The sequence below is a fragment of the Chenopodium album genome, chromosome 13, assembly GCF_948465745.1.
Source record: "Chenopodium album chromosome 13, dcCheAlbu1.1, whole genome shotgun sequence".
In the NCBI taxonomy this organism is placed as follows: domain Eukaryota; kingdom Viridiplantae; phylum Streptophyta; class Magnoliopsida; order Caryophyllales; family Amaranthaceae; genus Chenopodium; species Chenopodium album.
Genome location: NC_137846.1, coordinates 54,491,350 through 54,557,717, shown reverse-complemented (window position 1 = coordinate 54,557,717; position 66,368 = coordinate 54,491,350). Strand labels below are relative to the sequence as shown.

The following is a 66,368-nucleotide window of genomic DNA, read 5'->3' as shown; positions in this document are numbered from 1 at the left end:
TCTGTCATGTGCTGAGGAACAGGGGAGCAGGGGTGCAGAGCCTCTAGAGCGGGCGCTCCTCCCTGATGTTTTGAATTCTGACTTTCTTTTGAAGCAGGCTGGAGAGGGTGTGCAAGACCCAGGAGCGGCACTCCTAGCTGGGAATCCGTTCTTTCTTGACAGATTAACCTATGTGTTCGGGGAGTATAAATACTTCCCCTTTAGCTCATTTGTAACTTGGACAACAGTAGCCTAGTTTTTAGTAGTTCCTCTTAGTTTGAAACATTCCTCTTGGATAATTTAGCTTAGTTTTCATCAATTCAATCATTGTATTAGTGAAATTCAAGAATCATTCTCAAGGTTTGGCACTTTGTAATCAACATTTGAAGCTTTAATTAGTAATTTCTTCAACCTTCTTCTACTTAATTTCTGATTTCATTTGGTATTTTCATGTTCCTTGAATCCTTTTAGTACTTGATAATTTGTTGTTTGATGATAGTTTATTCAATTGTTAACCACTTTTCCCCAATTATTGAAATATCTGGAACCCTAATACTTGTTTGCATGTTGATTAATATGAGTTGTGAGTAGTCTTCTTGCTAGGGGTTGGGTGAAGCTCAACCTTTTGGGTTAGTTATGCAAATGTGGGAGAAGTATTGATGTTTGTATTGCAATTAAATTGATTGTATGAGATTGCTTGTTAGTTCTTCATGATATGATTAGCTACCCTTGACTTAGGAGCTTGATAACATGATATGCTTAGTTTGACATGGAAATGTGAATTGAGTATGTCATTTCTTATTGCAATTTGATCATGCATCTTCTATTGCTAAACTAATGAGGAATCTAAGTTTGGTAATGTGAGTTGTTTTCTAATTGCATGAGGTTGATTTTACATATAGTCCTTGCTATAACTTGTCTATTTTACTCCCTGTTTGCCTAATTGCCTTGGTTGAGTGGATCTCATTCCCTAGTGTCTTTAATCCATTGAATTAGAATCATAGTTTGTTTGTCTATCTGACGAACCCCAATTCACCATAGACTTCAAATTAGCTTAAGCGTTAATTAAGATCATTAGCAACCATATCCCGTTCTTTGTGGACCGAACTCTTACTCATCATTATGCTTGGTTTGTAGGATGTTTGTTTATAAGTGTGTTTGATTGAGTGTGGAATGTGCGACCGTTCTAACTCCCATCAAATTGGCGCCGTTGCCGGGGAATAATGTTGTTGATTGCTAATTGATTACTTGAGTCTAGCTCACCATAAAACAACAAAAATTCAAAAAGAGTATGTTTCTTTTTGGCTACACTTGTAGCCTTGTTACTAATTGCAATTGTTGAGAGTGTATGCGCAGAACTCATAACAGGATTTTGGTGCCTTACGATCCCGAGATTGAGAAAATTTATAGGAGGAGAAGGAGAGCCGGTTCTAGGCCATTAACTACTTCCCTAACTAGGGAGGTTACGAGGAGGAACAAGATCAAACGGGTGACGCGGATCCACCACCTCAAAAACCTTTAAAGGAGTTGGGAACTCCGGGAGCTTATAGAGCTTCAAGTGGCATTGCTCCGCCCGTTACTCAAGCCAATGATTTCGAAATTCGGCCCGCAATGATAAATTTGATTGAAAGGAGGCAATTTAGTGGAGCAAAACATGAGAGCCCTCTTACACACTTGAACGAGTTAGAAAAATATTGCAACACGATCAAGGTAAATGGGGTAACTCAAGAATTTGTGAGACTAAAGCTATTTCCTTTCTCCTTGATAAGAAGGGCTCTTGAATGGCTTAAGAAGGAGATAAGGCCTTGTAGGAGTTTATAGGTACTAATTGCGGAAAACATGAATTATATTCATAAAGACCTAATCCCAAGATCATGCATAACACATAAAAGAATAAGAATTAATACCTTTGTAGCGTGATTCCACGAATGATCAAGCAAGAACAAATAATTACCTTTGAGATGTGTCCCATCTACACCAATCAAAGGTATAACTCCTCTTAATAGACCTTTCCACTGTCCAGTGAATGAAATGAACATGCTTGTGAATAAAAAGCTGTTTAGGGATGGACTCAGTCTCATGCCATGCACAAAAAGCTTTGGACTCAGGGTTTGTTTGTATGCACATCTTAGCATACATTGGTAGTAGTCTGTATGACTCATCATGCCCTCCAAACAACTGCTCGATTACATAGCTTTTTAACCTATACAAGGTTGACTGCCTCATGTAGATGCCATATCTTTGGAAATCATTGAGTGCTTTCCCGGGAATGTCTGGGTTAGCTCTAATGTCTTCCATGACTTTCTGAGATGCCCATTTTACATTACATATGGGGTTGTATGTCTCTAAACCCCTGCAAGTGTGTACATTGGGCCAGATCTTCTTTATTGCCCAAGTTCTGCAATCTGCAAGTTTACTTGCATGCAACCTCCAGTCACAACACTCAGATTAGCACACTGTAGTGTACCTTTTGTTGTCAGCATATTCTACATTAATTGCAAATCTTTCCTGCACAGCATAATCCTTCAAATTATCCTTAAAGTGTGCCTTTTCAGTGAAAATCATCCATGGTTGGAGTACTATCTCCCCAAAATCAGCATCCTCATACATCTCTCCATTCTTGTAAAGTCTCTTAAAGTAATCATCATCATCTTCATCATCAAAAAATTCAAACCATTTCCCTGGTTTCCAGTTGTCCTTCACTTTAGGTATCATTTTCAGATGCACTAACTCATCTGCAGGCACATCACCTTCTGAACCAATTTCTCCATCAGAGTCTACTTGATCTTCTTGATCATCTGCCTGATTATATTCATCATCTTCACCTGTCTCCCCTTCATCATCACTTTGGACCACAAACTCCATTTTTCTTCTCACTTTTGAACCAGATTTCACATTTAAAGCAGAAGAACCTTGCACCTGACTCCTATTCAAACCAGAAGAACCCTGCACCTGACTCTCATTCAAACCAGAAGAACCCTGCACCTGACTCCCATTCAAACCAGAAGAACCATGCACTTGACTCACATTCATACCAGAAGAATTGCCTTAAACCTGACTCACATTCTCACCATAACCAAGCATTCTTTTCTCTCAGTCACAGTTAAACCAACCCTTAACCCCTTTCTAATTGTTGAAGTCCTAGGAAGCTTTCTTGCAAATACAGTGGTCTGAGTAGCCTTTGTCAATGGTTCAACATTAGAATTAGGTGTCTCAGTGACTGGAGTAGGTGAAAATCTAGGGCTCTTTTGTAATACCCGTATTTTTTTTTACGATTTGATAAAAGTTGTAGTTGTATTTTATAATCTATTTTATTATTTGATAAATTTTTATAAAACTATAAATTCTTTTTTTTTATCTAGTTGAGATATCTTTGTATTTAAATCTTTTTATCTCTACTAAAAAAATAATAATAATAAATAAAGGGGAGCCGTCGGTTCCTATTTTTGTGCGTGGGATTCATTGTTGTTAAAAGTTTTGTTCCATTCACCAATCTCCATTAGCTTATTTATTAAATTGTAATTAAAGAAACCCCACAAGATGTTTGTACAATGAAGGCGAGGAATTGCGACGTCACTCAATCTATTCCTTGCTTTGAATATCGTAGTTTAATTTGATAGTATTTCGTCGAAAGGTAATCACACGAGTCTTAATCTTTAGAGTTGTTTGATATAGATTATTGTTTTTATTGATTGTATATCGTATTATTGTGTGAAATATATGATTTCTTATTTGTATGATCAAGATTTATATATGTGTAATTAGTGTGTTGTATTATTATATGATTAATTGTGTTATTATTTTTAGGGATTTCATGTTGTTGCTATAGGGAGTATTGTTCTCGAGGTTTTAGGGTTATTAATGCAGAGTATTATTTTTGGGTTGTGAGTTAATTATTTTTAGGTGCTAGTATTATTGCCCTAAGAGTTGAGATGCTTGTGAATTGAGTTGATCTTGTTATATTATTTGGGAACATGTGCCATTGTTGAGTTATTATTATTAGTTTGTGAAAGATTACTTGATCGATGTATGAGATCAAAAGGTTGAGTATTATTATTTTGTAATTGGTTTGAGGCTCGGCGTTATATAACTTAGTCCTTGGCTTGTTGGTAAGAGGGTAATAATCATGAGTTAAGAATGAGGTACAATCTTTATTATTTATTTTTCTATGGTCCCCTACAGTGGGAATTGGCCCGTATGTGGTCTGGTTCAAGGTGTTTTCTAGTTATTGAGAGTATTCAAGTTTTTATACTTGTTGATTTATTTATTCAAATACCCATGTCCAAGGCTAGGTATAGAACAAAGAGCATGACACACTTATGGGATATATGAGTTAATTGAGTAAATGTTTGTATTATTATTCGAGGTTGGGTTTGACAAAGGTTAATTCCAGAGTACAATGTGTAATGTAGTTTCGAACTACATTGTTTAATTGAGTTAATTATATTAATTATTCTATTATTCTTTGTGTTATGATAAGGGGTGATTACTCAGCTTTTTTTGCTGACGTGTGTGTTTGTTTGTTTTGCTACTTGTGTTTGCGGCCATGTCTTTTTCTTATGGTGGCCCTGCGACGATCTATTATGGAATTTGTCCTTAATGGTGAGCAGTCAAGTTGTTTAAGCAGGTTGATCAAGTGATCGTAGCTATAGGAGCTCAAGTGTTTCGATTAGTATGCTATAACAAGTTTGTAAAGTTGTATAAATAGCTCACTTAGATTTATTGGGTTGTATTATTGGGATTTTGTAAGCCTTAACACTTGACAGGTTGTTGAGTGTGGCGGTAATACCTCCAATTTAGGTGTATGCTTCCGCAATTTTATTTAAAGGTTGTCTATTTTTCCTTTATTTATTGTTTATTATTAGCTAGTAAATCGGGGGTGTTACATCCTTCTTAGGGTTATGCCCTTAAACACAGTGTTTGCTGAGATAGGGGATAGTGGTAATTTAGGTTGGTTTATTTGGGTTTGGTTGATGCCAACACTCTTCTTACCCTTTCTAGATTGGGCCTTCCTTGACTTTTCTATCCTCTCCATGGCTTTCTCAAACTCTTTCCTTCCCTTGGTATACTCAGCAGCAGATTGTTCCTGACTAGGTTCATCTTGGGGTGAGTCATAATCAGTATACTTAGGTGGAGATGACTCATAATCATTAAGAATGATCTCATTTATGAAGGCTGAGATATAGGATCAACTGGTCTCCTAGGTATCATTTTAGTAGCTTTTTGGAGCGGTGCAGTTTGAGTTGGTTCAATTTGTGATGGTTCTGTGTGGGGTGTTTCAGTCTGAGGGGGTTGATGAGTTTGGGGTGTCTGAGGGGTTTGATCAGTTTGGGGTGTTTCAATCTGAGGGGGTTGATCAATTAGTGGTGCAGCTTTGGACTTCCTTAAGTTCAAGATCATTTTATTCAAAGGAGTTGGTTTTTTGGCAAACCCAACCCAAATATCATACACATCAGATTTAGGCAAGGTCTGAAACATCCTAAACAAATCAGCATCATATAATAGGGGGTTATGCTTTTGGTTGTAAGCATAATTAAAGGTAGTTGATGATAGCATCTTCAATGTCCATATTTGCAGCAGTATCTTCAAAATCCATAACCAAGTCCATCAAATTACATGTATCTAAGTTCACATCCATATCAATATGATTACCCATAAAGTTAAACCTTAACACAACCTTATCATTGTCACTCATTCTGCCAAATAAGGAAAAAACATACTATGAAAAACTTAGAAACTTACAACATTCACCAATAATCTTGACAATTTTAGCAACAAACATACTATGAATAATCAATCAAAATAACATGTTCATGCCATAAAATTCGCAACCACCAGTAAATTAACCTAATATAGATGAAATTAACCAAATTTCGCCCAAAATCAAACACCACAGTCAACAAATTGCAAATCAGAACATCAAAAAACACAAACAAATGACCTAATTCATGAAATAGAAGGTTAAGAAGTAATAATGTACCTGAATTATGCAAGAATTCCCTTTTTAATTCACCAAAACTAACGAAATCCTTCGCAAACCCTAGCTTCTTCCTTCCCCGATTCAAATGATCAAAAAAATTTGAAGTAGAGTGATGGAAGGCATGCAATCAACGTCCAATCAACATAAATGGGAAGGGGAAGGGTTTATTTCTGGCAGTTGGAGGGAATGATTTTAATGGGGGTATATTAGTCTTTTCCATTTTTAAAAAGCCTAAGCTGCTATTAAGTATATTATTAACGTTTGATTAACAGACTTAATTACGGCAGTTAGTAAGTCCAAATGTGGGGTGTACCAGCATGAAGTAAAAAAAAAAGGTAGTACCAATGGGAAAAGTCAGAACCTGGAGTGTACCAATGGGAATATCCCTTATTTTTTTTAAAAAAAAAATAGGGTTTAATCATAAAAAATGCACAAATTAACTTACAATTTTGATTTTGTTTTGGAGATTTTTCTGTTACTAGTGCAATTTCTTCTCGTATATCACTCGTTGTTGAAATTGTAATAAATTTTCAGATTTTTTTTTTAGAATTGTGCAATTTGAAAAGGTTTGATGAGAGAAAATGACAGTGAAGAACAATGTAGAAACTAAAAAGTGATGACTTTTTTTAATTTTTTGTTTCATTTTTTTTGTATATTTATGTGGGGTAGGGGAATTAACCATGGTTAGTTGCAAGGAACTATGGTAACTGTTCTAACTGATGCGGTTAGTGTGGTTTAGGGCTAGTCTGGTAATTTTGGGAGGGGGGAGTAGGCAGCATTGCCTAGAGGGGGTTGTAGGCATTAGGAATTAGTCCTGCTGGGCGTGATGTTTGCCGGGCCCATTTAAGCGAGCATTGATTTGGGCCGCAAGAATAGGCGTGTAGCTGCTGCCTTGGTGTAATTCCTAATGCCTACAACCCCCTCTAGGCAATGCTGCCTACTCCCCCCCCCCTCCCCCCAAAATTACCAGACTAGCCCTAAACCACACTAACCGCATCAGTTAGAACAGTTACCACAGTAACTTGCAACTAAACATGGTTAATTCCCCTACCCCACATATATATACAAAAAAATGAAACAAAAAATAAAAAAGTCATCACTTTCTAGTTTCTACATTGTTCTTCACTGTTATTTTCTCTCTCATCAAACCTTTTCAAATTGCACAATTCTGGAAAAAAATCTGGAAATTTATTACAATTTCAACAACGAGTGATATACGAGAAGAAATTGCACTAGCAACAGAAAAATCTCTAAAACAAAATCACTTTCTTGGGGTGTAGGTAATACTAGATACACCTGGTTCTAGCGAAAAATTTGTACATCATGACTCTATGTGTACAATACTTGGGCCGGGGTCAATAAAGTCTAATCAAGTCTATTTTTAACTTAGGGTTCGTTTGATATCGCTGTGGTTTTCTGTTTTTTTTTTTTTTTGTTTTTTGGATTTCAAACTCATATGATATATGTCATATAATAAAACAAAAATTAGACAAACTTATTAAAATCATGATAAATTTGAAAACTGACAACAAAAAAGTGGAAACACCTTTTTCTTGTTTTCTGTTTTTGGTTTTTTGTTTTCAAAAAAATAAAAAACAAAAAACAATGCCAAACAAGCCCTTAACTTCTACTAAATTATTGTGTCCAAACAAATCGAACTCAAGTCGTCGGGTGCATCAATTTGCAATAGGGGGTCTCCCTTTTATTTGACAAATTTAAAAGGAAAAAAAAAAAAATCAGTGCACCCTTTCGATTTCTTGTTGTAGCTTATCTGCTCTAGTCGACTAAATTTTTTGTAAAAAAGCTTTGCTTAACAGCCAACAATGGCGGCAACCATCACCAACTTTCATCCATTCTCTCTCTTCTCTGAAACTGATCTTTGTTTCCCTTTCAATCCCACTAAACCCAATTTCACAAGAACCTCATTCATTACTTCCCCACTTTCATTTCCTGCAATTATCAACCATGCTCATAATCAGAATAACCCTCCTTTTTCTTCTTCTTCTAAACCCAAGCTTAAAAAGACAGGTCAAATTTGAGAAATTTAAGTTTATTTTCTTCAATTTTAACAATTTTAAACTCAATTGAAGAAATGGGCTTTTCTTCTTTTTTGAATTTTTCTTCTAAATGGTTGGTTTTCAGGTGTTCTTGATTCTCCAATGAAAACCCAGAAGCTGAATGTGCAGGTTTCACCCCATAGAGCTGGTATTTAAGTTTATTCATTTTTTTTTTTAATACATCTTGCAAATTCTGCTGTTACTTTTTTTTTTAAATGTTTTAGTTGACATGATTTTGATTGTTCTGCATTTATATAATGTGGGTGGAAAATTTTATGATTCATGTGATTCTTTCATGGTTTGATTTAATCCATAGGGTGGTTTGAATTATGTTTCAAACTTTCAATATTATCACAATCATAGTTCAATTATAGAGTGTTGAAATACCTGGTTACCTTTAATTTACCCTCTATATCATCTGGCAACATGTTGGTATTATTCATAAATAAGAATATAGCATATCTTGTACTCTCATCAAACTTGGGCTGAACCTATTGTTTAAATAAGTTTGCCGTCTTTATACACTTAAGTAAAAGTTCTTCTGGACTGTCATCTGATTTGTTTAAGTTTCCAGCTTGCTATTTTAAATTATTGAGTTTAAAAGTAATGGAATTCTAATGCTTAGTTGGAGCACTTGGAAGGCATATATGTGCCAAGGTCATGCAATTGTTGCCATCGTGTCTAATTATCCAAATGCTCATATATATTGTGCACAATAGGTCAATAGGTTATGCAAGTGGTGTTTGTCATAGGGAAGATTATTTCGATTTTAAAAAGTCTTTTGGTTTGGTTTTGTGTGTAAATTTAGTGGCTGCTGTGAGGTTGATGCGGATTGAGTTTGGTGGTGCTTTTGCTGATCTTCTAAATGAAAGAGGCAAGGGTTCAGGGAACAACGAGATGGAATACGTTGAAAGGACTCTTGGATTTCGCACCAGAGACCTTGAAGAAAGAGATCTCAGATTGGTCTTCTATTCTATTCTCTGTCTTCCTAAATTTCATAGTTCATATCCTATCTTTTCCTATTGCATTAATGGCAGAAGTTGAGTCTTAAAGCTACTTTAGAGTTTAGACCCTTCAAGGCAATTGCTAAATTTTAAGAGCAAATATATCCTGAATATTGTTAAGATGCTGCTTATTTCTTTTTGCTCTTTTGTGACTTGCGTTTGATGCAACTTAGCAAACAAGAGCAAATGTATAGGTATAATTTCACAGTTACTCCCATCGCTTGGAGGCACCTTCATGGATGCCTCCTCCATTGGTGGACACCCCTCCACTAGGAATATGGTGGGAATGTGTGATCTTTCATCTGCAGAATATTTGTATCTTCATGATGTTTATTCTTTGGTGGTGAGTAAAGAAAAGTATAGGGCCTTTTGTTGTGAGTCTTGGACTCATAATGAGTACTTCTGAATACTGTGGTATTCGTACAAGTGTTCACAAAAACTTAGGTTGATGATATGCAGATATGGCACTGAAAAAGTGGTTCTAGGACTAAAATGAGTTCCTTTAGTGAACATGTTCTAACCAACTTTCCATCCAGGGTTTGTAGATACTTATTCTAAATAAAGCTGAGGTGCACCTACATGATTTTTTTCGCACTTCAACTTATATACCAGTTATGAACCATGCATGGCTTTTGTCTTTTTTGGATTCAATCAAGTTCCTTTTGTGTAGGTGCTCCAACTTCAACCCTTCCCAACCTAGGTTTGTGTACTCTGTCTAAACATCAGATACAGCTACTAGCTCTTTTTGTACCTCAAGCCTGATTGATAAACCTAAGAACTAAAGGCGTGTGCATGAAACTTTTTGTATTGTTCTATAGAAGAGCATTATTGCTTCTAACTGTTCATCTTGATATTTAGGTTACTGACATTGTTGGCGGTGCAATTCGCTGGAGAAAATATCTGGACTATCTGATTCTTTCGTTGTGTCATGATGAAGGCTCTTTTAGGAGCATGGAACCTCTGCTGCTACAGGTATATCACTCGAAAGCGCTTCTGCTAAGGCTTAATCTAATTTTTTTTTTTCCCCTGGAAATCAGTGATGCAAGTATCACTTTTAAGCTAAAGATATAAAATTTGGTTAATTTGGTAAGTAAATATCCAAATGCCTTATTGTTTCAAAAGCTGTTATCTGGTTTATTAAGGTGTAGTTGTTATACTGTAATGTTGGATAGCTTTGACCTTAAAAAGTGATAATTATATATTCATTGTAGAATTCTATGAGACGTATACTAACTTATTTTTGTTTCTAGATCCTTAGGATTGGATTTTATGAGATTCTTAAACGGGAGATGCCTCCATATGCTGTTGTTGACGAGGTTAGTTTTTACTCATCTTTGCTACATGAGTCATGTCTCGTAGATATAGTGTATACTTGTTATGGAGTTAATATGGAATACACATGATTTCATACTGCTGTACATAGTTATTTGCTATAATTCTCGTTGTTGTTGTTTCCTTCTAGCTTGCATTTGCATGTAAATATTGCTATATTTATGGTCACTTGATGCATGTTAATACCTAGCAGGGTGAATGGTGATTCCCAGTGGCTTTATTTGCAGTGACTTTGTACTATTGTATGCAACTGAAGAGGGTTGCATTGTTCAATATTCCCAAATCAATATTTCTTAGATTTTGGAGGCTTATTTTATTTGTTCTTTAGGTTCAGACATGTGCTCTTACCACTGGGTTTTAATGCAGAATGTGAATCTTGCCAAGTTTGCACTTAGACCAGGCGCAGGAAACATGGTGAATGGGATCCTCCGAAAACTAGTTTCTCTTAAGGTTTAAAGATTTCTTGATATCAAATCAATCTTTGCAATTTAATGAGATTGGGGTGGCAAACCAGTAAAAAGCCACCATTCTTTTCTGGGAGTGGATTTTTATAATTAAGTTATTCATCCTTTATATATTTTAGAACATTAAGTTTTTTCTCTTTACAGGATAAAGATTCCCTTCCTGTACCTAAATTGGATGGTAATGACCGCGCACAAGCACGTGCCCTTGCTACTACTCATTCCCATCCAGTGGTGAGTTCACAATGAATACATTAAAACAGCAGCTGAAACTTTTTATGCTTGTATACTTGAGAATATGGGGCAATATTCATGGTAGTCTTATATTATGCTTTCCCTGCTCACCTCCCCCCTCCCCCCACCACCACATAACAAAAAATGCAGCATGAATCCAGTTGTGAGTGTGATAGTTGTATATGTTGACCAGGAAGCGGTGCTATGCTTTCAGGGTATTACAATAATTGTACGTTAATGCTGACTAGTTTCCCTTTTCCTCATAACCCCTCCTCCCCCCACCAGTGGATGGTAAGACGGTGGACCAAGTACCTTGGACAAGAAGCAGCTATCAAATTAATGATATGGAATAACACTGATCCAAGTTTCAGCTTGCGGTTGGCATTTTTATTATCCTCCTAGTCATGATTTCCTTAAGGCTTTGTTGTGATACTAATCCTGCTATTTACTTGTTTCTGCATCTGTTTTTCTTGGTGCAAGGGCCAATATTGCAAAAGGATTAACTCGAGAAGACCTTGTTATGAAGCTTAATGTGCTGAAGGTTAATGACTCTTCCCTCTTATATACTGGACATCCTATTTCAATTCTATGCACATCATAATACTTTGTCTTTAGGTACCACATGAACCTTCCTTGCACTTGGATGATTTTGTGCGTATCAGAAGAGGGATGCAGGTGCTGTCTTGTGACTCTAGTCATAATAATTTATGTTTATTGTGAAATGTTTAATATCTTAGGACCAATTTATTTCCTGATTTGTTTCTCATATCTCAGAGTGTGATACAAAATGGATTCCTAAAAGAAGGTTTATGCTCAGTTCAGGACGAGAGTGCAGGTCAGTATATTTAAAATTATTTTTATTGCTTCATAAACAATGCCTTCTAGATCTTATAGTAATTTGATATGCTGACACTGAAAACATTCACTATTCAGTTCATGCTGTGCACATCTCGTCATTTCATACTTGTATTTTATTTTACTTGGATCAAGACCATCTTATCTAATGCCATTGTTCTCATATTGATAGATAATCCATCCTATTCTCTACTTCTTTAAAAGAATATAAAGGAAGATAAGATTTCTGAAAAATATATGACCTTACCATCTCACACAATCGTTAAGTGTAATACTATTATACATCTTTGCTTTGCTGCAGGTCTAGCTGTTTCTGTTCTGGATCCACAGCCTGATGATTGCATTATTGATTGTTGTGCTGCTCCTGGGGGGAAGACACTCTTCATGGCATCTCGCTTGAATGGCCGAGGTATATCATGAGCAAATAGGCATTTTTCTTTAGCAACAGTTAAATTACTGATGATGCTGGTTTTGGATTCTAAATCTCTAGCTTTTCAGGTATGATATCAGCGGTTGACATAAATAAAGGTCGTCTACGAATTCTTGAAGAAACAGCCAAGTTGCAGTCAGTTGATAGTGTGATCAATTGCATCCATGCTGATCTTCGCTCCTTTGCAGTAAGTCATTGTAATGTGTGATATTAGCTTTGCTGTCTCCCTCTTGTTTCCTATAGAAAATACTTAAGCAATTTTTTCTATTTGCATCAGGACAGCAACAAATTGAAGTTTGATAAAGTTCTGCTAGATGCTCCATGTTCTGGCCTCGGTGTACTATCTAAAGTAAGTGGTACTGCTTTTCTTCCATTCAAAACTATTTTTGAGATCGAATCGTTGATCTATTTTATTTTATTTTCTCTCGGAAGAGGCCAGATTTGCGTTGGAATAGAAAGCTGGAGGATATGCAAGAGCTAAAGTCATTGCAGAATGAGCTGTTGGATGCTGCCTGCAAGTGAGATCAAAATTAACCCTGCCTCTGAAAGTGCATATAATTGACTTTTTTCTAATAGGCCATGCTTGGATTGGGGATTTGGGGGTAATAGATTATTAAGGGGGTAATAAAAGTCAAAATAGGGTAAAATGGTGATTAGAGGTATTATTGTAGGGAGATAAGGTGTCAATGAACAACATAAGAAAGGTGGAAATCATTACCCCCAAAATAAGGGTAATAGTTACCCACCCTCCCCTAGTGTAATTATTAACCCCCAAAATGAGGGTAATTGTTCCCCTTTCTTCACCTATCACTTCACTACCACTACATAAATCTCCTTACACTCACACCATCACTATCTCCACCTCCCCTGTATTTACTTTCATTTTGCTAAGTTTGACTTTTATTAACCCCAATCCAAGCATGGCCTAAATGGCTCTTTTTCCTAATTGTGGACTCATAATATTCCATTTTTTCCTTTTGTCGGTCTGGTTTAACATCCACAGGCTAGTCAAACCAGACGGTGTGCTTGTGTACAGTACCTGCTCCATTGATCGTGAAGAAAATGAAGACAGGGTATCTGCATTTCTTATTAGACATCCGGTTGGAGCTGTTATTCTTATTAGCTGTAAATTATAAAATTAGTATTTTCCATTTTATATAATTGTTGGCTGGATGCCCGTCTCTATGTTAATTTGTTATTTGCTGGGTGACAGGAATTCCAAATAGACCCTGTTCACAGATATGTTCCATCTGACTTTTCAACTGAACAAGGATTCTTTCGCTCGTGTCCAGTGAAGCATTCAATGGATGGTGCATTTGCTGCACGTCTAATTCAATCACAGTAAGCATGGGAGAAGCCATCTGATGTAGCAGCTCCAGAGACTGACTAATGAAAAAAATTAAGGAAAACCAGCTGATGAGGTATTCTTGAAGGCATGCCACACTTACAAAATCTTATGTGCAATTTTTTTCATTTCTAAGCAGTCTCTTGCTATTTATCTTCAATCAGTTAACTTGAATGTTATTCTTTTGCATCTAATATGCAACCTTTTCTCTTTTAATTGTTAACTTTGAGCAGTAGGATAATGATGAATTTTTTACTGATAAGTTAGCTGGCGTGCCAATTGCTTTGTCCTTTTTGATACAGGATGATGTCAAATACTTGTCCCAGAACGAGTTAAACAAGCAGCACATCCTGGTTGGCCTGAAGTTTTAGCAGGCTGTTATTGGTCCTGATTTGAAGGTCAGGCCACAGAGACAAGAATATTGAACATCTACTGTACCCTTTTCATATATGGGTGTCTCGTGTCAACAATCCAAGACCTTGCTGAACAACCACCAATGGGGAAAATAGGTGCTAATTTGGTAGCATGGAATTGCACACGATTGGGAGAGAGAGACAAATAGAGGGGAGGGGGTGAGGGGTGTACTGTTAGTTAGATTGGGCTCCCATTTAGCTGCACCCCTCTTATGGTTGATTATGGTATATATAACACCTAATTTGTCAAACTCATTGTGTATATAACACGAATGGTTGATTATGCATTAGAAAACGCTCAACATTCATTCATGTAGCATTGTAGCGTAATTCTTCATTAATTTTTGAAAATTTCTGCTGTTTTATTGGAATTTCTGAATTCTGACAAAAGATATCTGACCTTGATGGTAAAAACTCCCCTTCCCACTACAAACTTCTCATAATCTTATAGACTTATAGTGCATGGAACTATGAAGTATCTGGCAGGTGCAACGCTTTTATGGCTTCACCCATTATAATCTAGCTTCCCCTTGTTTCACACTTTCACAGAATTCCCTACATAACCAATGGTATCGGTATTCTTATTCCTCCCATGATCACCTCCTCGGGAAGAATCCATAGCTTTTATCATTAGGAGGAGCTTGGCATTGCTATGAATCTGCATTCGCTCCATGACCACGCTTGTATCAAATAAGTTTATGCATCGATTTGAAGTCTTATTAATGGAGGATGACTCCTAAATGATCTTGAATCTACTGATGAAGACATGTATACAGACACCATATATGGAATAATTATAGTGTAGCAGAACAAAAACCTGAATTGAACTAATAATGAATTGTATTACGAATTGTTTGAAAACTACTTTTCATACATAAAACTATCCAGTAATTATCTTTAATCCAATAATCGCTTAAAAAACAAAATATTGTCTAAACCTATAACAAAATCATTCCATACAATTCAATATCCTATCCCATATAGTAAATTTTATCTAAAGTGTATTCCGTAATTACACTTTACATCATATTATCATAAGAACATATAGTTACAATTAGAGCTGATAAAAAGTTGTGTCGTGTGGTGCTCATGTTTAGTCTCGTGTCAATTTCGTATTGCTCACAAAATCTATCAGAAACCATGTAAAGTATAGGATAATTGCATAAGTTGACCACTAAAGTATAGGATAATTGCATAATTTGACCACTTTGTCTAAATAGATCGTGTTCGGGTTGGTTTCAAATCATGTGGTATCAACTTCATGTTTTCTCTTAGTAACTTCGTTTTTTTGTCGTGTTGGTTTCGATTTGGAAATTGTACATGGTCAAACATAAAAGTCAAAGTTTTACAAATAACCAAAAGGTGAGATTTTGTATAAACTCCCTCCCAGTTTCGTCCAATTAGTTTATGCAATGTCTTGTATAAGTGCATTGCTAAGTGTCTGACAAATAGGCTTCGTCGGGTTTTACCTTCTCTAATTTCGGATTCTCAGACAGCTTTCGTCCCGGGTCGACTAATGGCAGATAATAGTTTATTGGCTCATGAACTTTTATCTTACATGGACACTTCTTCTTCTACTCAGTGTTCTGCTGCGTTAAAGCTTGATATGAATAAAGCCTATGACAGGGTTAACTGGGATTTCTCTAGGAGACTCTCCGCCATTTTGGGTTTCCCCCCTACTGGGTCCATATTTTACAACAGTGTGTCACTACAGTTTCGTATCAGATTCTAGTTAATGGTTCTCCTACCAAACCCTTTTGTTCGAGATGTGGTCTACGCCAGGGTGACCCTTTATCTCCTTATTTGTTTGTGTTATGCATGGAGGTTTTCTCCTTGATGCTTCAACGGGACAAACGGAATGGCCTGTTTCAAGATTTGCGTATTTCTCGCAGGGCTCTTTCTATTTCTCATCCGTTCTTTGCAGATGATGCCTTACTGTTTTTCCGGCCGTCTGTGAGCAAATTCTATCAGTGACTAATGAATTCTGCTCGGTTTCTGGCCAAATGATAAATTTGCAAAAGTCCTTTGTTATATTCAGTCGCAATACACTTGACGATTTTAGGGATTTCCTGTCATCGGCGCTCAATATGCAGGCTCGTCCTTCCATTGGCAATTATTTAGGTCTCCCGGTGGATCTGGGTCGTAGTAAATGTAAGGATTTTCAATTTATGGTTGATAAGGTTGTCCAACGCCTGTCGTCCTTTGCCACCCTTGGCTTGTCGCAGCAGCAAAATTGGTTATTATTAACTCCATTTTGGTGGCATCTTTTAACCATATTCTTTCAGTGTTTAAGGTTCCTTCTACTGTCTGCGATCAGTTGGATAACCTTATTGCTTGTTTTTGGTGGAAATTGGGCAAAGAGTCGAAAGGTATGGCTTTAGCCTCTTCTTCTGAGTTGCATCTTCCTAAAGGTTTAGGTGGTCTGGGGATCCGAACTCTCCGCTCGTTTAACTTGGCCTTGCTTGCCAAGCAATCTTGGCGTCTTATGCATCATCCTCAACTTCTAGTTTCCAAGGTCCTAAGGGCGAAATACCCTTCTTTGCTTTCTACTAATCCCACTATTTCTTCTGCTCGTCCTTCTTGGGGTAGTTATGGTCTACTACAGGGTGGTTCGGTGTTTTCTATGGGGGCGGTTTGGAAGGTTGGTTCTGGAGACAGGGTTAGTATTCTGAATGATTCGTGGATTCCTAAGATTGACATTGTTTTTAAGGATACTGTTCCAGCTGTGGACCGTCCCAGTATGGTGTCTGAGTTATTGCTTCCAGGCTCTATGTCCTGGAATGTATCTTTGGTTCAACATCTGTTTCCTCCGCCCGTTACGTCATCTATTCTTGCTTTAGAGCGTCCCAAGCAAAGGATTGATGAATTTGTCTACTGGAAGTATATTCGGGATGGTTCTTTCACCACGAAGTCGGCTTACTCATGTCTGCTTTCTCAGCAGTTTGCCGTGGGGGCTGTTGGGCTTCCCGAGGCTTGGTGGAAGCGTTTATGGGGTTTGCCTATTCTTCCTAAATGGAAGATGTTTACTTGGAAAGTATTACATAGTGCTATTCCCACGACAACTTTACTTGTGCGGAAAGGTTTGCCTATTGACTCTACTTGTGTGTTTTGTGGCCAGGCTCCTGAATCGGTTGATTACCTGTTTCGAGACTGTTCGTTTACCCATATGTTATGGAGCTCTGGGCCTTGGGCTCCACCCACTTCTTCCTCCCTTTCTGTTCCTTTTCATGAGTGGTTTACAGAGATAGTGTCTGGTTATGCAGCTTCTAAGGATTGGTCTATATTAGATCGCTTCTTTGGGATATGCTGGGTTATTTGGGTGACTAGAAATAATGTTAGATTCTGCTCGGAGGTTTATTCTCCCTCCTCTGTGCTTGAGGTAGCTTCCAGCTGGTCAAGTAAGGAGGCACGCACTACCATTGATAGTTCGGTTGGTTCTCCTCCGGGGTTCTCTTCTTTTCCCTCTTATTATGTTCTAAGAGGGAAGCTGAGTGATGTGTGTGATTTTACTTTGATGTTTGATGGAGCCTGGACAAGGAGACTCATAATGCGGGGGCAGGCTGGTGTTTTTGGAATTTGGTGCCTTATCATTGTTTAGGTGGTGGGGCTCGGGCTTGTGTGGCTAGTTTTGCTCTGCATTTGGAATTGATTGTTTGTCATTTGGGTCTTAAGCATGCTCTTCAACGGGGGTTTACTCGTGTGCTAATTTTATCAGACTGTGCGATTATTCCTAGATTGCTCTTGGAAGCTACGCCATCGGACATCTCGGTGGTTTGGCTTGTTCGTGACATTCGCCAGAATTTGTTGTCCTTTCTTTCATGTCATTTTAGAAAGGTTCCTAGTTCTGTTGTTGAAGCTCACTCTCTTGCGACTACTAGCCGTCGTAGGGAGTTGCTTCGTGTTTCTTTTAGTGCTTTTGTAATTCTCTTTGTAAAAAAAAAAAATAAATAAATGCAATGAGCTGAAACAGAGACACAAAAGAAATGAAGAAGCTCATCAGAGTTTCCCCAATTTCTCTCTCCTCCGCCCTAATTCGAACCCTAACTTCTTCTTCTTCAATTTCAACAACAAATTTCTCATTGAAAAATGTAACAAAATCCAATTTTGAAGAAACCCTAGTCGACCTTACTACCCATGTCAAAGCTGCTGATTTCGTCGCCATTGATTTGGAGATGACTGGAGTTACGAGTTCTCCTTGGCGTGAATCGTTCGAGTTCGATCGGTACGATGTTCGGTACCTTAAAATTAAGGATTCTGCTGAGAAATTTGCTGTTGTTCAGTTTGGTGTTTGCCCCTTTCGCTGGGATTCCTTGAAAAACTCTTTCGTTGCTCATCCGTTAGTAATCTCTCTATCTTGTTCATTTTCTATTGAATTTGTTATTTTATAGTGTTTTTTGAAATTTTAATTTGGGAATGTTATTAATTTGTGCATAAATTTTGAATTTAGCAGTGATTTTAGCTGAGCTGATTGAATGAAGGAGTTATAGTGTTAGGATTGATGATAATATTTGAATTTTAGTGTTGTGCTGTAATGGAGGATGTAGAAGTAGTGTATTTAAGCAGCTTTGTTTTGTCGAATGCGTCGCCCTGGTATTGGTTATGGTTATGCTAACACTGCGTAGTTTTCGGATGTTTGAGTAAAAATGTTGCTTTTTCTCGATAATAATGGTTTATGATTGAATTTTTTAGGATGCCCCTTCTTAAATTGAATGATGAATTGATGAGAGAGTGTGAGGATAACAAATTGGAAATTATGTGGTACCTTATTAAATAATGGTAAATTGGAAGCTTGTAACAACCAGATTAGTGATAAGAGTGATAGCTATTATAGATGGAGGGAAATCTAGACCCCCTCCCCAACTCGAGTTCGTCCGTCTGCTAGGTATGGTGCTCATCATTGCAAGGTAATAGCGAGTATAGCTGTTGAATATCAAGGTCTTGAGATAGTTATTGTCCTAACTGCGGTTATTGTTCCTGCTATTTGTGCTTAAATCTTGCAATTTTTAAGGATGCTTGTCATGCTTTGATTTACCTATATTTGATATCTCTGCTTGGTAGGTAGGTGTTAATTTTATTGTAAATTGCTGGACATACATAAATCAAAGTGATTTGGAACATGGGTAATCAAGTGCATCAGAATTAAGTCCAAATGTTATTATGAAAGTAATAAGTTAATCTCAATCGTTTGAAAGGCACATGAAGGGTTACTCCATCTAATAATGTCATATCGTCTCATTGGCAGGCATAATTTTTACATATTTCCACGTCAAGAGCTTCCCACTGATGGCCCGTCACATGAATTTTTGTGCCAGACAAGTTCGATTGACTTTTTGGCACAATATCAGTTTGACTTCAATACATGTATACATGAAGGTAACATATGTGGTTCATCACTCTTTTGATTCTTACGTATGTGTTAGTTCCGGTTTGGGTGGATGCAAGCATGCCAGTTTCATCATTCAGACTTATATTCATAGAAAATTATAGTCACAATGATGTCAACTTTTTGTGGTAAATTTACACGTTGCATAATCTCAGGAGTGTCTTATTTATCCAGAGGACAGGAAGATGAGGCCTTGAGTCGCTTGAATTCAATATATAACGGGAAATGGCAAAATGTTAATGAAGTTAGAGATATACCTTTGAGTAATGTAGCTGATGTTCTGTTCTCAGAACGGATGAAAAATCGGCTCAGTGGTTGGCATGATATGTTGCTACTCAACAGAAATACAAATGCTGTGCTTCCAAGTGCTGTAAAATCTAAACAACAATTTGAAACCATATTTTTTAATATGCGTCCTGCTCTTAGATTGAACGGGTTCACCTCTCATCAGCTGAAGTTGATGGAATTGGTAATCCTTTGAATCACATTTTTTACATGCATCATGTCTTTTTATTTCAATTTTCAGGTTGAATATCTTGTCTGCAGTTGTGTTAGTACACTGATATTGATCGAGTTGCACCAGATTTTGAACTTTGGGATGCTAATACAATAGTAACTTGTGTGATGACATCTATTGTCCATTTCATAGAACTTAATGCCTTAGACATAGCTAGTTATTTTGTCTTCCTGTAACAGTTGGCACCAGATTTTTTTTTTTTTTTTTTTTTTTTTTTTGGTATTTATTTTGTTATATTTTGAAATTCCACTAATTTAACACTGCAATTGCAGGTCATAAGGAAGCACTTTAAGGATCTTGTTTTCGTTCGTGCTCATGATGAAAGTTCCATCTTGCAGAAGCTTGTTGTTTATGTAGAGTCCGACGATGACAAGATTAAACTTATGGTGAGAAAAATGTCAATTACACTGATAATTACTACATTAATTACTTTTCCTTGGCCCATCTTAATTAGTAGGTCAGTGTAGCCTGTCATGATGGGATACATGCGGGGATTGTGTTGGTTGTTGCAGACATTGTATTAGGATTGTTTGTTTCTTTTTGAATCTGCTTGGCATGATTAGGTCTTAGCCGTCTTACTAAACGATATCTCTTTTGTTTATTGAAGCGAGCTAGATTTAGTATTTGGCAGACAATAACTAGCTTTGTGCAGCCTTTTCTGCTTGCCACATTTATAATTTTTCCTTCTTTTGCAGGAGGAGATAAAGAATGAGTCTCACCAGCACGCAAGGCGAAAAGTAAAAGCAGCTGCAGGATTCCGGCATGTCATTGACCTCCTCTGTGCTGAAAATAAGCTAATTGTAGGTCACAATTGCTTTTTAGGTATATTTTTCTTGCTTACATGCTCAGGCAGTCTGGGACCAACACCCCCACAGCCTACCTCTCATTAAAAAAAATTGGTAACCGTCCCCACTTTAATTGTGACTTTGTGAGAGGTGGGAGCATTAGTCCTACACCATCACCATATTATAATGTTTGCACTTAAAGTCCTTACTAGTGTCATTTCTTGTCATCTGAGATATGGCATATTGTAATTGTGGCAGACATGGCTCACATTTACCATAAATTCTTTGGTCCTCTTCCATCAACTGTTGAAAAGTTTGTGCTAAACATCCACAATTCTTTTCCACAAATTGTTGACACGAAAGTACTGTTGAATGCGGACGCAAGCCTTCAAAAATGTATGAATAATGCCAGCACATCATTGGCCTCCTCATTTTCTCTGATGTGCCCTGAGATAGCCTCCGGAAAATCCTCTGTTTTGGGCATACAGCCTTGTGTGAAGGTGGAGGTTCAAGTGGATGACATGAGGTTTGTCACCTGAACTGCCTTGTATCCAATTTTCCATAAAATGCTTCTTTTGAGTCTTTCAACATGTCTGTCTTGATTCTTGAGGGCAATCTGAAAATCAAACTGGAGATGGACCTTTTATTGTAGATAATTTTTCAATTTTTCAGTAAGACATTGTTTGCACCAGTGTGGCAGTGTCATTTGCAATTATTCACATTGTTTCTGATAGCTACTTTCCACTTTACGTTTTTTATGTGAAACCAATTTATTCCAGTGTCTTTTTCCAGGTCCTCAAATTGGAACTCTGGGGCCAGGCATGAAGCTGGTTATGACGCATTCATGACCGGGTGTATCTTTGCTCAAGCTTGCAGTCATCTGGGTGTTGATTTCTCTTCTGAGAAGGTATTAAACAGTGAGAATCTTCAAAAATATGTTAATCAGCTTTATCTCAGTTGGAGTTCGGGAGATGTAATCAATCTAAGCACTGGTGATGTGAATGAAATTCCCGTTATCAATTCTGTTAAAAGGAGGTTTCTCAACATAATGCATCCTAGCATCGTATTGATCTGGGGATTTCACCCAAAACTCAGGGCAGGCAAGATAAAAAATTGCATCTGTAAAGTGTTTGGTGTACACTCAGTTGCTTGCATCTATAACTTGGATGAAACTGCAGTGTTTGTTCAGTTTAGTACGGCAGACTTGGCTGCTAGCTTCCTCACCTTAAAGGAAAGTTTAGAAACAAGTGATTATTCCATCTCTGTCCTACATCCTTTATCAAAGTTGTTGGAAGGTGGAAAAACCCGCGCTGCTGGATATGAAGTTTACAAGGATATCTGTAGTTCCCCAATTTCAAAGGTCTTGTTTGCAGAGCAAGCGGAGGCAATTGGAATTAATTGGAAGACCAAATTAATAGAAATTGAAACAGATAGCCAGAACCTAGAACCAGAGAAAATTACCGGGAAAACTGAAAGGTCAAGTCTATCACCAGAGATTTGCAAAGCAACCAAATCGAAGGTAGATGTTCAGAAGTGCACATCTGATCAGAATGTATTTGACAAGATTTTGTACTCTCCTGATTCTGAAGCCAACAGAGAGTTGAAAGTCACAAGTTCTTGTAATTCATAGGCCATTTAGTGTAACCATTCGAATCTTAGCAAATTGATTAGATTTCTGAAATTCATACTTGATAGTAAAACGTACCCCTGTATCATTTCAGTGTAAGACATGTTGGAAATAATATAGGGAAATTTTGATCGTTCTATATTGATGTGTCTGGGACTTGACTTTCAATTTTTAGTCTGTTGAAATTTGAGATTCAGCAAATTATTGTGTAATTTGGTGTGTTTCAGATGGATTTTGTGGCTAAATTTGTCCATCATAAAAACCATTATTTTTGCAGGAAAAGTAAGCAGACGTATAGAACAGCTAAAGTTGCAGAAAAAGGATGCAGACATGCAGTAAAATAAATTCACTATTTCATTTTAATATTAAAATCATAATCGAAGTCCAACGGCACTAAATTAAAACAAATATTCCTCAAACAGCAGAGGAGAACAACATGAATAAACTAAAATAGATTAATAGCACTCTGCCCTAAAGGTCTAAACTCTAAAGCAATAAAAAAAAACATTCCTAACTTCAAAGAACTTCCTTAATCCATGAACAGATAAAGCACGATCACGACACCCATGAACAGCGTCATAAAATAAGACGTGACAGACAGAATATCACTGGCATTGGTAGGGGTAGGACCCCATGAATCAGTGATGAACCCATCTCCGCCATCACGACCCCCAGTTGGTCCATCAGCCAAGGGTGCAGGGGCAGGGGCAGGGGCAGCGGCAGTGGGCTGATGAGCAGCAGCTTGCACCATGACGCGGATTATCATCTTCTGACCTGCTAGACAGTGATCTGGTTCACCACTGATAAAGTATACAAAACCCGAACGATCAAACTCAAAGACAGTATCCCCATCATCGAATTTCAAGATTGGGTTGCTCACATCACAATTCTCATAGTCAACTCTTTCAACCAGGAGCACTGAGTCTTTTTTATACTTGAAATCTATCAGTAAAAAACAAACAATCAGATTGTCAGAAACTGACTTACAGTACAATTTTAGATAATAAGCACTACAAAATTACCAAATCCAACAATTAAACAAACCTAATAACATACAAAAATCAGATAAGCAAGATTGTTTTGTAACATTCATATGCAAGAAAACATACTGATAGTATCTCCAATGTGAAACCTGTGTTGCTCAGCCCACTCATTGTAAGTCTCGAACTCGCTTCCATCAGGCTTAACCCATCCGCTGTCACCTCCTACTTGAAGCTGAAAGCAGGAAACATGGGAGACAGCCAAGGAGACAAAGAGGACGGCGAAAATCAGAGAAAATTTGGAAGCTTTGTTTGCTGAAAACGCGGTCATTTTTTTTTCTTGTTGATGAAATCAGAGTATGTTTATGCAGAGAAAGTAAAGAAAGCGCAAAGAATGAAGCAAATGTAAGTGCAAGTACTTAAGAGTTTTGCAGTTTATATAGAAGAGTAAAAGTGGCAGTTAAGGTAGTTACTTTAAGTGTTGGTCAAAGTAAGGGGAAGTGGAGGGAAAAGTGGGGAAAGATTGAGGGAAGTTTTTAGCTCATTAATTAAATAGTGGTTTGAACGTGATTTCAGTCAAAATGCAATTTTTTTTTAATTTTTAAATTAAAAAAAATAAAAATATTTTCTCTTTTTTTTTAATAAATAAATTATTTTCTCCTAAGATATAACTTAAAAATAATTTTTTTTTTTACTAGAAATTTTAACTTCGTTAGGAAAACATAATAGAACTTTCAGGAATTATGAAGTTGATGGTGGAGAATTATACTCCGTAATGACTTTTTTTTTTTTATTATTTATTTATATGGATATATCTATTACTTATTTTAAAAATAAAAGTGAAATTTATTTGTTACTTAATGTTAATTGATAAAATTAAATGAATATATGCGTGATTTATTGAACATAAATATTAGGATAATCCGAATGTATATTATGAACAAAAGTTATTGTATTATTTTTTGGCAAAGATCACACAGAAAATACGTGTATAAAAATTAAGTAACACATTCAAGTTCCTCAAAAAAAAAGTATAGCACTTATTCAAAAAAAAAAAAAAAAAAAAAGTACAGCACATTCAAGTTTTGCATTTTGCCTTAGTATTTGTATTGCAATACCTAAGGAGAGCATATTGTATCGTAATAAACATATTGTATATATATATATATATATATGATGTTTGAATACTCGATGTGATTTAAGAAAGAACATTTCATAACAAAAGGATCATGCTAACGAGTACCCCCGGAGAATCATGCAATATGTAGTATTAAGAACGGACCATGGATAATCCAAGTAATGTAGCGGGTATGTACCAACAATATATCCTAGATTTAGACAGTTTGACTAGGCCTTTTTAAAAAAAATTAAACTCGAGATTCTTAAATTGTTGATAGATCTTTTTGTTATTACATGATAGAGTATCTTAATTTATAACAATATTCCCTTGATTTTAATGAATATAGACTTATAAAGTTAAAATATTTTGATATAGATAGATGACCTTAGACACCTTGATACAGTTGACTTACAAAAACCTTTGTAAAACAGCAAATTTTTCTCCTTCACTATGTAATTGTATATGTAATCTCAAAAATATATGATTGTTATCATAAAGATTTTTCTCTGATTATTCAAATACTTGTATATATTCTCGAATCTTTGTTGATTTTGATTGGTATCATTGTGTTGTAAGCCATCAATTTGGTAGAAAATTACAGTAGATATTGTTGATTTTAGTATATCCTGTAAGCACAGTTTATAACTATATAATTAGATGTTTGTATGTTTGTATGTATGTGCTAAACTTCGGACTCATTTATACATGTTGAATAACATTTAGCCATAAGCAACTTCAAATGTCTAACAGTAGAGAAGGTTAGTTCATCCTTTCTTTCGTGATTTTGGTTATGTTTTTTTGTTCTTGGTTGTAGTTAAGATCAATTAGACAATTAGACAATTAGACATAAGCAACTTCAAATGTCTTCGGGCATGTTATATGTTACATGGACACGAGTAACACGACTACAATTTTTCAGTGTTGATACATTTGCAAGTGTTGTTTTCCTATAAATCTATAATTTTACATATTTTGGCCTAAATTCAAATTTCCATGAATTCGACTTACCTCACGAGTTTTTCTGGTGAAATGAAAGAGTCTATGTATCCAATAGATAATCTTTATCCCATTACTTTCTTCCATATTATAATAAATTTAACTAAAGTTTCTGTCATACTGTGTGTTTATGTGTTTGCATATTTTCTTTTGCTCATAATATAGATATATTTGTGATATTGTGATGCTTAATAAAAGTGTAATTCTAATGTACATTTTGCTGCCTTGTTTGTAGTTCATTCTATTCGTCGAAATGACTCGAGGAACAAGGCTATTCATGTCCATTTGATCAATTTTGCTTGATGGAAGTGTTGACAGAAGAGAGAGAGCACAACCCATCATTTGCTAAAGAAAAACCTTTACCTGTGTTGGGAGTGTGCTTTCTCTTCTTCTGTCAACAAAATCATATTCGTCTTATACATGTGAATGTATGTCCTTCTTATCTCATACTCTTTTCGTCCCTATTTGATAGCAGTCCACAATTTGATTAGAGGTAAAAATTCAAACAATTAAATTTATTTTAAAAATCTACTGTTATAATCTTTGTTCATCATTCTGAATTCTGCATTTTTACAAGAAAGAAGCAAACCTTTATATCATGATTTGGACTAATGGAGTAAGAGTAGGAGTCATAGGAAAACAGTATGCACCACTTGGATTGATCATATACATATAGCTATAAACCTATAAATAACAATAGAATGGTAAAATTCTATGATCAATGCTTTAACTCCTGAAAGAAGTACAAGTAGTATTTATTAGGAAAGATATGATATATTATTTGATTACAAGATATATTTTCTTATAGTTTATCTTAGGAAAAGATAATTAGTTTCCTAAGTTAGATAAGTTTTGGTTTCCTTGTTGCTCAAGGAGAGATCTTGTATAAATATGGATGTTGGGTGGAATATTATGATCAAGAAATACAATTCTAATTCTTCTATATTTTCTAAACATTATCATGGTATCGGAGCTAAGGTTGCTTCAATAAACAAATCTTGAATTTTTTTTTTTAATTCACCATGGGTAATTCATCCCCACCAACCAACCGTGTGAATGGAAAGTGGATCGTGGATACCGGTTGCTCCCATCATGTAACCGGCGATCTTTCTTGCTTGGTTGACGTTCATGATGTCCCGTCTTGCAATGTTGGTCTTCCGGATGGCCAAAGTGTTGTGGCCATGAAAGAAGGAGTTGTAAAATTGACGGACAAAATCACTCTTTATAATGTTCTTTTTGTCCCAAAATTAAATTGTAACTTGATTTCGGTTTCACAATTATGCTCTACAAACAATTGTGAAGTCATAACTAACTCTATCACTTGTACTATACAGGACCAATGCACGAGGGAGGTGATTGGCACGGGTGATCTAAGGGATGGACTATACTATTTTCGAGAGGAGGCATCCATAGCGGCCGTTTCTATTGAAGACTCATCCAACTTGAAGCTTTGGCATAAAAGATTGGGGCACCCTTCCGAGAAAGTTGTAAAACTCCTACCTTTTCTCAGTAATTCTAGAGGTCATTTAAATAAAGATTGTGAAGTGTGTCATCGTTCTAAACACACTAGAGACAAATTTCCTTTAAGTGATAATAAAGCTTCTCGTATTTTTGAAATAGTTCATTGTGATTTATGGGGGCCATACGACGAACCCTCTTCTTGTGGTGCTCACTATTTTTTGACTTTGGTGGATGATTATTCTCGTGCCATTTGGATATATTTATCGATTGATAAAACTAAGGTGTTTAAGATGTTTATGTCTTTTATAGCCATGATTGATAGACAATTTTCTCAGAAAATAAAAATAGTACGAAGTGATAATGGTACCGAATTTTTTTCTTTAAAAAATTATTTTTTGGCTCAAGGCATTATTTTTCAGACCTCTTGTGTGGGTACTCCTCAACAAAACGGGAGGGTTGAGAGAAAACATCAACATATCCTTAATGTTGCTCGTGCCCTTCGATTTCAGGGGGGGTTACCAATTTATTTTTGGGGAGAGTGTGCTCTTGCTGCGGCTCATCTGATAAATAGGACACCTTCAATACTTCTTAATAATAAAACCCCTTATGAGTTATTATTTGGCACCCCACCTTCGTTTAGTGAGTTACGTGTGTTTGGGTCCTTGTGTTTTGCTCATAATCAAAAGGCAAAAGGTGATAAATTTGCAAGTCGTAGTCGTAAATGTGTCTTTGTTGGTTATCCTTTTGGGAAGAAAGGATGGTATTTATATGACTTAGATAAAAAGGTTTTTTTTACCTCACGGGATGTTCGATTTTTTGAGGATGTGTATCCCTACTTGGATGTTGAGAGTACGAACATTGATATTTGGACACCAAATTTTGAGTCAAGTATTGATATGGGAGGTGACTTGGTTTTCCCATATAACCCCGAGGAGAGTTGCACCACTCTCGAGGCTCCCACTCAGCAGCAGCCGGTTGTGGTCAGTGCGCCATCACCACAGTCGGCCGAGGCTCTTGCACAAGAGCAGCCGCATATGGCAGCCACGGACCCCGATGCTATGGGTCGTGGGCATCGTCAGAAATTTGCAAATAGCAAATACAAGGATTTTATCACTCATACTCGGATTTCTCGAAATAGTCCATCTTCTTCACCTACTCCAAGCATCCCACCTCCCTCAGGTATGCCATATCCTATAGCACATTATGTTAGTTGTGATAAGTTTTCTGCAAAACATCGAAATTTTGTTGCAGCAATAACAACAGGTAGAGAGCCTCGTTCCTTCAAAGAGGCAATGCAGGATGAAGATTGGAAATTAGCAATGAGTGAAGAAATGCGTGCTCTTGAAAATAATGGTACTTGGACCTTGGAGAAATTGCCCCCCGGGAAGAAAGCCCTTGGTAGCCAATGGTTGTACAAAATTAAGTACAAATCTGATGGAAGCATTGAGCGACTCAAAGCTCGCTTGGTTGTGTATGGTAATCATCAAACCGAAGGCATTGATTATGATGAAACTTTTGCCCCGGTAGTCAAGATGACAACTGTTCGTGCTTTTCTTGCTATAGCCGCCTCGAAAAATTGGGAACTACATCAAATGGATGTTCACAATGCATTCCTTCATGGTGATTTACACGAGGAAGTTTATATGAAACTCCCTCCGGGTTTTACTGCGGATGACCCTGATCTTTTTTGTCGTCTTCGAAAATCCTTATATGGTCTTAAACAGGCGCCTAGGTGTTGGTTTGCCAAGCTCACAACTGCTTTGAAGAAATATGGTTTTGTACAATCATACCCGGACTACTCTCTTTTTACTTACACTAATGGGTCCATTCAACTAAACGTACTTGTTTATGTTGATGATTTAATTGTGGCCGGAAATAATTCGAATGCTATACAATTATTCAAAAATTATTTGGGCTCTTGTTTTCACATGAAAGACTTGGGTGTACTCAAGTATTTTCTCGGCATTGAAGTGGCTAGGAGTTCTAAGGGGCTATTTTTGTGTCAACGTAAGTACGCTCTTGACATTATTTCGGAGACGGGACTCTTGGGGTCGAAACCTGCTAACACCCCAATGAAACAAAACCATCGTTTGGCACGTGCCACCGGGCCACTGCTCACGAACCCAGCAGCATATAGGAGGCTAGTTGGACGCTTGGTTTATTTGGGTGTTACACGCCCAGACCTCACATACTCGGTGCACGTTTTGTCACAATTCATGAAAGCACCGAAGCAAGAACACTGGGAGGCTGCCCTTAGAGTTGTTCGTTACCTCAAATGTACCTCGAATCAAGGCATTTTACTAAGGTCGGATAGTGAACTTGCTTTGCAAGGGTGGTGTGACTCCGATTGGGCAGCATGCCCCCTCACTCGGAGGTCCCTGTCGGGGTGGCTTGTCTTCTTAGGCCACTCTCCAATTGCTTGGAAAACAAAGAAGCAAGACACGGTTGCAACGTCCTCCGCCGAGGCTGAATATCGGTCTATGTATGCTATTACGTGTGAAATGAAGTGGTTGAAGGGCTTACTTCTTAGCTTGGGCATTCAACATCCCCGTGCTATACCAATTTATTGTGATAGTCAAGCGGCTATTCATATTGCTCAAAATCCCGTGTTTCACGAACGCACAAAACATATTGAAGTGGATTGCCACTTTGTTAGAGATGCTATTCAAGAGGGCCTCATTACTACTACTCATGTGCGTACAAATGAGCAATTGGCCGACATATTTACTAAGGCCTTGGGTAGATCACAATTTGAGTATCTCTTAAGCAAGTTGGGCATCTTTGATTCAAGTGCTCCAACTTGAGGGGGGGTATTAGGAAAGATATGATATATTATTTGATTACAAGATATATTTTCTTATAGTTTATCTTAGGAAAAGATAATTAGTTTCCTAAGTTAGATAAGTTTTGGTTTCCTTGTTGCTCAAGGAGAGATCTTGTATAAATATGGATGTTGGGTGGAATATTATGATCAAGAAATACAATTCTAATTCTTCTATATTTTCTAAACATTATCAGTATTTAATTCAAAAAACTAAATTATGCAGAGATGTTGATTTCAGGGGAACTAAACATTTTTTTTAATCTAATGAAAAGTTATCAAGTGTCATGCATTGTACTTAGATTTCATAGGGTCATATATTTCTATAGTAGTACTATAAATTGCAATGAAGAAAAGCAACCAGGTGGACAAGCTTATCAGACCAAGCAGTTTCGAGTATTGGATACATCACAGCATAGTCAAATCTGAGCACAAGTGCGCAATCATGTAAGTTGCTTTCATTGTTGTTATTTGAAATAATACATGTCTGGAGAGAAAAGTGAAAGAATGCCAAGGAAGGAATTCGTGTATTCATTTAATTGAGTTACAGCAACTACATTTGTTGTGTAATGTACCTAAGTGAGAGTTCATACTGCCTAAACTAGGGAGATGTGCAACATAGTTCAACTAAAACCTTGAACTCACAATATTAATAATTGATTGCAAGACTTACAGAATATGTCACATTGTCACACTGTGCAGAAAGAATGAAAGAACAAAAATCAAACAACAAATGAAATGAAACTAGAAGTGGTAAAAATTGTTCAACAAATCTCTTTAAAATCCTGACTAGACTGAACTGTATCCTGAAACAGATCTTCTGATGCTTTGCTCTCAACTTCATAATCAGAAACAATGTCTTCTATACTGAGGGGAAGGCTGCTTGAGAAGATCAAGGTGGGCTTCGATTTTGGAACGAGTACAGGACCGGCCTCATTGTTAAGAATCTGAAGCACCCTCCTCATGTTAGGCCTCTCTAAACAATCAGGATTCGCGCAGCTCAACCCAACAAGCAGAAGCTTCTTCATTTGTGCCTCATCAAACTCCCTTTTCAACCTCGGATCAGCAGCTTCAAGGATCCTTCCTTGAGAATGCAACCTCCAAACCCAATCCACCAAATTAACCACATTCTGATCACCTGTGACTCGTTCTATTGGCTGCCTTCCACAAGCCACTTCAAGCACCACAACACCATAGCTAAAAACATCAGTTTTTTCAGTAGCTTTCCCATACTGCAGATACTCAGGAGCCAAGTACCCCATTGTTCCGGCTGTCAGAGTTGAAACCGGGCTTTTATCATGATCCATAAGCCTAGCTAACCCGAAATCACCCAGCTTTGGGTTAAAATTCCCATCTAGCAGCACATTACTAGTCTTGATGTCTCTATGTATAACCTGCTGCTCACACTCTTGGTGCAAGTATGTCAGAACTGAGGCTAAACCCACCACAACATTGTATCTTTGAGGCCATGGGAGCAGGTTATTGTCGATTTTTGTCTCGGGATACAGCACTTTGTCAAGGCTTCCATTAGGCATATAATCATAAACAAGCAACAATTCACCTTTTTCTGCACACCAACCTTGTAATTGAACCAAGTTTTTGTGCCTCAAACAAGCAATAATCGATAACTCAGCAAGAAACTCAGCCTTATTTTCATGATTATGCTTTGATCTCTTCACTGCTGCAATAACTCCTGAAGACAGGAAATAAGCCTTGTACACAGTCCCAAACGCGCCGTTTCCAAGAATCCTACTCGAATGAAACCCCTTTGTAGCAAACTTCAGCTCTCTATAACTAAACTCTCTAGGACCAGTTACCATTTCAGCCTTAAAACTCTTCTGTTTCCTGATTTTCACCCATTTCTTGGAGAAAACAAAACCAAGAACAACCAAAACAATGCAGCAGAATACCGGACCAGCGATCACAAGGCCTAATCCAATCCTCTTTCGACGATTCTTTGAGCTCGATTCAAGCCTCGGAGCAGGAGTGATTGTCACAGTACTGTCAGACACATTATGAGTCCTGAAATGAGGTCTGACAGGCAAAAATCCAAAAGTCTGTAGACCAAAACTTTCAATCAGATGAACTTCAGTACTTCCTTCACTTGAACCTGAAAACCCCAAATACACAAACTCTTTCAAATACTCCGAAAGATCGATTTCGACATCTAAAACCGGGTTTGCGGGCTTGGTATTCGAATAACCCATGAATATTTTCACCAATTTTCTCTCATTCTTGTAATCAATCCAAACATTGATCAAATCCCCACTTTTCAGATCAATCCCTTTTGACAGCAAATTGGCAGTTTTGATTGATTGTAAACTATTAACATCCAAACCCACATGATTATCATTCGGATCATTGAAATGAGGATCAAGTTTCGTATCGAACTCGAACCCGATAAACCGATTCTTGGTTAACTCAGAGGAGTTTACAAGACCCAAATACCCACCAGGACTTCCAAGAGTCTGATTATCAGGAGATAGAAAAAAGGCTAACCCATCACCAGAAGATGAAGTAGGATTAACATTACTGATTGAAAATGAGAATTTTACAGAAAAAGAAGCAGTAATATTAGCTTCAGAATCAAAGAATTGAATTGGGTTATTGTAAATGATTGATCCAGAACTTGTAGTTGGAACTGTAGCATCTCTTGTTAGACCAACAACTCCATCTTTAAGATATGAATCACCCAATAAAGTGAAGTTTCTGGGATTAAACGATGTGAAATGGAAGCTAATGGAAGAAGCAGAGGTTGAGATTGTAAGGAGGAAGAAGATGGTGATTGCGAAGGCGAGGCGAAAATTTGAGGTTCTTGAAGATGAATTCATGGTTAATTGGAATGAAATTCGAAGTGGGTTTTTGGATATTGGTCAAGAAATGGAAGAATTTGGTTGAATTTTGCGAAAAAAATAGGATTTCTTGGAGAATTTTAGCATTTCAAAGAGATTGAAAAAACAGGGGAAAACAGAGTTGTATTTTTAAGAGAGAGAAAGTGAGAGTGGGAAATAAGGAGGGAGAAAATGGGGTTTAAACCGTTGGAAAATGGGCGCGTGGGTTGTCGGTTACAAAAAATTTATTTATTTATTTATTTATTTTTAATTTATGGACAAAATTATAAAAAATAAAAAGGTGATATTTGTAGGTGGATTGTATAACGGATATTTAAGAACTTTTTAGGGTTAATCTTTGTTATTATGAGTGAAAATGACGTTTTAATATGATTATTAGCACTAGTGTTATTGATAGGTGATGTCATAAGGAGGGTGGGTGGGTCCAAGTAATGTAACATAAAATTTTGGAAATTATGAAATTTATCATTAATGATTGAAAATGTCTTGGTTTTACCAAATTAATTAATGGGAGGAGCTGCCATGTTAATGATATCAGACACTCGCTCCACAACGAAGTACTACAATATCAAGTAGAAATTTGGCATTAGGTAGCAAGTTATCATAACTCTAAAGTTTTTAAAAATGAAAAGAGTAAAATTTAGGGAGTTTATTATTATGGATAAAATAAGAAAACACTTCTATATGTACTCCTTCCGTCCCCGAAAGAACGACTCATTTGGGTTGATTACGCGGGTATTAAGAAAGTTAAATAAAAAGAAGTAAAAGTATATTGAAAAGATAAATTTACATGGGGTTTGTAAAAAAATAGAGAGAGAAAGTAATAAAATTACATGGAAAATCGAATTTTTATATGGAGAAGCTAATTTTGCACAAATATTGTTGCAAATTGGTAGGTGTTTTAATGCAAATGGGTCATTCTTTTTGGGACTAAAATTAGGCCAAATGGGTCGTTTTTTCGGGGACAGAGGGAGTAACATGAGAATGAGATACATAACATGTAATTATAGTGCTTTTTTTTTTTTTTGAAAGCGTAATTATAATGTTTTTAATACTTAAATAAGTTTTAATTCTAACTAATCTCATTTTCATGTAATACAATATTACTTTTTTTTTTTTGAACGGATACAATATTACTTTATGGCCACATACAATGCAACAAATATAAACTTAAAAAAAAAAAAAAAAAAAAAAAAAAAAAAAAAAAAATAAATTATTTATGTCACCTTTTTTTTTAACATGTAGAGATTAGATAAGGCCTTATTAGTGGTCTACTAGGCTTAGCCGCACTAGTTGATCATTTAAAAAATTATAAAATCACAACTTTAATCAAATTTATGCTAATCTCTTTTATTTCATCTCCAATCTTCTAATAGAGGTATTCATATCAATCTTGGTTCATGATATATAGATTAACAACACGGTTCATACATCTTATAATACTAAGAGAAAAAAATACAAGGTTTATGGGGATCATAGTACTATGAACCTTAAGGGAAATCCTACCTAATACTCCATAGTATAAATTAAATCTAAATTGATCAAATCATTAGTACCGAGAAATTCAATTAGTTGACATTTATTATTTAAAACACTTTTATAAAAAGTCTACAAACCGAGTACTTAAGTTGAACAACAAAATTTCAATACATTACGCTTGCATTAGTTTTCAGTGTTCAAACGTCGACTTCAGGTTAACTTAAAACTTCTTTTACCCTATTATGGATTTTTGTATCTTTACCAAATTGATCACTGTAAGTAAGACCTAGAGTATCAAAAACACAGAGAATCTGAGCTGCCTTTGGAATCCGAGCTTAATGTAAGAGATTAGCAATATGGAAACATTAAGTAGTCAACAATTTAAATTTCTGACTGTCAAATACGAAGTAAATACTAAAATAAACTTTCAAATTCTGACAAGGGCAAAAATGTAAAAGAATCATGTGAGTATCAGAGAATGTGACCCACACTCCACACAGGTTAAAGTCCAAACTTAAGGCCCACTATTTTTCATACACACTACACAGTACACAGATACAACTAGCCGTTGCAATATGAAAACTTCAAATCCACAAATATGCCTTCTTTTTCTCCTCAGAAAATCTAGAAACTTGCTCTTTTAAACCCTTGTACTTAAGGAAAGAGCCAGGCAACTCCCAAGTGCAAAGGACATAGATAGATTATAAATGTCCGATGCTAAATCAACAATTACAGGTCGCTAATCTCGATAAAAAAATATCATTTTGCATAACCTTGAAATTACATACTGCAAATTTATGCTGTTAGAGAAATTAAATAAATAACACAAGGACAGATTAATTCCTACAACAAAAGGCGATGCACTATTCTTATCCCTCCATCCAAACAATCTTGGATGACTGGCAATATTCACTATTCTAATCCAGCAAGAATATCACAAGTTGCTAATCAGACTGGTGAAAGTTTGAAAACGCCTAAGACTTTAATCAATATCTGAGCATTAGTTGCTAGAGCTAATGGCTTCCTCTGAAATTCGAAAGCTCCTTCAACTCTTTAAATCTAAAATATTACATACGCCAGTGGACTCTGGCAATCATTCCTAACTTAGAATTAAGCTACTACGATACCAAGGGTTGTTAAAAAAAATTACCAGTGTAAAATATCAGACATATATACAGCTTTTATCCAAGAGTCTCTTAATGCATTTATGAGTGTGAGAAGTCTTCTTTCAGCTGACGAGTGGAGGTAGTGGTGTATATTGCCCCTTCAAAAATCTGCTGAACCACACAAGTGGTTAAGTATAACTGAGAGGAACGATAAAAAGCCTACTACCAGATTTCTATAGCAGAAAGGGAAAATAGCATAATGTTGTAGCAAGATTAAAGTGATGAATAAAGATGTCCATATCAAACATCTAAAAATTGACTAGATTATATATGTACGCCCAAACTCCAATCAACAATTTACAGTAAAAAAGGGTGTAAAAATAAAACTACATTGGGCCAAGTACCAGAGATCGAGTATTGCTAATTTGCTACTCATTGAAGTTGTGGCTAATATAAGGAAAGACCTCTACGATCTAGAGTTATAATATTTGAATAAGGGTTAATTGATCAGGAATATTAACAAGGAGAGAAGGCCTGAGCGGAGAAGGGGGATTTACCTGCTCGCAAACCAAAATCAACTCTCTGCCAACTTTGTTCTCCCTTCTATTTCTGTGGTAATCTTCTGGGCATAAGAACTGGGAGAGGAAAATAGAACTTATTTGGTGTGTGATATAGTTCAATTTAATTAAGTATATCACTAATTAGGCACATAAAGAACTTTACCTTCTTCCAAGCTACAAAAACATCCAGGAGGAAAAATCACATCTGGATCTACGTGTTGCAAAGATGATATGGCCAATGATACGCAGCTTTTACTGAAGATAACAAGCAACAGATCAAGATTCAGAATGGAAGCTGATTTGACTACTGATCATATCATGAAAACACGATAGGAGATCTGTGAAATGTAACAACTACCATAGCAACAAACCAAAACCCAACCTGCAGCAGATTAACCAGATAACTCCCCAAACATTGATATTACCTCTACCATTAAGAAAGAGGAATCAAAAAGCTTACAATAAAGAGAACCAACTTCAAGGAACTTAATTGAGATACAAACCTGGCCCATGTAGGCACAAACTTCTTGTTTTGTATTCTATCCACTTCGTCCTCTTCATCATCTGAGCACTGGTATGGTGATATATCATATGACTGTGGCACACTGGTTCTATGTGTTGGCTTATCATAGTCAACATTAGGTGTTGAACTTTCAGCCACGTCAACGGCACTTACCTGTAAAGACCATTACAGCTTATAAAAAGGGAGATTCACCACAAACCAAGGTGTCTAAAAGGTAGATGAGCCATATATATCTATTCATATAAGCCCAAAAAGTTATGCTACTTGGAACCTAATGCAGTATGCATCCCCCCTGTCCCCCACCCTTTCTACTACATTACATAAAACCAATTAAAAACAGTTCATAGTGCAACAGAAAAATGATTTAACCTTTCCAACGGCAGAAGATCCCGTTGACATCTTGTGATCAATTAAGGTTGAAAGTCCATCATCAGTTTCTCTTATATCACTCCCAACAATGACCAATTTATTCACAGCCTTCTCTGAATCTTCTCCTTCATATCCTTTGTCAAGTTGTTCTTCCGTTTTCTCATTAAAGTCCTTTCTCTGATGAGCTCTTCCTTCCTATAATGATCACAATACTTATGCCAACAATGACAGATGAATAATGCTTGAGACTATACAAGGACAAGGCCAAACCTCAGGTGCACATCTTGATTCCTCCTTCCAAGCTTGAAGTTTATCCTCTGCTTGCTTGTGCTGTAACCGTGCTTCTTCAATACGCTGTTTTTTCCTTTCCTTTTCTTTCTTTTCTTCTTCTTCTCTCTGTCTTTTCTTAGCTGCATTTTCAGCCTCCCTTTTCTTTCTTTGTTCCTCTTTAAGTTTTCTTTTCAGTTCCATTTCCTTCATATTTTTTTGCTCCACTCGTGCTCGTTCAAGCTTCATTGCCTCTTTCTTCTGATTGCGTTCATTTTCTCTTATTTCAGCAGCACGTTTGGCAGCTTCAGCAGCTTGGAGAGCCTTAACTTTTACATCTCTCTTTTCTGCACATCAATACAAAGAGATCAATGTATGAGCATGAAAAATAGCAAATAGCCTATGTCAGAATGTTTAACAGTTCAATATACTCATTAGAATTTAGATCCCTATAGCATATGAATGAATTAAGCATAACAGAATGCTTCATAATAGCACCAAACTGAAAAGAAAACACTTTCAGAAGGATAATGGGGTAAATACTTTCAATACAATCAGTTGTAAGATAAAAGATAAAAGACCAGATGTAAGATAAAAAACCAAAACCAATCACCTCTCTAGTAAATTCTTTCAGAAGGATAATGGGGTAAATACTTTGGCACTAACATATGGACAAGAAGTTCCAACTGCTAAGCCATTAACAAGGATTAAGACGATGAAAAGAAGACGGACACGGATAGATGTATTACCAGGTACAACAGTAGCTGCTTGTTTTTGTTGAACAAGTGGCACAAAGGATTTTATGTTAGAGACAATATTATTGCGCTTCTGTTCCTTCTCTGACAAACTTTGTCCTCTGCTTCTTAAACTCGATTTTCCTGATAATTTTGGTTTGCTGAACCTGCTACTGTGTGGTTTTGAGTGCTTCTTGCTGCTGTAAGCACCAACTGAAAAACCATTGTTTTCCTTCCCAAACCTTGTCTGCTTGCTTCTTTTCTGACCCATGCTACTTTTCTTGCTGTCATTATGTGTTTCGAAAGTGCCGATTTCTGTGCTACCAGATACTTGACTGCATCTTTTGTCTGCATCATCTGGAACCAGAAAGCTTTCATTCTGCAAAGCTATATCACAAGATGAGTCCTTGTACACACCACTTCTTGTCCTTGAATCAGTTCTCTTGACATCTGTGCTCACAGATTCTAAACAATCTCTCTCATCCGCATGATCTGGAGCCAGTGAATTAGTAGACTGCAATGTAACATCAAGAGGTGGTTCAATGTTGGTGCTATTTTTCATATTTGATGAGATCTTTTCCACACCAGTGTAAACAGCATCATTCACTTCTTCCTCACCACTTTCAGGATCCTCCTGAATGGGGAAGCAAGTAAGCTCCAGATTACTGCTACCTAGCTTATCTGAACTAGCAGATTTTGATGTAGCGCCTTCAAAGCCCTTCCCAACTGGTGACAGAAAAGGTTTCTTGATTTCCCATCCATATTGCCTACCAGGAAAAGAAAAGAGATCGGAATGAGACTTCCCAAGAAAAGTACTTCCACTGGGCAGCAGATTACTTGGTAGGTCAATGTTCTCCAGCAGCCCGTTAGGTACTGAAGAGTATATACCTGGTGCCAAGTACATTTTGCATCCACTAGGAAAGGGAGATACAGGGGTGCCAAAAGTAGCAGATTTGAAAATTATCTCAGACAAGCTGTTCCTATCCACTTTGTTATCCAGAATGGGAGCTTCTTCATGGGTAAATTTCTCTCTGTAACTTTGTGCATCAACTGTGTTCTCACCTATAACAAAACGATCAAACTCTGGTATAGTTTGATCGACTTCAGTCACTTTCATAAACTCCGGTATAGTTTGATCCACTTCAGCCACTTTCATACATTCCATTAGAGGAGAACCAATAGATAACTTAAAATCATGCACTTTGTGATGAGAGTTTCTATGATCCACAGCCATTTTCATATCCATCAACTTCACTACAGTGTCACTATCAACTAGATTTTGATCATTCACCAAACCACCAGACACCCTTCCACTGCAAGTTTCAGCACTTGATGCATTTGTTTTCACTTTTCCATCCCAAGTCAAATCTGACGGCTCTGCAATAATACTTTGATTCACATTTGAAGCATCAGAGTTTGAAAGTTTTTGGTGATCATGTGTGGAGGACGGATCAATTCTTCCTAAGCTAGCTTTATCCTGCCAGATAAACAATAAGAAATTAATCTCACGGCAAGGGAAAATAACGTTAGACAAAATGTGAACTCTATTCTATTGTAGGGATAGAGGTAATTTACTACATACTCCATTCTAAAAAATTTATCCCTCTTAAGTACCTGAACTTTTTCATCTTATTTAATGCTTGAAAAATTAATGCATCACTTTAGAATTCCAGTGCAATAGTATTTGTTAAGTATAAAAATCACTACAATAACTATCTACTTTATAAGTGTACATACTTATGAGAAATATATTTTGGGATGGGTGTATGAAATACAAACAGAATCAGGGTAAAAAAAAAATAATAATAACGCATGGAACATGCTACATGTCAAACATGTGATGAAGTACTATCTCATATTAGAAGGTTAACAATAGATAGCATGGGTGAAGCAGTACCTTTCCACACCCCACCTGAGGAGTCAACACTTGTTCCGTGCTCGATAAAGAAGGGACACTCTGATCAGTCACCTTGATAAGAATAGCACGATCTGATAAAGCAGCGCCTGAATTATGAGAAATTGACGGTTCCTGAGGCATAGGACAGATGTTTTCTTTCTCACCCGAAGCAGATATACTTGATATACTTTCACTGATAGCATTGTAGGAACTTGTCCTAAAAGTTGGGCTGGAAGATTTTTTGGGGTTCTGATATTCGATTTTCCTCCGCTTATAACATGGCCAAGAATTATCCATGTCATCTCCACAACTGAAGTTAGGAAGCATGTTCACTTCAGCTCCAAGCTCAAATAGTTTAGAGCCACCAACCTGCTTCTCATGGCTTGAGGAGAAAGCTCGTACAGCTGCAATATTAGAAAGGCTCCCTGAATTCACCATCTCTACAGTAGGAGCAACATCAGTCACCGGTTTCAATGATCCAACTAGGGTTCTGCCAGGACTTGGCCAAGCAACTTCTTCAGCGTCAGTGTCAAAAGAAGATTGTAACACATCAACACAATGTGGCAAGATCAAGGTCTGTCCGGGTGTTTTGTCACTTTTAGAATTAACTTGATGAGCAATTTCACTATCTAGAACCCCATGGGCTTCGTACTCTAATGACTCAGGACATGCTCCAGAAGAAGATTCACCGGGATAAGTGCTAGACTTCTCAATTGGGTGAGCTCTGGTTCTCTCTTCTAATATGTCCTGAGACTCCTGACTAACAGAATCTGACAAATTGCTGGGGATGTCGCCCAAATTGCCTTCTTCAACTTCATCAAAATCAAGTTGCTTGGGTTTTACAGACACCTCCCTAGACATGCTTCTCCAAAACCTTGTTTCTCCTTCTTCTGCTTCATTATTTTTAGAGCTTGTAATTTCACCACTGCAAGGCTTGCTGCTGTTTCCAAAGGAAGTTCCCACCTGCTGTGTCAGGCCACTCTTGGATCTAGTTATTCGACCAACACAAACATTGACACTCTTAATATTAAGAGGGTGAGCTCCATCAAAGGTTTGTTGGGAACTGCTTCTGGATCTTGTAATCCTACCACCATAAACAATGTTGTGTTCTTCGATCTTCTGATTGTCTCCCATTTCTACCTCCTTATCCCCATAATCTGTTGAATTTGAAAAAGAACCACCTAATTGTTGGCAACTGCCTTTGGATCTAGTAATCCTATTACCATAACTGTTGCTGCGTTCTTCAATCTTCTGATTGTCTTCCAATTCTACCTCCTTTGCCTCGCTAACTGCTGAATGTGTAAAAGGACCGTATAAGGCATCATCACTTTTCTCCTTGTGTGAAGAATTTCCAGTTACTGCTTCTTCCTTGGAGCAAATAAGAGGATCAAATCCTGTAGCTTGTGCCAAAAAGCAACCACAAGCATCAACACTACCCTCTTTGTTTGAGCAATTTCCAATTGCTACTTCTTCATTGGAGCAAATTTCAGTTGGTGATGCAGAAGGCTCCTCCAATTCAAGAGATCTCTTCAAATCAAATTGTTCATCATGTCTACAATTTTTTCCATCATGAAAAGAACCAACATCATTCTCCATCCCTAAACGGCTTTTAGTACTTGCTTTTGCACTATTCCGAAGCTCCAGTGCCTTTTGACGGGACTTGGATCTCTGAATTCTTGCAAGAGATTGCTCAGGTTTACATACATTTGATAATCTTGTATCAATCTGATCTTCAGGAGACATAGGGACATAGCTGAATGTGTCCATACCATCATCAACATGAGATGGAGGAACAATGTCAGCTGTATCTTCAGTATCATCAACGTGACACGGAGGAACAATGCCGGCCCTATCTTCAGTGCCATCAACATGACAAGGAGGAATAGTGTCAGCCATATCTTCAGCACCATCAACATGACTCAGAGGAACAATGCCATACATGTCTTCAGTGCCATCAACATGATGTGGTGGAGCAACACTATCTTCATCAAATCCATTGCTAGAGGCACATTTTCCAGCACAAGTTTCATCTGGTATGCCACTATTTGCTTCTGCTACAACTAGCTGATCATATAAAAAACTAGGACCACTGGTATAAGAGGCAAAAGGTCCCGGTCTTGGAAGCAACAGTCCTGAAATAAGCTCTTCCTTGTTCAATGCTGAAAAATAATTAAGCATATTAGCGAAGTAAGATAAACAACCAAAAGTTCTTCATTTAGAAAGCAATTGATTTAATTAGAACCAGATCTTCCAATAATAATAATAACACATCTGCTACAATTTAATTCTTCAATAAAAAAATTTCAAACTTCAATTATCACGATAGAAGTGTAGAACACAAGTTGTTCTATGTGAGCAATCATACACCATTTCAGAACAATTTTTCCACTTCAATTTAGATTATCAATTTCCATGTAACATAGATTTCACCAAAACTTCTCAAAACAAGTGACAAGTGCTTCTGAATTATTTTGTAAGTCAATTATAACGAAAAGTCCGAAACTGTTATAACACTTATAAGGAGCTTACATATTTGCATTTGGTAACTAAACCTCAGATTTTGATACAAACTAACCTGATATATACTCCACAAAATCAACTACAGAATGTGAATTGTCTTTCTTGATGCAGGTTAATTGGCAAAAACACAGACATAAAACCAGGAAACATTCAAAATGGAGCTCAGTTATCCTTCAGAATTAAGTTGTACGATAGAGCTACAAAAATAGTTTTCTAGTGGAGTCGGTTACATTTAATTACTTGTATCCGAAGCTTAATTTTATTTCCTAATTCTAAAGGGAACTAAATTAATAAGCTAGTTTTGGGTTTATAAATATGAATTAAAATGAACCATTGTTAATGATATGTTTAAGAACCATCTACAAACTTTAGTATATATTTGGAACGGATTAAAGTGTTCAGCTAAATAAAAAGACTGGTGCTAATTAGGTTTTGAGATCGATATTATACATTATCATTAGTATATGAAAACTCTACTCATATCTCTAATTCCCATGCAATTGTATAAAACCATAAAACCGGAGATTTGAGAAAGAATTTCTGTATTCTTATAACTCATATCAATCACACCCGAAACTAGCCTTGAAGCGAAAACGACTAAAGAACATTCAAAATGACACCTTTTACTGCTGTAGTGCTATTTCTCTGCTTAACAGACGCATTGACTACAAATTCCTAGCTAATAACTCATAAATCTATCTACATTTCCAATTTCCTATTCAAACGTACTAAAAAAGGCGATTCAATAAACTGAAGAAATGGCGACAGAGTGATGCCAATTGAACAATCAATCAAAACCTAATCAATCAGCAACAAATGTAATATCAAAGCTAAATTTCCTACAATTAACAAAATTTCGTTAAATTACTAAAGAATTTATAAATTTCAAGCCCTAATTTATGAACTACACTTCCGGCAAACCATAAATCCCCAAATTTTGAGCATAAAACCTCAAAATTACGGATAAAAACCATAAAATTCTCCAAAAATAGAGGAAAAAAATGAAATACCAGTGAGATCTGAAGTTGAAGATCGATTATCGGAATTGAGGAGCCAAGAAGGAGGAGGAATGCCTTGAATTAAGAGCTTGGAAAGAAGATGTTGGTCATAGAGTTGCTTCTGGTGGTTCAATTTGTCGATAATCTGCCTCTTTCGGTCGAAAATTTGCACGAACAGCTTCTCAATCGTCGACATTTTAGGGTTTATTCAGTGAAATTCCATGAATTTGGGGGAAAAATTTTTAATGTTTAGGGCTCAATTCGATGGTGTGGAGGAGAGAGAAAGTGAAGGATGGAAGCGCGGACAGGGATTTCAAATTTTTTACGGAGCATCAAAAAATGGTGGACTTATTTTTTTATCATTACAACATTTTCGGTAAATTTTTAGGGGAGTGCTAAACGCAACCTAGGTTTACTTTTTTTTTTTTTTTGACGGAAACCGATCACTCAAGCTTTATTAATCAATCAAAGGGCTAAAATCAGCCATTACAACCTCAGAGATACCTTGAGGAAACTCTTCCATCCATACTCTAAGTGAGTCGAAGGAAGGACATAATTTAGCAAGAGCATGAGCAACACGGTTGCCGCTTCTTTTAACAAAGGAAAAATCACAAGAAAAGCAACTACTAGATAACCGAAGGATATCATGAACAATTGTTCCAAAGGCAGTGGCAGTTGTGCAGCGTTTGATTAAGTGGCAATGGAGCTTGAGGCTGTCAGTTTCCATACATACCTTCCTGAAACCCGAGTCAATGGCAATGTTTAAGGCATGTCTCATAGCGAGAGCTTCAGCGGTATCAACATCATAATTACCCTTGAGAGGCAAACACATAGAAGCTACAACATCACCATCACTGTCTCTCATAATGGCCCCCAATCCCACCCCATTCGGATTGAAAATTGCTGCATCTGAATTGACTTTTATCACCCCATGAGCAGGAGGTTTCCATCGATCATTCAACTGCGGGCTAGCCTTACTCGCACCAGGAGTAATTTGAGCCATAGCATACTCCCCTGCCATGCCAACTGCTTTGTGTATAACCTCAACCACATCCCTCTTTTTCCCTTCAAAAACCCATACATTTCTTCGGCACCAAATACCCCAAATTAAGCAGAGGAATAAATTCCACCACTCTCCATCTTTATATTTCTTTCGAACAGCATTGCACCATTCCCAGAAAGTATCCCCATCAAATTGCTCAACATCTAGTCTTAGAGGGGAAAGATACCAAAGGCACTTGACATCAACACATCGAATAAGCACATGCAAAACACTCTCATTCTCAACGCCACAAAGAGGACAAAAGGGATCAATTTGCATACCTCGTTGTATCAAACACTGACGGGCTGCCATAGCTCCCTTAACAGCTCGCCACATAAAGTGTTTCACTTTCGGGGGGACTTCAGCGTGCCAGATAGCATTCCACTCAAAATTGCAGTTTGAACTTGAAGTAGAAGCCTTGTTGTGCCTTTGCTCCAGCGTGATCAGATTGTAGGCACTTCTGACAGAGTACAGCCCATCTTTAGTATGCTGCCACACCCAAGAGTCCAACCTGTCATATAAGGGGATAGGAATATTGCAAATTTCAGCTACTTCTACTTGAGAAAAGAGCATGTTTAGAGTCTCCAAATTCCACGACCTATCCACCCATAAATCACGCACAACAGCAGGACCATCATCATTCACCACAAAACCACCAGCAACCTTAAAACCAGGCAGACTTGGCACCCAGGGGTCGTGCCAAATACTAATTGTAGCGCCATTTCCAATTGCCTTTCTAGCACCCTTCATCAGCACATCTCTAGCTCCCATAATCGACCTCCATGTGTAGCTTGCATTCGGGCACACCTTTGCCTCAAGTAATGTAGAATGAGGAAAATATTTTCCTTTTAAGACTCTAGCCGCAAGAGACTCCGGATTCGAAATAATACGCCAAGCTTGTTTTGCCAAGAGAGCACTATTAAAATTCCTCATATTTCTAAATCCAAGCCCTCCATCTTTCTTAGATGTATAAAGCTTTTCCCACGCCACCCAACATAACTTCCTTTCTTCACCTTTTTGCCCCCAAAAGAAATTTCGATACAATCTTTCAATCTCATTGAGAATACTAGCCGGGAGAGCAAAACATTGCATTGCATACGTTGGGATTGCTTGAGCAATTGATTTGATTAAAACCTCTTTACCCACTTGAGACAAAAAATTTTCTTTCCACCCTTTGAGTTTTTTCCAAACACGATCCTGAATATTTTGGAACACTTGTTTCTTCGATCCACCAATGTAGGTTGGCAAACCAAGATACTTATCATGTCCTTCGACAGCCTTAAAGGATAACTTCATCTGAAGCATATTTTTCCGTTCAAGTTCAATGTTTCGGCTAAAAGACACTTCCGATTTGTCCATATTCAGTTTCTGTCCCGAAGCTAACTCATAAGTAGAAAGTACATGCAACACATTTTCAATCTCCTCCTCCGTCGCTCGCACAAAAAGAAGGCTGTCATCCGCAAAAAAAAGATGAGAGATAGGTTGAACCTGTCTTCCAATTTTAACACCGTGAATGAGTTTCTTGCTCTCCGCATCACGAAGGAGAGCCGACAAACCTTCCGCACACATAATGAACAGGAAAGGGGAGAGAGGGTCACCTTGTCTAAGGCCCCTACTAGGCTTGAAACGTCTCGACGGTTGCCCATTCACCAAGACATCAAATTCTGCAGAGCTAACACAATTCATAATCAGGCTAACAAAGTTGCACGGCAAACCCAATTTTAGCATCATTTTCTCCAGGAAATCCCACTCTACTCTATCGTATACCTTACTCATGTCGAGTTTTAACCCTAGGAAACCTTTCTTCCCTGTTTTCTTTTTTCTGAGGTAGTGGAAACATTCATAAGCCACCAAAACATTATCTGTGATCAACCTCCCAGGAACAAAACCACTCTGCGACTCATGAATAATAAAAGGTAAAACTAACTTAAGACGGTTAGCAATTACCTTGGTGACAATTTTATAAATTACATTGCAAAGACTAATAGGTCTATAATCAACAGGAGACTCGCACTCTTTTTTTTTCGGAATAAGTACAATGTGAGTCTGATTAATAGAGCCTATGTCACCATTATTATTCAAAATATTTAGCACTTTATCAACTACATCCTCCCCCACAATATCCCAAAATTTCTGAAAAAATATGGCGGACATACCATCGGGACCAGGGGCCTTCGTCGGATGCATCTGGAACAGGGCAATTCGCACCTCCTCAGCAGTGTAGGCGGCACTTAGAGTGCTACATTGTCTGTCGCTAACCATGGGAGTCACTTTCTCAATCACTGGGTCGGTCTCAATATGGCTGCTACCCGCAAAGAGCTCTGTAAAATATTGAACAAAAATTTCTGTAATTTTCTCTTCCTCGTCAAAAACATTTCCAGCCTCATCTTTTATTTTCTTGATACTATTTCTTTCGAACCTTTGCTTTGCCTTTGTATGGAAAAGAGAAGTATTTTTGTCTCCATGTTTCAACCATTCTTGCCTACTCCTTTGTTTCCAGTACATTTCTTCTCTCCTCTCCAATTCATCCATTCTATCATCAATTGCCCGCATTTGAGCAATAACCTCCTCAGATTGTTCCTCCTTCATAAGTCTCTCCATCTCCGATCTACAAGCCTGCAATTCCCTCACAAAATCACCAAATTTCTCCCTACTCCAAGCACTCAAACTGATAGATGTAAAGGCTATTTTAGAGCACAAGTCACCACCCCTCTCCCAAGCTTCCGATACTATAGCAGCACAATTTTCATCCCGGAGCCACATCTCTTCAAAGCGGTACTGCTTTTTCTTTTTCTTTTTCTTCGGAGTATGCATAGCTTCTTTCACACATAAGAGTAATGGGAGATGATCAGATTTTCTTTTTGATAAATGAGAGACAAAAGAACCCGGGAAGCATTCCCGCCATTCACGATTTGCAAGAAATCTGTCCAAACGTTCCTGTATATTCTCCACCCCACCTCTATTGTTCGACCAAGTGAAATCATGCCCTATATAACCCAAGTCCTCCAAGTGACAATGTGATATAGCCTCCCGAAGAATTTCAGCATCCCCATTATTAAAAATTCGACCACCTGCCTTCTCACTTGACAGCAGCCGGGCCCCCACATAACCAAGGTAATCCATCTGCAACCCATAAGCTCTTCATTAGCAAACCTGTCTTGAATTTAAACTCATCTTCCGGGTGACCATAAAGGCCTGAGAACCGCCACTCCTTCAGCCCTATAGACTTAATTCGCACATCAATGTGATTTTGCGAGTAAGAGTCTACAACAACATCAACTGAATTTTTCCACATTAAAGCTAAACCACCCCTTCTCCCTCTACCCTCGCCTTCACAATCCACAACAAGAGCACACTCGAATTTTGTCTTTTGTTTTATTTTCTCAAATTCAAAGGCTTTCAATTTTGTCTCACAAAGAAAAACAATTTGGGGGCTCTCAAGAAACACTATACGTTTCAAGGCATTTATCGCAGGATTGCCCCCCAAACCCCTGCAATTCCATGAAATAATGTAAGTCATTGATCACCGAGAGCCCTATGGGTGGGGCCCGCCACACTATTGTTTTCACTCAGCATCAATCTTCGTTTATTAGCACCATTGACCTCCTCATTCTCCAAACTCCCTGTCCCCTCATTCAGCTCTTCACTCTTCCTCTTTCCTCCAGAAATCTGTTCATTGCTACTGTGGTCAACTTCCCTCGTGTTGTTCCTCCTCCAGTATTTATTTTTTTGGAGCCCCTTCTTCTTTGTTTTTTCTCCCTCAAGCTCTTTCTCACTCACTTCCCCTATCTCCTCCACACTACTAATAACAAAGGTTTCAGTGTCTAACATTGTTTTATGTGTTGTAGTTCCCTCATTGCTATTCAAGCCAACATCGCCAAATTTGTTTATCACCTCGTTCACATGAGTACTACTAGCAGCCTTCTGTTCACTGCTCTGCTTCGGCTTTGTAATGAACAAAGTCTTTGCACAGCTTCCACCTTTCCTCTCTTCATCCTCCCTGCTGCCCATACTATACTTCCATGGAGATGCTTTCAACCAAGATCCAAAGGGAAGCCTCGGTTCTTCAATTTCTTTGTGATCCTCGCAATCTTTAAGCCCATGTCCCATCATCCCACAAAAGAAGCAGAATAGAGGAGGTTTTTCATATTTAACATCAAACAACTCCTCAATTCCACCCCGCAACTTCAGCTTGACATTCTTGAAGAGAGGCTTGCGTACATCCACCATCACACGCAATCTTATGGACTTATCAATTCCCACCTTCGCTGCTGCATCCATCTTCACAAACACACCTAGTTTATTGCCTATTTTCTCCACATTCGTTAGGTTTAATCGTCCCTTGAGAGGTAGATTATAAACTCTAATCCACATTGGCAAGTGAAAAAGTTCGATGTCCGAGGGTTTCACCGAATCAGTAGTATCTCCAAGAATCAATGCGTGCCTATCAAAGTGCCAAGGTTGTTCATCAAGAACACGTTGCTTATCCCTCCAGTGATAGAATTGGAAAAGAAATCGATTATTTCCAATATTGGAGATATCCACACCATGTTTGGGTTGCCAAACTCCCTTAATTGTCTCAATGAAAGCGTTCGTATTAACTTTTCGATTTGTCCAAAGCGATCCAACAAGCGCAAGTTCACATCTTGCATCCTCATCCTCTGTACCATTGTCATCCCATTCAATTGCTTCATTTGGGTCCTCCTCGATAGAGGGAACCTTTGTATTGAGTACGTCTGATTCTTTCTCTTTCAATAGTAACGTTGTCGAATCAGCCTCCGCCATGAGGAATTCAAGGCCAATCAACAGAAAAAACAGGAAAATAAATACTCAAACTCGAGATCGAATTGAGAAAAGCCTGGAAAAGCAGGAAAACCTAGCCAAGAAGCTAGAGAGAAACCCTCCCAAGGAGAACCTAGAGGGGACAATTAAAGATATTTAAATTATAACCTAGGTTTACTTGACGTAACCCTTTTTCCCTTAATTTTAACCCTTTTGAAATATAAAAGTTATTTTTTCTCCTTACCCTTTTTCCCTTATTTTTTTAACCCTAATAAAAATATAAAAGTTATCTTTTCTCGCCCCCTTAAAAAAAAAAAAAAAAAAGTTATCTTTCCTCCTCCTCTTTCAACATGGTAAAGAATCTGAATAAATTTAAAAACTTTGTCACAAGAGTACCAAAATCAATTGCAGTACGTATATTGGCATTTTTAATTGCAGTTAGTATTATTGAGAGCGATGACATCTCTGTCTGGTTCCACTTGTTCATCCAAGAGGAGATCTAATAATACAATTTTATTAGAAAAACTAATTTGAGATCTAATAAACAAAACTTGATAGTTGAAATCCAAACCTGCAGTGTGCCCAGTGCTAGAAAAATTTTAATCCTCATTCAATGCGTCTTATTACGGACACAACCACTATCCTAAGAAAAAACGAAAACCCAATTGAAAATTAATGTGTAATTTGATTAAAACCTTAAACTCAATTGAACCCATTGAAACTGATTAATATTAATTGAAAGTGTTAAACCCAGACCCTGAAATTAGTTATACACTTATGCTCATTACTTTTTTCAACTCACTTTGTTTCACTTATATTATTATCTACTTGGCTTGATCTTTATTACAAAAACTAACACTCCATATGCAATTGAACACTTAAAGCCCCAAAATTGTCAAACTCGAGCGCAAAAAACCCAGAAAATAAACCCTAATATTAATAGAAAAAATGAGGGAGATTGTGAAGTTACCTTCACCACAACAATGAAAAATTAGTAGCGAAGATGACGAAGTCGCGATTTCTAATAATTAGCTTCAAAAGAATTTATGGAATTCAATTGGCATTATATGAATTGGGTGTATGATTTAACTGAATGTTTTGGGATTTTAGGGTGAAAGAGAGGGAGGAGACGAAAGAATTAGAATATGAGAAGGTAATGGCATTATTGGGTTTTTGGAGGGGTGTGTAGAGTAGGTGAAGGTTGTGTTTAGCAACCGTGAATTTTTATGAATAAAAATTAAATTTAGTACTCGTAGCAGTTTCTTTAAAAAAATCATTTTTTGATTTTTTTTTTTTTTTTTTTGGACGAGAAGCAAAACTTAAACATTTATAATAAGAGAATCCATGAGTACATAAGGAAAGACCTCAGCCGGGACTCTATTTTCCCAGACTTGTTCTTCATTAAAAGGAATAAAATGTGCAAGGTTGTGAGCTACTTCGTTCCCTTTGCGTCGTACATGAGACCAACTAACTTGCTCGAAATTTGTGTCAAGCCTCATAGCATCACAATCTGATTAGTAAAGAATTGCATCAAGATTAGTCAAGTGCGAGGCCCTTTCGATAATCTGTTAGTAACAATTTGGCAATCTGATTCTATAATATAACAAGATTAGTTGATAAAACCCAAAAAAAAAAAAAAAAATGGTTTGTACTATACTTATTTATGGAGTATGAAACTCATACAAAGTATGCCTAACATATAGGATTACTTGTGTGTAGGTAATAAATTAAAAATTGAATCAAATACTCTTGTTTTTAGTGGTTGACACGACTTTACGGATAGTCGGACACTACAATGTCTATAAAGTAATAGTGTATACCTGTTGACCCTTATGAGGTTTTGATGATGGTGTCTATAATTGAGCAAACTTCCATTTAATAAGGATTTTCTAGTGTTGTGATGTTTGCAGGTCAAGTAAATTCTAGGAGTTGAAGTAGGAACTAAGCAGAGGAACTTTAGAAGATCCAGCAGGATAACAAGTAAAGTTAGAAGAAGAGTTCCAGAAAGTAATTCTCTAATTCACCTGATGGAACTACAAGGAGTTCCCTAAGAGGAACTTATCAACGGGTTGTAACGACTTGGTTCCGGTGTAATGCTGGGGCAAGACCTCAACAACCAAGGATCAGAGCAGAGCTCGAGATATCAACCGAAAAAGAGGGACTTCATAACTTAGGTTGTATTAAAGATAAGTTTGTTTTTCTAGGTTGATGTAAATATATATCTAGTTGTTATACATGGAACTTATTAGAAATCGGATAAAGCTTGACAAACTAAGTAATTCGTAAAAGATAAGCTTAGATTTTTGAAAAAGTATTTTATTTGATTTTATCTTTTTAAAATCTGGTTGAATTGGTTTTATCTTTCTCATAAAACTTTATCTTTTAATAAAACGAATTTTATAGAAAAAGGTTTTCTTAAACTCGGGATTAATTCAGTTTCGGTTTTAAATGATAAGAATGAATTTCTGTTTAACTTATCATTTTCTGGAAACCTTACTTTGTTAGTTGAGGAACTTCTATAAATATAGAAGTGATACAACGAAGTAAGTTGAGAGTTTTAAGCGTGAAAACCACTTAGTGCTTAAGAGTAAGTTTGCCAAAAGGTTTAAGCTTTATCATTTTGATTTCGGGTTTCATGTGTAGCTTTCCATTTATATATTAGAGTGAGTCTTTGTGTTGTAATTGATTTTGGGGTGTTTGTGAATTCTTGACAATTCACATTTGAGTTAGGAGTTTGAATTCTCTAAAATTCGCATGTGTTTAGGAGTTTGAAAGTCTCTAAAATTCGAGTGGTAGCTATGAGTGCACAGTGAGTGAGCTTCAGGTGTAAAGCTGAGTGTAAGCACTATGAGTGAACCTAAGTAGGACTTAGGTTGGGTAAGATCGGGTTCCTATCAGGTCACAAGTGTCTGTGGTGGAACTTGTGAGAAAGGTCTGTAATAATAGGTTATACTAGGAGAGTTGCCTATTATAGTGGAGTTTGTTTTGCAAATCCCGAGAAGGATCGAGGTTTTACTTCCAGTTAGGCCATGAAAGGTTTCCTCATAAAATCTTGCTTCTTTCAGTTCCTTTTATGTTTTGTTTTTGAATTCTGCAAAAGTTTACCTAATTGGAACCTACTACTATTCACCCCCCCTCTCGTAGTAGTTCATCTAAACTAACAATGCCCTATTCTACTATCCTTTACACTGTGTTTGGATAAAAAAGGAGAAAGGAAAAGACGGGGAGGGAGGAGAAGAGAAGGGGAGGGAAGAATGTTGAATTTTCCTTCTAAATCTCTCCATTGTTGGAGGGATCAATTTCCAACAATTTAATCCCTCCATTTCTCTCCCCTCCAATTCCCTTCCTTCCTCAATTGTTATCCAAATGAAAGATATTCCATCTCTCCATTTCCCTTCCCTTCCTTTCCCACTATTTCCTTCAATCCAAACACATAAACTTATTACGAAGCACTTTTATTGATTTTAAATACTCGTCAAAATTGATTTAAATTTGATTATGTATATATTTTACAAGTGTAATTTATTTTAACAATTTAATAATAAAAATCAAAATTGTCAAAATTTATGTTCTTGTTAGATATATCTATGTTTTAAGGCCTTTTTCTAAGTATAGAAAGAAATTAAGAACAAAAGAAATACTTTGTATTTATCTAAATTTCTTTATATGGCTAACCAACTTCAAATTAATTTTATCCCGCAAATTGTTGTTTGACCAAGTATGGGCAATTTAAATGTTATACACATGCACTTGAGTGATTGTTTGCACCCTAATATACATGACATATTCTAGATGAGTTTGAAAACCATTTTATTTTTATTTATTTTAAGCATTTTAGCTAGAGAACCTCAATGTATGAATTCAAACACACATAAAAACAACAGTGTAAATCAAAATGAACTCAAAGGAATTAAAATTCCAAACCGATCATGTAGTTTGATTGAATTGATTCATTGTTGTGGAAAACTATTACTTGTAGAAGATAACATAGGAGTAATACCAAATGCATCACTAGTAATAACACTAGTACTAGTATGTACTCCCTCCGTCCCTTTATTACATGCCTATTTCTCATTTTGCACGGGAATTAAGAAAGTTAAAGATTCTTTAAAACTAATAATTGGGAGTATAAATATACATGTGGGGTTAGAGAGAGATAGAGAGAAAGAAAAGGTAGTTGGGAATTAGAAGAGAGAAAGTATTGGGAATTGATGTTAAAGTACAAAAAAGAAAAAGAAAAAGGGTGACAAATCATCAAAAAGAAAATAATATTGTAAAAAAGCACAACCTATAAATAGAAACATACACTTAATTTTGATCACTCCAAAAAGGAATATAGGCATGTAATAAAGGGACGGAGGGAGTAGTTACGTACTAGCACCTTACCATCACTATCACCACCACCATACCAATGTTGAGCCCATGAGGGTTGATGGAAAAACCGCCACCTCCACAATCGGCTTGGGGTATTTAAACTCCGGCTAATTATTCTTTCCCTCCCACTCGCGGTACCTCTCAAGGTACGTACAACTTGAGGGGTCCAACATAGTCATCGAACCCAAGCCGAGACATGGCCAAAATCACGTCCTCGCCCTTCATCACCTTGCGATCACTACGTTGGTTATGGGCACATAATGGCCATTTTCATAGGCACGAGGAAGGAGACCAGTTGGTGTGTAGAAACAAGATAGTCATTTTCAGCCAATGCAAGGTTGGTTCCTACATGAAAATGTTGACATATTTTAGAATAAATAATATACTTCCTCCGTTTTTTAATACTTGCAACACACCCTTTTTCACGGTATTTAATAAAAGTAGGTCTCATGTGATTTAAAACAATTAAAATGGAGGAGAGAGATAGTTAGAGCATCCTTATTCATGAACAAAAAAAAATTTGTTCACGTTACTATTCATTAAAAAAATATTTTCTCTCTCATATACATAAATCAAACAAATAATTTCCAAAATCCTCCTCTTAACCATGAATAAAAAAAAAGTGTTTATGTTACTATTCACCTACCACACCTCAATTTATCTTTTATTAAAAATTAAAATACATACATAAATAATAATATTATAATCTCATGGATGGACAAACAATTTCCTGAATGGTTTGGAAAATCAAACCATTCATACTTATTCATCCCACTATTCACCATCACCTAATTTTTTTTACATTATTTTATTCAAATAGTAACCCAAACAATTTTATTTATTCATGGTTAAGGTTGCTCTTAGGAGTTTAGTGGGCCATGAGATTATAATAAGGATAATTGTACAATTTTTGACATAAAATACTTTCCAATTATATTGTGTTGCAACTATTGTGACATTTTTAGTTTAGGAAAGTGTTGCAACTATTAAAAAAACAAAAGAAGTACGACGTAAATTAATGAGAAAATTTTTGGTTTTAATTGAGATAGGACTGTTCTAATCTTATGTTTATGGAAATAAAACTATCGATGAGAAAAAATTGATTGACAAATTTCACTAACACAATCTTTTTTTTTTATTTGAAATTTTGAGGTCGGTTTAATTTATTGTATTTTATTTATTCTACATTCATGGACAACAATAAATTAAATAATTGAAACTACCAAGTAATCCAATGCACAGAATAAAAAAAAAAAATGTATAAATCAAATTAAATAAACTAACAAATATATTGGACTTAATTAATTAGTACTTAAAAACCCAACAATCAAATTCATTACAATGTTTAATATAAGGTTTATAAATCATCACTTCATCACTTGAAACTCATCAATTGACTCAACATTTTGAGTACTATTAGGAGCCAGAAGACCATCAAATACATCATTATACTCTAATAGTACATTATTATCATTATAATTATAACTAGAACTCTCAAGAACACCAAAGTTCATCATAGTATTATTATTAGTTGTACTAGCATAGCCCTGATCAACATTTTCGCCGACACCACCACCACCAATGTCCACTCCATAGCCATGGCCAGCGTATTGGCCACTACCACCACCGATGATATCCACTCCATCTCCGTACCGTTGGTTAACACTTTCTCCATGACCACCGTTGATGTCAACCATTCCATACCCATGGTCAGCGTTTCCTCCGTGGCCACCATCAATGTCGGCCATAGGATTGATTTTACTATCATACCCTTGGCCAGTATAACCACCAAAGTTATTGTTATAACTCCCAACAAAGTTCATCATAGGATTGATTGTACTATCATACCCTTGGCCAGTATATTCACTGCGACCACCACCAATTCCGGTTACTCCATACCAATGGCCATCATATTCATTACAACCACCACCAATGCTGTTGCAAGAACTCCCAACATGAAAGTTCATCATAGTACTATTAACAGTACTACCATAGCTAGAACTCCCAGCATCAAAGTTTGTCATAGTGCTATTAACAGTACTATTAACAGTACTACCAAAGCTAGAACTCCCAGCATCAAAGTTCATCATAGTACTATTATTAGTACTACCATACACATGGTTAACAAATTCGTCACTACCACCACTAATGACGGTCATTCCACACCCATGGTCAACATTCACGCCATGACCACCACCAATTCCAGTCGCGTACTCTTGATTAACATATTGACCGTGACCACCACCGCCAATGGACACTCCATCATGAGGGTAAAAATAGGGATCCGCCATGACAGGGGGCGGGACCATACCGGCATCGGGCCTAAACAACCTCATTCGTAGGACCTGGATAAAGTCGTCCTTACCCTCGGCCTCACGGTACCTATAAAGGTAAGTCGAGAGGAGATCCGCATAGGATTCAAACCTTTTCTTGGACATGGCTGCTACTATGTCATCAGCCGTGAGCACCTTACGTTGTTCCTCCGTGCGTATCTTGTTGGCCTCTTCAGTTATGTGGTTGATGAACTTGGAGATACACTCTTGAATGGTTTCTTTGGCCTCGTCACATATATTGGCAGATGCGGGTAGGATTTGTCTCATCACACGGATTATATTGGAGATCGGTATGTGTTGGTCTTGTTCACCACGGCGGCGTGGAGCTGCCGCGTTTGTCAATGATGATGGATGAAGCGGGGGGCGGCCTAATCTTGACCTAGGAGGAGGGTTGCTCCCATTAGGTGGCGGTGGTATGTTACTTCCTGTGGTGGTTGAAAACATAAAAGAGATTATTAATTAATAATCATAAAATTAAGAAACATGAATCTATCCATGCATATATATAAAATTATAAACTACAACTACGAGTAGCTAAGTACAATTACTAGTGGTACGTATGTATCTTGGTTTAGTGTTAAAGAGTTAGATGTTGCGTACAATTAATAAGTTATAGACTAACTGAATTCCTCATTTGAAATTTGAATTTTTTTTTTTTTTTTTTTTTTTCTGTTTTTTAGAAGTTAATTATTCTGTTATAACAAAAAGTGTCAAAAGGGTTTTAATAAGTGTTATGTCACATGCATCTCATTCTTTATTAATTACTCCTTACTTTGGATTTATTCTATTAGTTACACACTCCCTCCCCTCTTTTGTAATGTAATGCCATATTTGGACTTGATAGCCATGCAATATGTTGCTTAATCTACAGACATTCAATGTTGGACACTGCACAAAATGAAGCAAAAGGAATCCAGAGAAATAGAATTGAACGAGGTATAACTGTTTTTAACAACTAACAACAAAATTGTGCAATAATTTAAATGCTTGATTACGATAATTATAAGCATTGACATTTAATATCTCCGATAAATGATGCTAAGATTATTTTAAATTAAGAAATATTCGTGTAACCAAAATTTTATGTATGATTTACCAAATTGTTTAAAAGGAATTGTGAATTGGGTGTCTTGGTTGTTTAATTTTAGGGTGAGTTATAAAATAATTTGTAGAGTAAATGAAATGACTATAAAAAGAGATCAGTAGGATTTTTTCATAAGCAAATCAAACATCTATGTGACATCAACTCTATTTTATTTGTTTCAAAATAATGAAGTTACTAATGAAAAAAAAAAAAAAAAAAAAAAAAAAAACCAGAAAAACCATTTACACAATCTACCAACAAACCCGAGCCCTCAAATAAAAATAATTAAATAGACAGAAATAACGTACACTCGAATGAATCCAAAACTATAGAGATTCTCCGAATAATTTCAACTTATAACTTTAACTTCAAATTTTTGAAAATTCTATCACACTAGCTAGGTGCGCTTGTCACGATCCAAGTGTTCAGATTATGACATCGCGCTCATGCATCAGTACGTGCAAATGTATATGATTGGATGCTTGTTAGACATCATGAAATATCATTTTTGACATAGTAAAAATTGTTAATGATCAAATCAAAGCAAGAAAAGCAAACAAAAAAAAAATGCACATATATAAGAAACAAAAAAAAAATTAAATTAAATGAACCAATTATTTAAAAACTTTAAACATAATAATAATTTTAAACTTTGTTACCAGTTGCAAGTTTGGATACTCTAGACTTGTTTTTCATGGATGATGTGAGGTTATTCTTGTTGCTTGAGTTTCCTTCTTCCATAGTTTTTTCCTTCTCTAAAAATTTTTTTTATCTATTTTTTTTTTTAATTTATTTTTTTGGTGTGAATGAAATAGTTGTTAGAGGGGGAGTATTTATGGAGTGTGTTTGTGTTAAGGAAACACGAAATCTGGCAGCTACACTATTTGGCCGTTTCTTAAAAGGGAGGAATGGGGATTATTCTTGTGATATGTGCTCATCTTTTACATATGAGCCTAAACAATATCATGCACTTAAAAAAAAAACATGTCTTAAAAAAGGGAGAAATTGAAATGGTCAATAATAAGTCATGTATTAAGAAACGGAGGAATTGAAATATATGTATTAAAAGGTTAGCTTATTATTTCTTTCATCTAAAACAATATAAATTTAATAATTACTTCGTATTATACACAGAGTATTATTGAATGAATTGTTTAAGCTAATACGAAGTATATATTGAATGTATGAAAATCGGACTATTTTTCTATAAATGTTATAATTTCTTCCTGTTTACCTATTAAAGTAATGAGAATTCTAATAATTAAATCTTAAAAATCATTTATATTATTCTGGTTTTATTAACTAATTTTTCTTTTCCTTCAAAAAAAAAAAAAAAAAAAAAAAAAAAAAAAAAACTAATTTTCTTGAGATTTTACTAAAAAATTCCTCCTTTAATTTAACGTGCAATAGAGTGTTATCAAGGCTCTATTTCCTGTCTTGATAAATACAAAAAAGTGATCCATATGAGGGGATATATATAGTGTTATCAAGGCCACTCTATTTCCCGTCTTATTTTCACGAGTTTTAAATTTATCAAGTTCAATAGTGACATTAACTAAATAAGAGTTACCAAGTTCAACAAGTTTTTATAAATAATACTCCGTATAATATTCAAGGCCAGCCCAATAAGTTTAGGGCATGTAAATAATAATTTTAGATAAATAATTCAGGTAAAATAAATGCATCCCTTGTTATATATGAGAGATAACTAACATGTCGATGATGTCAATAAATAAATAAATATATGAAATGTAAAAGCTAGGTTAAAACGAACGTCCAAGTATTTAGAAAAGGATGAATTGAAGTATTTTATAAAATGTAATAGCATTAACATTATTTAATTAATCGTATTATTCTTTCTTTAAAATATTGTGAAGATTATAAACTAAAAAATAAATATGTTAATTCTAATATATTTATTTCAAGATTAATAGCTTGATTTTATGATGATTATATTTTGCTGAATAAAGTAATTGAGAACTCTCGTAATTTAATCTTAATATGCATTTTGTCGGTTACTAATTAGGTATAGAAGGATCTAGTAGTTATGAGTTCGTTAGTGATGAATTGAAATAATTTGGATTTTCTATAAACTTTCGCATCTTAATTTGACTTGCAAGAGAGGAAATTAGAAAGTCAACTAAAAGTAAGACAATAGCTAAGAGACGTGTCGTTTACGAGATCAGTATGACCTAGATTTAATTTAACATGTGCAACGGTAAAATATGAGGCCCACATGAGGAAATAGAACTTGATCATACTTTATTTTTCTTCATGAAAAAATTATTGAACATTTATTTAAGTATATGCTGATTAAATTATAAAACCCTAGCCACCACCATATCTAGCTCCTCAATCTCTATTCCTTTTTTCACTATAGGGTTCATCAAAATTAGTGTTTAATAGGAAAAAAATAGTCAAAATTCTTCGAAAATTTGATTATTTTTTACCTTTCCTCTTTTTATATCTTTTAATATTTTTGTTATTAGTTTCAATAAATATATATATAAAAAATAATAATAATAATAATCTAAGTGTAGTGAGTACCACTATGGTGGGTTTTGTTCAAGTTTGATATTTTTAGTTTAGTGTTATTACTACCTCCATTAATTATTATGTGCAAGTTTCGGATATTATTTGTGAGATATAAGAAACTCCAAAGTTGCACGTACATAATAATCCCTTTGTTATTATTAAACTTTAATATTTTTTATTATGATCCTTTGTTTTTGTAAAATAAATAAATAAATATATATATATATTATCTTAACTTTTACAATATTTATATTCGCTTCACCTTATTTTTGTTGAACTGAAATTATTTTTAATGAAATGAAGTTATTTTTGCTGAACATAAAATATTTTTACTGAGTTGAAATTAATTTGCTTAAGTAGTAAAATTATTTTTACTGAGCTTATATTATTTTTACATATTCTCTATTATAATTCTTCTTTATAGGTGTGCTGATTTTACTGAACTTAATTTATTTTTACTGAAGTAAACTATTTTTTACTGCACTGAATTTATTTTTATTGAATTAAAATTATTTTTAATTTACAAAACTAATATTATTTTTAATGAAATGAAATTATTTTTACTAAATAATTTTTTTTAAGGTGAAGTGAACAGGGCCTAACGCCTTGACTTTACCTAATTAATACTCGTATAATGTATCATGTCGTATTGAAACGTTCAAAATATATCACCATTTCTGTGAAGTATTGGTTATTTATTTTTAGGTGTGTTGAATCATGTGTCGTGTTAGTTTTTGCCAACTCTACTACACATATTTTTTTTTTTTTTGAATGAATCATGAATGACTAAATCCTAAAAGGGGTATTTATTATGAAGAGTGTGTGTGTGTTTCTACGCAATAAAACGATTTATATCATTGTATTATCTTGCAAGTGGCAACTAACGTTATATGGTCCTTTAATTTCAAAAGGGGTGCGAGGGGTTATTCTTGTGATTTAATGTCATTTTATGCATGTCCCCACCCAAAACCATGCACTAAAACCAGGAAGAAGGGAAAAAAAAAAAAAAAAAAAAAAAAACATGTAGTACTTGTTTTAGTTACAAATCAAACAAAATAGAGGTTATCGGAGTTATAACTTAAGAAGGTCGATAACCTATACATTATGTATTAAGAAATGGAGGGATTGATATAAATTAAATGCTTGTGTGTGTGTGTGTGTTTTTTTTTTTCTTTTTTTTTTTTTTTTTTGGAGGAAAATGCTTGTTAAAAAGGTTGGAATTCTCTCTCATTTTTTTTTTTTTCATTTCAAATAATATAAAAATAATACCAAATAAGTATTATAATCAAATCAATCTGTTTAAGTTAATATATTTTGAAAGTTTGGAAACCAAATTGTTTTTAATTTTTATTGTATAAATGTTGTGATTTCCTTTTGATTTGCACATTAAGGTAATTAGGTAATGAGATCTCTCGTAACTAAATCTTAAATTTTGAATTCATTTGTATCCTATTCCGTAGTTATTAATCAAATGAAAATATACTACTCCGACATGCAAGAGATCGAGTTAAGGCAATAATCTAGCTAGTAAGCTAAGCCAACCAAAAGGAAAGAGAGAATAAAAATGTTATTTTTATGATTTGTACAAGTCGATGAGTGTAGTGGTAAATAGTGAATCTCACATGAAGGAATTTAGCGTTATCTAGGCTCTATTTTCCAGCTCAATTATTTCCTTCTAGGTTTTAATCCTTCTAATATCTTGATTTATTTCCGTTTGCAGGATAAAGTAATGAGAACTCTCGTTATTTAGTCCTAAAATTCATATTCGTTGCTCATTCATATTTCAGTTACGAATTAGGTAAAAGATATTATATGGAGAGCAATTATGTATTCGTTATTAATTAATCAATATCACTTGAAATCTTTAAAGTTCCACATTTTAATTTGACTTGCAAGAGAGTTTATGGAAACTAGAAAGGAAAACGAAAGAAAGAAAATAGAATAGTGTCGTTAGTGTGATCTGTAATTCAGTATAGCTTAGTGTGTGCAACGGTAAAAAATGAGGCCCACGTGAGAAAATAGAGCTATAACACGCTATATTCTTCCACGTGAGGAAAATGAACATCGGTTACTCTATATTTATAGATTATGCATTTAATTTTTCTTTCAAAATATGTTGGAAATAATATAATTATGAATCAATTCGTTTATATGCTTGTGTTTTCACAAATTAAAAGTCTAATGTTTCTTTCTAATATTATGAATCTTGGTGCTAAGTGTTCAATACAAATATCATATTTGTTTCATTCCAACTATCTACTCATTTGAGCTATTGTCTTCAATTAAATCTAAACAATGATCTATTTCTAATGTCTATTACCGAAATTCAATGTTACACCTAATATATTAATGCTTAATTTAGCAAATAGTTCAAGCTATCCCTTTTGTTTAGGTAGATTTGCAAAAGTTCCCAACATGTTTCTACTAAGTTTAATTAAATCTGGGAGAAAAACTAACCGTAATTAGTAAGATCCTTAGTGCATATTTTCAAAGACCAAATAGTTCAAAATTTTCATGCAATTGTTACATTATGATGTCTATCTTTCAAGCTAAAGCTTATACATAGCGCAAAATAAACTGTAACACTTTAAAAAATCAATAGGATCATAGCCATCATACAAATTACAAACTAGTTGAAAATTTTCGAAAAAGAATACTCCGTATAAAAAGAAAATTTCATGTACCAGAATAGGGGTCCCACATCAAAGGGCCAATGAGACAATAAGATTGTTGTGTAGTGGAAGTTTATGTTAAAGCTTAGACTGTGTCTAAAAACCAGGAAACAAACTCATGATAGTTGTGACTTGTGAAGATAATCTTAAACTGTTAAACTGTTAGAGCAATGCCTGTACATGAGATAGAGTTTACACCGATCACCACCAATTTACACCTATCCGAAAACCGGTAAGGCTGAGAGTTACATCGAACAAAATTCACTCAGCCTCCTATGTGCAACGCTAATTCTGTATAATATGTAATATCCACCATAATAACTTATCTTTATCACTGCCATTAAATTAAGCTATGCTTTTTACGACGCTAAGATAGTAGGGGAAAGAAAGGTATCTTATTTACAGAAGTTTTGGGGATAACAGAAGTTTAAAGCCTACTTTTCGGTTGAAGAAGTCTCAGTTGCTTGTTAGCAGTTTTGGGACTGTGAGTAAGCCTGTGTTTCCTTTTGAGAAACCTCAGTGGTTTGTTATCAGTTTCTGAGCTGTTATTCATCAAGCTTTCGCTCTTTATTTTCGCATCTCCATTACACACGACTCCTTCAGATGATGCTTTGGCCACAGCTTTATCATAGGTTGCAATGTTGGTAACGATGGCATACACTGTAATGTCGTATTTTGGGGATAAGTTTGCCTTTCTCTGAATAACCTCGTACTGCCCACAGCGAGAATCTTGCACAGCTGCCTCTCTTAAATTTTGATATATTGCTTCCTTGTCATATTGGGGACATTTTCTTGAAACCTGCATATACTCCATTTCATACATCAAAAGATTAAGAAAAATAAGTAGATAAACCACATAAAATAACACTCTGCAGCACATTGATCACTTCTAGTGAGTAGAGGTGGCAAAAGAGTCGTTTAGATCAGGGCACATTCAAATGATAAGTATTTCAGTTTGGATCCGAGTGGACCAATAGGGTCATAACTCATATTGACAGTAATTCAATTTACTGTGAAAGTGTGAAGTACTACATATTTATCAATTTTAGCCATTTTACTTTCCAAGTCAGGTTAAACCTATCAATTGCAGTTCGAGTTAAAATCAGCTCATCTTGTTATGATTATATTTTTCCAGTTTGTAAACTAAGGCCCTCTTTCCGTGGCTAATGTATTCCCCTCAAAAAAAAAAAAAAAAAAAAAAAAAAAAAATCAAATTCAAGACTTACTTTGAAATTGACGGGGATTTTAATCTGTGCATAGCGACAACGGCAGGCATCAATGAAGTTGATTTTCAATACCACTTCAAATGGTTCCACAATTCTCACAAACCTCCTGTTTTGAGAATAAAAGGCAGCATACCAAACAAAACAACAATTAAGATCAGATGTAATCACTTGATAAACAGCCAGCTTTACTCAAACCATCCAGCCAGACTTATTTAAAACGCTGATATAAGAAGATAATTATAATAAGTCGTGGAAATTTCTATGGCAAACTGGCAATCACTGAACACCACAACATAATAATAAAATATGTAAAAAATTTGTTTAGCACTGAAACATTATCAGAGACTCACTACACTTTGACAAATATACTCATACCTTTTCAGCACAAATGGCTGCTTGTCTAACACAGCAGCTTTCAGATCTTGTCTGTCAACAAAGGAGACCTACGATGCAAAAGCCAAACCTGTTAGTCCAGCAGTAAAATTAGAGAGCTTGATGTTCTGCTAAGAATGTCATCAAGGCAGCACATAACAGAGGATAACTGATCCCATTATCAACTTCCCAACAAAGAAAACCAGAAATACTCCATTATCAACCACAAAATTATGCGTATTATACACTTCATTACTAATACTGCCTAACAACTGGTCATCGAAATTTCAATCATGCTAAAAGTTTGTGCGTAACACCATTCACCCCCCCCCCCTCCCTCTTCCATTATCACTCAAACTTTATAGATTTATCACTCAAACTTTATAGATCTATATCATTCTCCTGAGATCATCAAATCACTCTTTGCGGTAGTCCTAGAGCTGTTTTAAACATCAGCCTACTATTTCAACTTTCCAAATCTATTTTGTGTGCAACCTTTGTAGTTTAACACCACTTCTTATGCTTTTCTACATTGCACATGTTAGTAATCTAGCTTTTGTAATTTAACACCACTTCTTTTGATCTTTTCCATGGACTACATTTTGGGTAAACACAAGAGAAGTACTGGACAGTGGACAGAACCTACATTAGGAACAAAACTTATATCTTGGTTAGACCACTAGATTAATATCCAACTGACTTGCAACAGTTTAAGAAACAGCAAAACAATAGACAGTAATCTACCACTATTAATTTAAATGCCATTCGCCATAGCTTTAAACAGAAAAGGAAAGGGGGAAAAAAAAAAAAAAGCCTCTTAGCTTATTGAACAGCTCCAACAGTTGACTTAATGTAAAATTTTAGATCAATTACAAAAGGAACTTTGATAAAAGAGATTTCAGAACAGTTACCTCAACACTTTTAACAAATGGCAGTGGAGCTCTGTTTCCATGTACGCTTTCAACCTTAAGGTTCCAGTTCATGTATCTTTTATCTACAGACACACAAACGATAAGAAGATACAATAAAAACAGCATTGTTGCTCCAAATGGACGGAAATGGCTATCAAAGAAAAATATTACACATTGAATATCATCATCAAGACATCAATTAACAAAAATCACTTATTTTGATTTATTCTAAAACAAAGTTACAAGCAACCAATCCCTAATAACTATGCTAACAAGTGCCTTATAAACATGAATTAAAGAAAGAAGCAACAAAAGTCATGTCAAAAGCAAGTAGTATAGTTGACACTTCCTTTGAAGCTATAAACTACCTCCTTACATGAGATAAGACAATTAGAAATACATCAGAAATTTACTTGTGAAAAACGAACAGTAAAGAGTTATTTCATTTTCAAATTTTAAAATGAGAGTTACAAAGTTTATTACATTCTTACACTAAATAATTTTTTTAGGATGATATAATTACATATTGTAATATTTTACTTCCTCCGTTCTTTGTTAATCGCAACATTTGAAATTTTACACAATTCACAAACACTTCTTTGATCATTTTTTGTGATTTATATGTTGGGGAAAAAAAATTCATGTGGGATCTTGTTAGTTTCATCTCAAAATAGACTTTCAAATAATCAACTTTTTTTAACTTTTACTAAAATAAAATTTAAATATTTATGTTATAAAATGTGCATTGGCAATCTTGAAAATGAAATCTCCGACGTTGTGATTGAAAAAGAACGGAGAAAATATGTCCATAGCTCATAACTCAGCATTTAGTAGCAACATCAAATGAACATGGAAAATTCACAGGTTATATGAAATAAAAAAAAAATTCACAGAAATAGTAATCATTTTGAAGATACCTGAGCTAACAGCTTGACTAAGAAAAATCTGGAAAAGGTCTATCCTAATAAATGGAGGAATGTGAAGAATAAGACTTTCCATGACACCAGCAATCACCTGAGATTAGTATAAGCAAATTGTTTCAGATTATAAATTAGCTGGAACAGAAGCTACTGAGGGCCAAACCAGAAGCAACATGAACAAAACACATACCTTGTCTACAAGTCCATGGATCACAAGGCTTGCTTTCTTATCTTTAGGAGTTTCCTGCAAAAATAAAATATATATATATAAAATAAATAAATAATACAAACATGATATGTATAACTAACATCTCTGCAAAGAGTTTGCATGATGAAGGAAATGGGAAATGACACACACACAATGATTAACAGGAATTCATTAACTCTTGGCAAAAATAAAAGCACCAAGTCATTCACCCATTTTCTATTCAAAAAAAAAGTCATTCACCCATTTTTTCACTTATTCCTTTCAAAGGCAGGGGGCATTAGGATCAGATATGTACCTGAAGATTCACAATAACAATCTTCCCCCCTCCACGAAGACACTTGAGAGGCAGGTTGCAAGCAGGTTTAATCTGCAAACTGCATCAAGAAGTGACAATGATGGTGAATAAATTGTTGATAAAATAGACTAAAAAACAATCACCAAATAAGCTATAAGAATATGCAGGCAAGATGGTTTCAACATTAACCATAAATAGATTATGTAGTTGAAACCCTTTGGCCTAAGTTCACACTGTCCTTATGCCACTGTATCTCAACTACTTAGCAGCAAAAGGAAAGTTGAGAATAAGAGAGAAAGGCAACAAATATAACTTGAGACACCTCATTTTCTCATATGCGTACAGAAAAGCTCACTAATTTACTTTAGCCTGTATTTCAGATACCTTGTGTTGTTGTCTTGTTGACACTAATAGAGAGCCCCACTAAGTTGTCTTTCATTCATTAATGAAACGTGCTAATAAATCAACAAATACAAGTAAGAAAATGAACAGAAACTGACAAGAGATCAGATAATTACCTTGTCCCTAA

The 66,368-nt window shown here is 35.8% G+C and overlaps 5 protein-coding genes and 1 pseudogene across 7 annotated transcripts in view; 2 read left to right on the top strand and 4 right to left on the bottom strand.

Annotated features, from left to right (window-relative positions):
• The first annotated feature begins 7,686 nt into the window (after positions 1-7,686).
• Positions 7,687-14,464, top strand: LOC145576985 (uncharacterized). 3 transcript variants are annotated; one of them, XM_081634685.1, is made up of 18 exons: positions 7,687-7,987; positions 8,102-8,164; positions 8,825-8,979; positions 9,879-9,992; positions 10,271-10,336; positions 10,719-10,802; positions 10,961-11,047; positions 11,333-11,424; positions 11,528-11,588; positions 11,663-11,722; positions 11,822-11,882; positions 12,204-12,311; positions 12,401-12,519; positions 12,610-12,681; positions 12,765-12,850; positions 13,336-13,405; positions 13,546-13,753; positions 13,980-14,464. In XM_081634685.1, the coding sequence occupies exons 1-17, from the start codon at positions 7,783-7,785 to the stop codon at positions 13,675-13,677; spliced, it is 1,635 nt and encodes a 544-aa protein (XP_081490811.1). In that variant the 5' UTR covers positions 7,687-7,782; the 3' UTR covers positions 13,678-13,753; positions 13,980-14,464. The 3 variants fall into 3 exon arrangements, with proteins under 3 accessions (XP_081490811.1, XP_081490810.1, XP_081490812.1); XM_081634684.1 differs by having other exon boundaries at positions 13,336-13,432; XM_081634686.1 differs by lacking the exon at positions 13,980-14,464 and having other exon boundaries at positions 13,336-13,457; positions 13,546-13,680.
• Positions 14,465-17,785: 3,321 nt separating this feature from the next.
• LOC145576983 (poly(A)-specific ribonuclease PARN-like) lies at positions 17,786-22,559 on the top strand. Its single transcript, XM_081634683.1, has 7 exons — positions 17,786-18,426; positions 19,333-19,463; positions 19,629-19,942; positions 20,263-20,376; positions 20,686-20,812; positions 21,034-21,301; positions 21,568-22,559. Exons 1-7 carry the CDS (start codon positions 18,074-18,076, stop codon positions 22,403-22,405), a joined length of 2,145 nt encoding a protein of 714 aa, XP_081490809.1. The 5' UTR covers positions 17,786-18,073; the 3' UTR covers positions 22,406-22,559.
• Positions 22,560-22,931: 372 nt separating this feature from the next.
• LOC145575812 (early nodulin-like protein 6 pseudogene) lies at positions 22,932-23,713 on the bottom strand (annotated as a pseudogene).
• Positions 23,714-30,481: 6,768 nt separating this feature from the next.
• LOC145576982 (putative L-type lectin-domain containing receptor kinase S.7) lies at positions 30,482-32,736 on the bottom strand. Its single transcript, XM_081634682.1, has one exon. It carries the CDS (start codon positions 32,609-32,611, stop codon positions 30,545-30,547), a length of 2,067 nt encoding a protein of 688 aa, XP_081490808.1. The 5' UTR covers positions 32,612-32,736; the 3' UTR covers positions 30,482-30,544.
• Positions 32,737-34,891: 2,155 nt separating this feature from the next.
• Positions 34,892-43,331, bottom strand: LOC145576981 (uncharacterized). Its single transcript, XM_081634681.1, has 9 exons — positions 43,098-43,331; positions 39,568-41,726; positions 37,686-39,147; positions 36,940-37,283; positions 36,670-36,864; positions 36,281-36,453; positions 35,941-36,032; positions 35,775-35,852; positions 34,892-35,385 (listed from the first exon to the last, which is right to left on the bottom strand). Exons 1-8 carry the CDS (start codon positions 43,279-43,281, stop codon positions 35,821-35,823), a joined length of 4,641 nt encoding a protein of 1,546 aa, XP_081490807.1. The 5' UTR covers positions 43,282-43,331; the 3' UTR covers positions 34,892-35,385; positions 35,775-35,820.
• An 18,570-nt stretch (positions 43,332-61,901) lies between these two features.
• LOC145576980 (NAD-dependent protein deacetylase SRT1-like) overlaps positions 61,902-66,368 on the bottom strand; it is a 9,491-nt gene continuing 5,024 nt past the window's right edge. The window contains exons 7-14 of the mRNA XM_081634680.1: positions 66,358-66,368; positions 65,840-65,918; positions 65,527-65,580; positions 65,334-65,430; positions 64,417-64,499; positions 63,509-63,576; positions 63,134-63,239; positions 61,902-62,706 (exon numbers count right to left, since the gene is read on the bottom strand). The exon at positions 66,358-66,368 is cut by the window's right edge and continues 69 nt beyond it. Of these exons, the coding sequence (XP_081490806.1) occupies positions 62,335-62,706; positions 63,134-63,239; positions 63,509-63,576; positions 64,417-64,499; positions 65,334-65,430; positions 65,527-65,580; positions 65,840-65,918; positions 66,358-66,368 (870 nt within the window). The 3' untranslated portion in view covers positions 61,902-62,334. The remainder of the gene's footprint in view (positions 62,707-63,133; positions 63,240-63,508; positions 63,577-64,416; positions 64,500-65,333; positions 65,431-65,526; positions 65,581-65,839; positions 65,919-66,357) is intronic.

Coding starts and splice junctions, on each gene's coding strand:
- LOC145576985 (XM_081634684.1), top strand. CDS start 7,783: ATGGCGGCAACCATCACCAACTTTCATCCATTCTCTCTCTTCTCTGAA. Junction 7,988..8,101: donor ACCCAAGCTTAAAAAGACAG/GTCAAATTTGAG, acceptor GTTGGTTTTCAG/GTGTTCTTGATTCTCCAATG. Junction 13,433..13,545: donor CATTTCTTATTAGACATCCG/GTTGGAGCTGTT, acceptor GCTGGGTGACAG/GAATTCCAAATAGACCCTGT.
- LOC145576981 (XM_081634681.1), bottom strand. CDS start 43,281: ATGTCGACGATTGAGAAGCTGTTCGTGCAAATTTTCGACCGAAAGAGG. Junction 36,033..36,280: donor TTTGTGCCTACATGGGCCAG/GTTTGTATCTCA, acceptor TGTTATCTTCAG/TAAAAGCTGCGTATCATTGG. Junction 35,853..35,940: donor TTTTTGTAGCTTGGAAGAAG/GTAAAGTTCTTT, acceptor TTCCTCTCCCAG/TTCTTATGCCCAGAAGATTA.
- LOC145576982 (XM_081634682.1), bottom strand. CDS start 32,611: ATGAATTCATCTTCAAGAACCTCAAATTTTCGCCTCGCCTTCGCAATC.
- LOC145576983 (XM_081634683.1), top strand. CDS start 18,074: ATGAAGAAGCTCATCAGAGTTTCCCCAATTTCTCTCTCCTCCGCCCTA. Junction 20,377..20,685: donor ATGACAAGATTAAACTTATG/GTGAGAAAAATG, acceptor CTTCTTTTGCAG/GAGGAGATAAAGAATGAGTC. Junction 21,302..21,567: donor GTTCAAGTGGATGACATGAG/GTTTGTCACCTG, acceptor GTCTTTTTCCAG/GTCCTCAAATTGGAACTCTG.